The sequence below is a fragment of the Saccoglossus kowalevskii genome, chromosome 22 (assembly GCF_978046115.1).
Source record: "Saccoglossus kowalevskii chromosome 22, keSacKowa6.1, whole genome shotgun sequence".
In the NCBI taxonomy this organism is placed as follows: Eukaryota; Metazoa; Hemichordata; class Enteropneusta; family Harrimaniidae; genus Saccoglossus; species Saccoglossus kowalevskii.
Window position 1 is genome coordinate 31,301,636 of NC_140662.1, and position 72,089 is coordinate 31,373,724.

Genomic DNA, 72,089 nt, shown 5'->3' on the forward strand with positions numbered 1-72,089 from the left:
TCGAGCAATAGTCAGCTTTCCCCTGTAAAGAGCAATCAAAGAAAGCTTAGAAAGAACTCCCGTGTGCTGAGAGTATTGAAGACACATTAAAAATTAATTCAAAATTACTTGTACAGGAGATATTGATGGAAAAGCTGAAAACTGATTATGTAAATCAGGTAACTAATATGAACAGAACAGAACAAAAAAATTATGAATTTTTATGCTAATTAGAGAATTAATATGAACAAATTTTAACCCAAAATTAATCAGGCCTGTTTATTGTCCTAGAGCATTTATGTACCAAATTTTATTCAAATGTGATGATCAGTAATTGAGATATCAGTGTTAATTAATTATATTAATTAGGTGATTAATAAGCATAAATATTTACCAAAAACTAATTGGGTTTCTGCATAGTTCTCTTTAAAAGTTTCATTAAAATCCAATTTGTGGTTTTTTATATATCAGTGGAACATTATGCAAATTAGGTAATTAATATCCAATTAAAACTAATCAGGTCTCTGCATAATCCTAGAAGATCTATGTAGCAAGTCTCATTGAATTATGATGATTACTACTTGATATATCAAAAGCTGAAAATTAATTAATTATGCAAATTAGGTAATTAATATGTACTCATATGACCCCAAAAACTATCAGGTCTGTGCAGTGTCCTATGACATCTATGTACCAAGTTTCATTGAAATATGACACTTACTACTTGAAATATCAAAAGCTGAAAATTAATTAATTATGCTAATTAGGTAATTAATATCTACTGATATTACCCTAAAAACTATGAGGTTTGTGCAGTGTTCTATGACATCTATGTACCAAGTTTTATTGAAATGTGATGATTAGTACTTGAGATATCAGTGGAAAAGCCGAAAATTGATTAATCATTATGCAAATTAGGTAATTAATATTGGACATATTTTTACCCAAATCTGCGCATTAGTTTGAAGCATCTGTGTGCCAAGTTTCATCAAAATCCAATGAGTGGTTCTTGAGATATCAGTGGAACAGGCGGACACACACACATACGCACATACTAACTGCAAAGACTCCCTTTTTGTGCTTCGCACAGGGGAGTCAAAAATGAAGATACTCAACATGTGTAACTTATTTTAATATAGATAATTCATTTTGCCTCTGTCTTATTTAATTCTGTTATTGTTGTTGCTGATGAAAAATATCTAAAGAAAAAAAGGAGCACATTAACATTAATTTGTTTTCATCATTTGATACAAACTTCATTAATTACAATACAAACATTATTAATCAATTAAATTATTTTTTTTAAGGGGAAGTAAAGTAGAAAATCTAAAATCATTTTATTAGGTACATACCTGGTCTTTTATCAGGGACACCAAAGGTGATACAATTATGATTGCTCCATCAGTTGGTGATTATAACATTGAAAACATTTCCCATATCCAGTTGGCAGAATTGCAAGTACATCATTTTTACCTAAAAGATACTTTATAGCCAATTTTTGTTCTTCTTTCAACTGTGTGGGATTGACATCAAACTTCTCACAGACCTTAAAATTAAATAGTAAATCAAAGAAAGCTTAGAAAGAACTCCCATGTGCTGAGAGTATTAGAGACACATTAAATATAATTTGAAATTTCTTAGCTGAAAATTAATCATGCAAATCAGAAAATTAACATGAACAGATTTGATTGTAAAACTAATGAGGTCTGCGCAATGTAACAAAAACTCTATGTACCAAGTTTAATTGAAATGTGATTAGAACCAAAAAATTATGAATTATTATGCTAATTGGGGAAATAATATGAACAGAGTTTTACCCCAAACTAATTATGTTTGTACATTGTCCTAGAGCATCTTTGTACTAAGTTTTATTAAAATGGAAATTAGTACTTTAGATATCAGTGTGAAAGCTTACAATTGGTTAATTATGCAAACTGGGTAATTAATATGTACAGATTTTAACCCACAATTATCCAGGTCTGTCTATTGTCCTACAGCATCCATGTATAAACATTCATTGATATGTGATGATTACCCGGTAGTACCTGAGATATCAGTGTGAAAGTTGGACATTGGTTAATTATGCAAATTATGTGATTAATATGCACAAATATTTACCAAAAACTAATTGGGTCTCTGCATAATTTTAGATTCATTGAAATGTGATGATTAGTACTTTAGATATCAGTAGAAAAGCTGAAAATTAATTATGCAAATTAGGTAATTAATATGCACAATTATTTACCCTGAAACTAATCAGGTCTCTGCATAGTCCTAAAGGATCTATGTACCAAGTTTCATTGAAATGCGATGATTAGTACTTGAGATACCCGTGGAAAAGCTGAAAATTAATTAATTATGCAAATTAGGTGATTAATATGCACAAATATTTATCCGAAACAATCAATCTCTGCATAGTCCTTGAGTATGTAAGTACCAAGTTTCATTGAAATGTAATGCTCACTACTTATATCAAAAGCTGAAAATTAATTAATTATGCAAATTAGGTAATTATATGTACTGATATTACCATAAAAACTATCAGGTCTGTGCAGTGTCATATGACATCTATGTACCAAGTTTCATTGAAATGTGATGATTAGTACTTGAGATATCAGTAGAAAAACCGAAAATTGACTAATCATTATGCAAATTAGGTAATTAGTATCCACGGATTATTACCAAAAACTAATCAAAACCTAGCATTAGTTCAGAAAATCTATGTACCAAGTTTCATCAAAATCCAATGAGTGGTTGTTTAGATATCAGTGGAACAGTCATGGAACCACTAAAAAATAGCTAATTATCATGCAAATTAGGTAATTAATATGCACGGATTTTTACCAAAAACTAATCAAATCTGCGCATATGTTCAGAGCATCTATGTACCAAGTTTCATCAAAATCCAATGAGTGGTTCTTTAGATATCAGTGGAACAGTCATAGAACAGCTAAAAATTAGCTAGTTATCATGCAAATTAGGTAATTAACGAGCATGGTTTTTAACCAAAACCTAATCAAAACCTAGCATTAGTTCAGAGCATCTATGTACCAAGTTTCATCAAAATCCAATGAGTGGTTCTTTAGATATCAGTGGAACAGTCATAGAACAGCTAAAAGTTAGCTAATTATCATGCAAATTAGGTAATTAACGAGCATGGATTTTTACCAAAACCTAATCAAATCTGCGCATTGGCCCAGAGCATCTATGCACCAAGTTTCATCAAAAACCGATGTATGGTTCTTGAGATAGCAGTGGAACAGTCGGACACACATACACACATACACACACACACATACAGACACACTAACTGCAAAGACTCCCATTTTGTGCTTCGCACATGGGAGTCAAAAATAACATAGGTTACAGTCATGTATAAGTAGTACCACTCGAGAAGTGTATTACCAGGTTTTTAATAAGACAATAACACAAATCGAAAGATAACTGACTACTATAGAACAGATGAGCATTGGTCAGATGCATTTGTTTGGGGGCTTAAGTTTTTAATCAAATGAACTGATGTGACTATAGCATAAGGGGATGTTTATTATTTTATCAAATAATGCAAGATATTGGGTAGATGTACACAGGGACACAGTCCCTCTATAGGGAGTAGCATTAGTTGGATCCTAGTAAATTTTCTTTTTTTCTTGGTTAAAGATTGACAGTACTGGTAAACACTAGCCATTGTTAGGTGCAGCAATACAAAATACTAGTAATTTGCAACTTGTGTATATTGAATAAAAAAGAAGAATAATATCGTAAGCCAATTATCGAAGTGCAGACGCAAATTACGCGCGTTGTTTATAAACAGAAAGTAGTTCCAGGAAATAGACGCGTTTACCAAATGGTAAACGCGGCCCGGGCGTGATATGGAAAATTATTGCACGGCTCGCGCATCGGGATTCCCATAGCATTACGAGGCCGGGCAATACAAGGTATATTCATACTAGACATAAATATCGTAGACCAAAGTAACTGTAACTCAGGCGAAAATTGGCCGACATGAATGACATTACGAAAACACATGAAAACAGATAAGTGCGTTCTGTGTGTCAACAAACTAACAGCAAGTTCTGCCAACGCACGCATCCTCCGAGCGTAATCTTCAAGTTTCAAGTCTGAGAAGCTAAATAACTAGTCGGCCATTGAACGCAAAGTTACGCTGGAGGAGTGGACAACAGCTACAAACAAGACAATATGCAAAGAAACGACTGTTCGTCAGTAACAATCACGCATTAACCTACCTCAAACTTCACCACTGCAGCAGTACATGTGTGGTCAGCCATTTTTTCATATGGAGTTCTACGCTTGCGCAAAACATGAGTTTAACCCATTGACGCAATCTCCTTCCCAGAGGCCTTTGCGCTTTACGCAATAGTGCCTCTGCCCATTGACGTTCGCTGGTTCCCGGCGTCCTTTGCGAATGGCAGGTAGGACGTTGGCTGGTTCCCGCCTCAAGTGTCATGGTGTACCAAGCCACAAGAGGCCGGTAACTAGTAACGGTTCTGGCATTCTGATTGGTACATCACTTTCTCGTTGCTTGTTCCATTTCCCTTAGTTACCTGACGCCAGCGCTTACGCTCGTGGCCGTTCAGGGGTTTCCTTTTGCTTTCGAAAGTTGGGCGAATAAAAAGAATTGTTTCTTTTGTTATAAATTTGCACAGAACATATCAAATCTGTAAATCTAAGCAGGCAGTATGTATGAGCATGGCTTTATTGTAGCATTACAGACACGTTTACGCAAAACGGAACTTGGAATGTTTTCAAATTACGTCACCCAGTCGCGTTCCTTCCGGCCGGAAAACCGGCCCAAATGGAACAATATGGCGATTACTAGTTAGGGAATCACCAGTTAATCTGGCCTGGGGGGTGCCGGGCAATTCTAAGGGGGGGGCCTTTCTGTGGTGTTATCAAATAACTCAGATCACTTCCAGGATAATGGTGAATATCCAGATTTATTATCGGTAACTAACAAATGCTACAACGTCGTCTGCGTCAACCCCACGAAGTACCCCGAGTTAACCCGAATCACCCCGAGGCTATAAATAGCTAACACAACACTTTCCATTTTCTGTATATGAAAGGGGGGGCTAACAATTTTTCCAAGAGTGAAGGAGGGGGGGGGTTATAATTTTCTGGGTTTATTCACATATATTGTATAGACGACGGCTGCTGTGATGAACATACTGCAATGAGAAAGAGTTATTGTTTGTTTTATTGCACAACAATAACTTAATCAAATAAGTATAAAACATGAAACTTCATTTGTAAACAACAGAATAAACCTCTGTAAATAGCATAAAAACTTACTGCACTTTCCACTGTATGAAGAAAAACAAACCTTTTAAACAAGTTTGTGAAAAGCAAACACACTAATATAACACAAAATATAAAGATAAAATATATTTATATAGTGTAATATTTTGTATGTAAATAAATAAAATATATATAAAAAAAGTTTTCAATTTTTTAATAAAACACAACTTGCTGAGGAACTGTAGATATGGAACCTAGGCATCTATTTTTGATCCTCTCCATTCCTATCAATCTCTATCCTCATCGCAAAGAATGTCAGTATCGGCACTATCACCAGGATCATAAGAACCACTTTCACCATCCTCATAACTCTCTCCACTGGAACTATCAGACAGGCACTCATATTTTAACTTCAATTCTTCATACAGCTTCATCATCTGCTGCTTAGCTGCATCACAGAAGACATTGCGATGAATGAGGTATTGCAAATATACTGCATCCATCTTTGACAACTTTAAATTGGCTTCAGTTTGATCTGAGATTTCAAAATGTACTAAACCATGTATACCATCAGGGAAACATCTTTGTACTACCTCAGTGGATGTTATCCTTTTTAACAAAGCTGTAACTCCTCTTGCAAAACGATCTCGTTTTCGCTTCTTCACTTTTCTCCTGTTTTCTTTTCTCTACTTATTCTTTTTTTACTTACATCTGACAGTCCATGAAATACATTTCTTAACCAAGTCAGTGTTTTATCAAGATCTGCCATGAACTCAGTAGATTGACTGCAGTTCACTCACCATGCTGTCATTGTAAGCCGTCTGTTCAGTAGCCCACTGTTTTAGGTGTCTTCCATAACTGGTAAATAAGTCAGAGTAACTTTCCCCAACCAGTGACAAACAGTGAGAGGCCGTACCACTTCTTAAGCGTGCATGAGACCCCATGTGTGAATAGTAATAGTGAAAGAAGACAGCCAGATGATTGGCAGCCGCGTTTCAACATCACGCAGAATTTCAAAAATGGGCTTTTATCTTTGGAGAATACTGAGAGCATCAAAGAATTTTCCTCTAAGTATGCAGTGGAAGAGCAATATGTCATAGACTATTTACAACATCTTACCACACTAAAGCAAATGAAAACCATTAGGGAAAAAGGTAGAAAGAAACAACAAAAAAAAGAAGCAGGAAAAAAGTCATAGTGATTATGACTGGATTTCTTTGGTGTTGAATGGGACACTAAAAACATTGACAGCAGCTGAGTTGGATAAGTACCTGGACCATAATAAGCTACCAAAAAAAGGGAACAAACAAGACAAAATTAAAGCAATTACCAGTGATGTAATCAGAAAATCATATAAAGATCAAGCAAAAACACATAAAATCACTGAACATTTACAAACTGTAAACACCAGAATGTACAACACTGACGAAACTGACTCAGAGGACTCTGATGGTGATGATCTCGTTGACAGTGCAGAGGAAATAGAGACTGATGACTTAATAGTTCCTTAAACTGTAGTGACGAGGTCAGGGAGAAGAACTGGAACCTGGAAGCATGCAACGATTCATTAATGTAAATCTTTGTTTTAAAAAAAAATTCATGGGGGGGGGGGGGCTATCATATTTTGTCTTTTTCTAAGGGGGGACAGCCCAATTTTTAATATACACCTAGGGGGGGGGGACTTGTGATTATTTAACAATAAGATGTGAAATTCACCGGCACCCCCTCGGTCAAATTAACTGGTGATTCCCTTACCTCGAACTCCGCACAGTTCGATACGCGTTACTTATCATCACTGCACAAGGCAGCTTTGCATATGACTCATTTGCATATTCGAATATGTTCGAACTACAAGACCCTGTCGGTTAACAAAGTTATGCGTAAGTCACTCGGTTACTTTAATCACTTTATTAAGAGGTTTCTAACTCTAAATAAAATGTTCAGTTATTTATACAAAATATACATGACTTGCGTTAGAAAATTACAATCCTTTCCTACATGCCAAAGCACTAGTTTCTACTATAAATGACTAACTTTATAAACTTACTAGAACCTGTGTGTTCTATTGCTGTTAGACGCGCAAACTCGAACTCGTTCAAGCCAGAAATAGTATTGATATATTCACCAGAATACAAGATGAACGGACATGTTAGGAAACTTTTTTCAGTTAAATTAGTCTTTAATGTTTCTTTCCCAACTATATACGATAACAGAACGTTTTTTCTTCTAAGTTTTAGTGTATCACGTGCGCCATTTCACAACAGTAACATTACCTTGCAAAACATAGTCCGCGATAAAATGGTTCGTATTTGCGTTTTTACTGAGGTCTGACATTAATAAATAGTTCGGATGTCACATACGTTTTTTCCCCGCTTTTTGTAGTACGTTTTCAGATCTAACAGGTACAAGAAAATGGCCGTGCGTAGTGAGGTGATTGACCACAAAATTGAAGGCTGCCTCTGGCAGAGGCACTATTGCGTAAAGCGCAAAGGCCTCTGGGAAGGAGATTGTAGTTACCTGCGTCCTACCTGCCATTCGCAAAGGACGCCGGGAACCAGCGAAGGTAGGACGCAGGTAACTACAATCTCCTTCCCAGAGGCCTTTGCGCTTTACGCAATAGTGCCTCTGCCACAGGCAGCCTTCAATTTTGTGGTCAATCACCTCACTACGCACGGCCATTTTCCTGTAGTATTTACATCTGAAAACGTATTACAAAAAGTGGAAAAAAAACGTATGTGACATCCGAACTATTTAATAATGCCAGACTTCAGTAGAAACGTAAATACGAACCATTTTATCACGGACTATGTTTTGCAAGGTAATGATATTGTAGTGAAATGGCGCACGTGATAAACTGGAACTAGGGAAAACAGCCTTCTGTTTATGTACATAAGATGGGGAAAGAAACATTAAACACTAATTTTACTCGAAGGGATTTCCTAACAACCCCGTTCGTCTTGTTTTCTGGTAAATATTTCAATACTATTTCTAGCTTGAACGGATTCGATTCTCCACGTCTAACAGTTATAGGACACACAGGTGCTAATAATTTTTATTTTTTTTATTTATTTATTTCACCAATAATAATAACAATTCTAGTAATCTTATAATAATAATAATAATAATAATAATTTCTTGGTGTGGACCACAGAGGTAGTTCATCCGAACTAATTTTATATATATATATATATATATATATATATATATATATACGTGCACACACATACATATATACACATACAAACAAAAAACAAAATCTCCAGAAATAAATAAGTAAAATAATAATAATAAAAAAAATGAGAGAAAAAAAGAAAGAAAAAAATAATGGAGCTGTTAATGCGCTACTCTGCACATCATATTATTAGTGGAACAATCGTGGGCAAGTACAAATAAAGTTTAGCTGCAAATAATATTTGTATCATACATATGATAAAGCTAGTATTTAAATATTAAAGTACGGTGTTCAGTATATGTTGTTTTAGGGAACTTTTGAAAGTTATTCTATTAGTAATTTGTTTGATTGGCTCAGGTAGAGAATTCCAATGTTTTACGGCTGTATATTTTAAAGTATGTTGGGAAAGTGAAAGATTCATCCTGGGGACATAGTAGTTATTACCTGACGCAAGTCGTGTTGGATATGAATGAGGTAGAGGGGAGATATAGTCATTGATAGTATGGGCATAGCGGTTGCTTTTCAGATCATAAATGAACAGACATATCTTAAATTTACACAACTTGTGAATATCAAGTATGCCCAGTTTTTTAAATAGAGGGGCAGTATGCGCATTGTAAACAGCAAATGAGATAAGCCGTACAACTTTCTTTTGCAAAAGAAGGATAGGCTCTAATAGTGTACGATAGGCGTTTCCCCATACTTCTAAACAATAACTAATATGCGGGAGAATCAGGGAATTGTATAACAAAAGTAAAACTGATTTGGGCACATAATGTCTGATCTGGGAGATAATACCAACTTTGGGGGCAATTATTTTTTTTACTTTTTCAATGTGAGGTTTCCAGTTGAGGTGCTGGTCAATGGACACGCCAAGATAATTGATTGAACAAACGCCCTCTATCTCAAACCCATTTATATCCAAGCTGCCCTCAATGCCCAGGTGTTTATGAGGCGTTTTAATAGTCATGCATTTGGTTTTTTCTACATTGACTGTAAGTTTGTTGGCACTGCACCATTCACAGACTCTTTGAAAATCGTTGTTAGTATGTGCAAGTTTGATTGTGTTACTTTTAATATACTGAAAGAGGTTAGTATCGTAAGTTTATAAAGTTAGTAATTTATTGTATAATCTAATGTCTTGATAACTTTGAAAGGACTGCACTTTCCAAGCGTAAAACATGTATGTTTTGATTTAATTAACCGAACAGTTCTTTCAGATTTAGGACGTAAAACGTTTTATTAAAGTGATTGAAGTAACACGGTGGCTTAAGCGTAACTGTGTTAACCGACGGGGTCTTGTAGTTCGAACACATTCGAATATGCAAATGAGTTCTATGCAAAGCTGCTTTGTGCAGTGATGATAAGTAACGCGTATCGAACTCTGAGGAGTTCGAGGTAACCGAACTCCGCACAGTTCGATATGCGTTACTTATCATCACTGCACAAAGCAGCTTTGCATAGAACTTATTTGCATATTCAAATATGTTCGAACTGCAATACCCTGTCGGTTAACAAAGTTATGCGTAAGTCACTCGGTTACTTTAATCGCTTTAACAGGACGTTTCACGCCATGGCTCCGAATAAATGTTCAGTTAATTAGATTAAAATATACATGAATTGCGTTAGAAAAGTGCAATCCTTTCCGAGATGAGAAAGCATCAGATTGTACAATAAATGACTAACTTTATAAATTTACAAGAACCTTTGTGTTCTATGGCAGTTAGACGCGGAAAATCAAACCCGTTCAAGCCAGAAATAGTATTGAAATATTCACCAGAATACAAGATGAACGGAAATGTTAGGAAACCCCTTTCAGTGAAATTAGTATTTAATGTTTCTTTCCCAACTATATTCATTAATAAAACGTTTTTTCCTCCAAGTTTTAGTGTATCACGTGCGCCATTTCACTACTATAACATTACCTTGCAAAATATAGTCCGCGATAAAGTGGTTCGTATTTACGTTTTTACTGAAGTCTGACATTAATGAATAGTTCGGATGTCACATACGTTTTTTTCTACTTTTTGTAGTTCGGTTTCAAATGAAACAACAGCGGAAAACTGGCCGTGCGTAGTGAGGTGATTGACCACAAAATTGAAGGCTGCCTGTGGCAGAGACACTTATGCGTCAAGCGCAAAGGTCTCTGGGAAGGAGATTGCGAGGTAACTAGTATTCGCCATATTGTTCCATTTGGGCCGGTTTTCCGGCCGGAAGGCACGTGACTGAGTGACGTAATTTGAAAACTTTCCAAGTTCCGTTCTACGTAAACGTGTCTGTAATACTACAATAAAGCCATGCTCATACATACTGCCTGCTTAGATTTACAGATTTGATATGTACGTTCTATGCAAATTTATAACAAAAGAAACAGTTTTTTTTATTTGCCCAACTTTCGAAAGCAAAAGGAAACCCCTGAACGGCCACGAGCGTAAGCGCTGACGTCAGGTAACTAAGGGAAATGGAACAAGCAACGAGAAAGTGATGTACCAATCAGAATGCCAGAACCGTTACTAGTTACCGGCCTCTTGTGGCTTAGTACGCCATGACACTTGAGGCGGGAACCAGCCAACATATGACACAGGTTTGTGCTGGGACAGCGCTTCCGGTGACGACACAACGGGGGGGGGGGGGGTTGGCACGAGAGGGCGCCATCCGATATGAATGGAACGTTTCGACGTCAGTCGTCCGTAGCCCACCGTCAAAGCAACAACATCCCGTTTACGAACAGATGAAATAATTTCAGCAATTTCTTTACAGAATAATCCTCAACAAAACTTAGAAACATTTTATAGACAAATACAGGCTCCAAAGTTATGTCTATCGCAAAACAATTCAACCGACAACCAGTTTGACGCCACAATTTCTTGCTGGAGCCCGAGTTCTACGCGTGATTTTATTGCGTTCAAAACTGTTCCATTTCAAAACTGCGCATGCACACACACTGTGGTTTCTCGAAATGCATACTAATTAGGTAACTTGTCACTGATAAAAGTCATCGAAAACATTTTGAGCAATTTTGAGCAATAGTACTAGAGTGAAATATAAACGTGCCTCTGCATTCTCCATTAATTTCGTAACTTGCTATGATCATGGTAAAGAGAAAACCTGTGCTTACTTTCAACAGTTAGCTGGAGTCCGATCGAAAACGTGTCTCAAAAAATACCTTCACATCATTTTTCCGATTATTTTTTCAGCTCGTAACGATAGAATCAGTCAATTTAGAACTAACATGTATGCTATCGGAAAGCATTTTGGCACAATTTTACTGAAAAGACGAGTTTTTAATTGCTCATAAATATTAATTTATGCAAATAAGACGATTATTTCAACCAATCGTGTCATGCAACTCCCCCCCCCCCTGCTTTGTGCAGTGATGATAAGTAACGCGTATCGAACTGTGCGGAGTTCGGTTTGTGCTGGGACAGCGCTTCCGGTGACGACACAAAAGAGTTTAACCGCTTTGTAAGACGCTCTGTGATTGGCTGAGTAAATTGCCTGGTTCTGGAATGAGAGTTCCTATGCGGGTTGTTCAGATCCCGGTGGCTTTCACGAACAAAACCATTCTTGCAGCAAAATGATTGTAACGTCAAAACATAATTAAAATAAATAATAAATATAGTAAATAATTAAAATAAATAATAATTATAGTAATTATATAAAAAAAAAAAAAAAAAAAAAAAATAAGCCAACCAGGATCTTATTTTAATCAGATTGCATGTGCATATGACCCACATAAGGTACTAGGCACGTGCGAAGAATGAACGGAATCGGTCCACAGGATTCTGAAATATGACTCTGGACAGACTGACGCACGGACGGACGGACACATGGACGGACGGACTCAGGATACATCCCCCGACCGTCCGTGAGTTCCTAACATGTATGATCTATGTACTAAATTTGAATGAAAACTCACAAAGCATGTCCAAAATACAACATTTTCAAAAAAAAGATGGCTGCCCGTCGGCCATCTTTGATCCAATTGTGAAATAAATCGTCATGAACATGTCTCCTAACATGTATAATCTATGTACCAAGTTTGAATGAAAACTGACAAAGCATGTCCAAAATACAACATTTTCAAAAAGCAAGATGGCTGCCAGTCGGCCATTTTGAATCGAATCGCTAAACCACTGCATGTGCATATGTCCCACATAAAGTACTAGGCATATGCAAAGAATGAATGGAATCGGTCCAAGGGATTCTGAGATATGACTCCGGACGGACGCACGGACGCACAGACGCACAGACGGACAGACGGACGGAGACCGAATTATAAGTCCCCGTTTTCGGACTTCGTCCGAACGGGGACTAATAAACGTATTCATTGTGGTCATTATTTCAATGAAAATAAATGAAGTGATACTGATATATTATTACGGAAATTAGTAGTACTTAGTAATTTTGAGTCACAATATAAAAGGTCAATATTCTGGATGTAACTCAGCAACGATATAAGCTTTTTCACAGGAAATCAACAATTACACGACAGCATTGTATCGGAGCCCTACGACTCGAGCCAGCAAAAATGGCCATGTAAACGCGTTCGGCTCGAGCCAAGTTCGGCTCCAATAAACCCTCGGGGTTGAACTCCGATAGAGTTTAGCCCCGACATGGCCCGACTGTCACGGTGTATACGCAGGGCCCAACTATCGGAACCCAGATCACGCCCTCATTCGCCTTCATCAACTTGAAGTATCCTCTCATTTCAATTATGGTATAGACAACATCGTTCGTAACTTCACATTTTAGCTGTCGTGTTTCCTGTTTATTCGAGATACTATTAACTAAATCATAACACCAGTACATTGTCTTTTCTACCTCAATGCTCAGACTCGTTTGTAAGTGTTTCTTTTTTTTCTCCCAGATCACAGTCCCTCTATGGACATTTATAGACGCATGTAGTTGACTTTGAAGTCGAAGGCTCCAACGAAAGGTTTGACGTCGCCGGTCGATCAACGAAGTCATGACTACTAATTATAGGACAACAACAGGCGCTTCTTTCATCTCGAGAACAAAATCCCAGTCAATGTTGTCGTCTTCAAAATCAAAAACGAAATTAATGATATGCTCGCTAATCCGCAGGTGTGAATCGTTTATTTACCCGTGACACGCACTGTTTCAAAGAAATTCGGTCCGTTTCGAGACCGGTCTATAGAGGGACTGTGCCTAGATCAACATAATCGTGCTATGTAAAGTAACAACACAAGCTCGACACCAATATCGTTTTCAGCCATGTTTTCTTGTTCATACTAATTATTTCAGGGCACTGTTCCGTTAGGCGCTGACCGAACTGAATCGAACTATGACAGATCTCGGCTCTCGTTCGGCTCCCGACCGTACAAATCATGGATCATGGAAGTACATCCATGGCTAATCATAATTTCGCTATTACGTCATTTTACCACAATTCGCTAAAATAGCATGTCGCTTTTTCAACATGTTTTACTGTATTGGCTAGTGTCGAGAGAATTTTGGCTAGTGTTGGAAGAATATGAGCAAGTGTTGAAAGAATATTGACAAGTGTCGAGAGAGAGTTTAGTTTAGATGTTGATTATAAGGGGTTGGGTATCTAACAAAGTCATGTACATGAGTTATTTCTGGTTAATTTTACATATTTATTTATACAATACAAAATGTAATTTTTGTCAAAATTCACTAAACACTAGTAAACTACCTTTCATTTAAATAAGTAACGTATTCGGGTATTTTTTGTTGAAGTATCGGGATTATCTGCTGGATGGCAAGTATAATCTCCTGGGGTGGGTAACATGTATTAAATGGATAGATGGACAAGAAGTTTTTGTCGGCACGTCCCTTACTGTAGGGTTTATACTTCATGAATCTATGTGTATCGATCTCCGGCGGGAGTGTCATTGAAATCTCAAATTGATACGATTAGATCTGGATTCAGTACTTACTTATGTATATTCGTATCACGACAAATGTATTGCTATGCGTCGGACGCCCAAACTAATGGAGTAATATCTTTATTGGTCGGCGAGTACGTGTCCAGATTACCGATCTATTATTAACGTTCCTCTAGTCTCGGCGATTAGGAGATACAATGGAAGTTGTTGCAAGTGTTTGCTTAGTCTATCGGTATCGCAGTGGATTATATAGTCATTGTCGGGCGTTGGTCACCGTGGGGTTTGATTGGGGTTCGCGCGCGCGAATGTGTGTGTTTGTGTGCATATAGGTAGCTACCTCCATAGTGTGTGCATGGAGGGGGGGGGGGGTAAAGTTATCGCGTGATTTGTCTGGAAAACTTTCCCATGCGATGTGCGATGCGTTAACAAACACTGACATGAAATTACACCGAATAGATGTATTCTCTGTGTGATATTGAACCCGTCTACAAATAAACAGAATTGAAATTCCAGTCAGTTACAAATTTTCAATCAATCTAACTATGTTTACTCAGTATAGTTACCACGAAAGGATAAATGTTAACTCTACGCACAGTCCCTCTACGGTGCATGGAGGGGCGAGATCTGCTCACCACCTCCTTAAAAATGTGAAAATCTAGACCCTCTGAAACGCTATTTCCTGCATTTTGAGGGGCAAATTTGGCTGACACAAAGGGTTTCAGCTTGATTTCAGGGGGCGACGCCCTCACCCCCAACATTTTTTTAAGGGGGCGATCGTCTCCTCCCTTGTGCCGCCGCCACTGTGTCTGTAAATCGAAATTGACCATCGCATTTTGTACGTTATTGTTTGGAAATTTCATAACTAGACAATAACGCTTTTTTGTTGAGGTTAGCGCTGTCAGCCATTTTGACTGCCTTTGACGTAACAGTTCGGAAAAATTGCTAAAACTCGGATTAAATTATATTTTATTACAACACATTGTTAAATTCATATTTATAGTTTACATTGTTATCATTTCTGTGGGTTAAATACTAGGTTGATGTAGAACATTTGCATTGTTTCAGAATGGCGATCGTAAGTCTGCGTCTGCTGGCGACGAAGATTTGTACCCCAAAAATGCATCTCTGAACGTTTCATAAGTTTATTTTGTACATTGAATTATAATCAGTGAGACTTTTATGAGAACAAAATGATGATAGTTTAAACAATTTTAGTCTCATTTCATCGCAGTTTGCAGACATTTTACTTCCAGTTAGCAATGTTTTATTCCTGACCACTGCCAGTTTAAGTTGTATGGTTTCATAGTGCAGTTTTAATCTGAATATATGAAATCGTCTTCGAACAAATGTAACTTTATGCAAATTACGATCGCTTCATCGTCGGCAGTATGCTAATGCCTTTGTTTTAAATGTTTACCGAGACACGCATCCTCACAAAAGAAGCGGAAGAGTTTTCTGCCCGTTTTTCTCGTAACTAGCGTTCCTTGGCCGGTACTAAATGTTCACACACGTTTTCTTAGCACGGGCTAACGTTTTTGACATCTTAGTCCGTGCATGGATGTACTAACACGTGATAGTACGTCAATGGTCCGTGCTAAGAAGCTGTGCGCGAACACAACTAATAGGTCTACCATAGACCCTCCAGGGTATATGTCTAAACTCGCAGTTAAACACTCATTAAAGCTATAAGCCTAATCTCTCAGTTAAACTTCAGACAACGAATTTATTAGTTGTCCGAGGCACAGTCCCAGGGACTGTGTCTGAGGTTAAACCAAGGAGGGACTGTGGTTAAACAGGCATCTATTCATACGTCCGAGTATGGTTAACCATACACCCAATGTTTTGTGCGTTGTATAGCGTCACAATGTGAAGGTGGTTCCCACTATTCACTGTGTCGGAAGAATGTGGCGGTGGTGTCCTGCTATTCAATGTGTTGTCCCGCCAATCACTGTGACGGCGGTGTTTCAGCATTGAATCTAGCGGTGGTGTCCCACCATTCGAAGTGCCGATGGTCTCCCGCCATTCAATGTAACGGTGTTGTCCCGCCAATCATTGTGACGGCGGTGTCTCACCATTGAATGTGTCGATGGTCTCCGGCACGAAATTTTACATGGAGGAGCAAGAGATGCTAACCAATCTCGCACCGAAGGCGCGACCTCACCGGGCGGTCCGGAGGCATGCTCCTCCTAACATTTTTTAAATCTAGACCCTCTGAAACGCTATTTCCTGCATTTTGATGGGCAAATTTTGCTAACACAAAAGGTTTCAGCTCGATTTTGGAGGAGCGACACCCCAACATTTTTTTGAGGGGGCAATCACCCCCTCAGCCCTAACCCCAACCCCGTGCCACCGCCACTGCGCCGTTCGGTGTGATGGTGGAGTCACGCCACTCCGATGTTGTAATCCATGGAATTTACCTCCATAACTTTACTTTGACATTATTTAATATAAATACTAGCATGTCCACTTAATATATAGTATTTATTATTATATGGTGGCGCGTACCTGTACACTGCAATAAAAATCTATGTCGATATACTAGTAACATATAAATCAAACATTGTAGGGGTATCATTTCTGTTCCGAGGGCATCTTTGACTGGACCAATTGCGTCCATGTGAGTTATCACGTGACATTTAACTGAATATTTTTTTATTAAATCAAATGCATTAAATACTCGTGTAGTAATAATGTGCATCCCACATTATAAAACCATAGACTAGAATTCAAACATGCGGACTAGTATTACAACGACGACGTCCCAAACCTAGGAATTACTAAGCAGCACATATTTGAATTAAAACATAAATAACAGCTTGGCGTTGTCATGTATATTTCACTCCGTAATAAAGTCGGTGCACACAAACTGATAAAACAGTACGTTCTCATGTGCTGTACAATAATATGTGGGATATTTTAGCGCGCGGTGTTTTCAATACACACTCGATTGGTAAATGTTTCACTAGTGTACAAGGTATTTCCCTTTCTTCCGTTATGACTTTGGCAAGAGTGTGTTACAACTGTTTAAATTTCAAAGGGTCGGAAAGGAGGCGCTAACGTCCAAAGTGAACGCTGGAGCCACGCAGAGGCAACATTAGCGAAAACCTGTCAAAATCTTTGAATAGAACGTAAAGTAATGTATTCATTCTGTTGCCGGCCCAGACGCCATATGGACAATTCTATTATGAAGTAGGGGTGTATAGGTCCATCCCCTTCATTGTCTCAGTATAATTATTCTCTTTCATTGGTATATTATCAGTTGACTCTGGGCAGCATCATAACAGGGTGTTTACTGTAAGGCAACCTTTGTGACGACAGTACCAACATGTGCAACTGTTTGCAGCCTTCTGTTGGTGGACTTTGAATGAACACAACTAGGAAAGAGATCGCCACGTCTTAATCGTTTTCGACACTTCATAGTTTTCGAGTTTGCTGAATAATGGATCATATTTGAATGCAACTCAACCAACATGTAGTGTTAGGGCGAATCAAAGAAGAGTCACCGATGGTGTCTTTACTTAATTTCAACTCATCATGTCTCTTCGATATTTTAGTCTTGTCACAATTTTCATATTGCCGACTGGTATGTCACAGCTCTCCGGTGAGTACACACTATCAATTTTCAGCTGTGGGATTCAATCCTCGATCGGCGCCCACGTTGTGTATTTTCACACCGACAGTTCAAGTGTTTGGATTGTTCTAGTCGGTGTGTCGTGTTTGTACACCATATCATGTTTGATCATTAATGGGCAACTTAAGTCGGTAACACCACAACGCATCGCATGCTGACTATTTGTGGCTTTATTGCGGGTTTTAGAATTGCTTCGATCTCTAAATCACTGATGTATTTCCTACCACAGGTGACCCGTTAAGCTGCGTCAATGAAGGTGAAAGGATTGAAATTCCAAGTATAACAGTCGATCCATGTATTTCGTGTTTTTGTAAAGTAAGTATTATCTACCTTTTTCCCATGTCTGTCAACATAGTCGATATAAACGCCCACCTTCAACTTGTCTGGAATTTTAGCAACTCGCGAACCAGCTCGTATATTCATGGTTATCAGAGCCAGGATTGTATCTGCGCGAATGGCAGTGAGAACGGTTCCGCCAGTCTGCATTTATTTGCCCCTGTGCACCTGCATGTATTTCCTCGGTACGCTAGGAATGCCCGGATGTTTTCTTTCATGTTGAAAGATTAACTTGTTACGAGTATCACAGGTGTACACTAGCCTACTTAACAGTGAGCAATCCTCGGAACTACTCCGCAGGGTCCATCAGATGCCCACGCTTTGACGGAAGATAGTGATAGTCATTGCTATTTCACCACTTTTTATGGCGTTGTTATAATGTTGTGATGGTGGACCTTTTTCAATAAATATCGTTGTCAATAACTTGGCCAGGGCCACACTAAGCACATTCTCCGTCGTTGTGTACCGTAGAACACATTTTATCCGACTATTATCCAAGGTGTTGAAATGCCATTACCCGTTGGTTACAGGAGTTTTTTGTGCTATAAAATAAATCGCTTATAGAACTCTATAACATGAAAGATTTATTTAGCACATTGGTTACGGATGGTCAACAGATAAGATAACAAATGCTGCATTCATTTTAGTCAATTTGAAGGTGTTATTGTATCTCGCGATACGATGCAACAATATTGGGACACGGTGGTTTCATTCATTGGGAAATGACCGATTTCCCCTCATTTCAACATATATGAATAAAGTACGAAATGACTGTTTATTACAACTAGTCTAAAGAGTGAAATTATGGAAACTAACATACAAGAAATGTCTGACGACTAATAATGCTAACAACTACGACAACTCTACCCACAATGTTATTTTAAGTCGCCGGGTACGAAATATTTAGTGCAATAGCTTTGCGGTTTACCGTAATAAAGTCTGTTACTGTGATTGCAATCCCTTCAACTGTTAGGTTTGATTTGAATATATATGAAGCGATTAATGTTGTCAAACTGTTGTGGTGGGCTAATTCTGGATACGACACGTTTTTGGACGCCTGAACTTAATGTGGCTGCTTTCGCCATGGAGTCGCATTAAGGGTGGCTTTTGTTCGTTTTCTATTCAGAGTGATCTTTGGTGGCATGGTTCGTATTCGCTGCAGCCGGCTTGATATTAGCTGTAGCTCCCCATTTCGCTGTAGTTAATTTTTTTTATTCTCGTTAGCGTTATTTCGTTTGTCGTTCAGTAATTGCGAAATAAACCTACCGACGATAAAAAACGAGAAACCAAAAGAACTACAACTAGATTCGTGGCCGCCCTACTGGGGCACCATTGGTAACTATATCTAGCTTCATGACCGCCCTGTCGAGGCATCATTGGTAACTATAGCTAGCTTCGTAGCTGCCTTGACGGGGCATCATTGGTAACTACAGCTAGCTTCGTAGCTGCCTTGACGGGGAATCATTGGTAACTACAGCTAGCTTCGTAGCCGTCTTGGCGAGGTATCATTGGTAACTACAGCTAGCTTCGTAGCTGCCTTGACGGGGCATCATTGGTAACTACAGCTAGCTTCGTAGCTGCCTTGACGGGGAATTATTGGTAACTACAGCTAGCTTCGTAGCCGTCTTGGCGGAACATCATTGATAACTACAGCTAGCTTCGTAGCCGTCTTGGCGGGGCATCATTGGTAACTACAGCTAGATTCGTAGCCGTCTTGGCGGGGCATCATTGATAACTACAGCCAGCTTCGTAGCCGCCTTGACGGGGAATTATTGGTAACTACAGCTAGCTTCGTAGCTGCCTTGACGGGGCACCATTGGTAACTATATCTAGCTTCATGACCGCCCTGTCGAGGCATCATTGGTAACTATAGCTAGCTTCGTAGCTGCCTTGACGGGGCATCATTGGTAACTACAGCTAGCTTCGTAGCTGCCTTGACGGGGAATCATTGGTAACTACAGCTAGCTTCGTAGCCGTCTTGGCGAGGTATCATTGGTAACTACAGCTAGCTTCGTAGCTGCCTTGACGGGGCATCATTGGTAACTACAGCTAGCTTCGTAGCTGCCTTGACGGGGAATTATTGGTAACTACAGCTAGCTTCGTAGCCGTCTTGGCGGAACATCATTGATAACTACAGCTAGCTTCGTAGCCGTCTTGGCGGGGCATCATTGGTAACTACAGCTAGATTCGTAGCCGTCTTGGCGGGGCATCATTGATAACTACAGCCAGCTTCGTAGCCGCCTTGACGGGGAATTATTGGTAACTACAGCTAGCTTCGTAGCTGCCTTGACGGGGTGTCATTGGTAACTACAGCTAGCTTCGTAGCCGTCTTGGCGGGGCATCATTGGTAACTACAGCTAGCTTCGTAGCTGCCTTGACGGGGTGTCATTGGTAACTACAGCTAGCTTCGTAGCCGTCTTGGCGGGGCATCATTGATAACTACAGCTAGCTTCGTAGCCGCCTTGGCGGGGCATCATTGATAACTACAGCTAGCTTCGTAGCCGCCTTGGCGGGGCATCATTGGTAACTACAGCTAGCTTCGTAGCTGCCTTGACGGGGTGTCATTGGTAACTACAGCTAGCTTCGTAGCCGTCTTGGCGGGGAATCATTGATAACTACAGCTAGCTTCGTAGCCGCCTTGGCGGGGCATCATTTGTAACTACAGCTAGCTTCGTAGCCGCCTTGGCGGGCATCATTGATAACTACAGCTAGCTTCGTAGCCGTCTTGACGGGGAATCATTGATAACTACAGCTTGGTTCGTAGCCGTCTTGGCAGGGCATCATTGATAACTACAGCTAGCTTCGTAGCCGTCTTGGCGGGGTATACTTGGTAACTACAGCTAGCTTCGTAGCCGTCTTGGCGGGGCATCATTGATAACTACAGCTAGCTTCGTAGCCGTCTTGGCGGGGCATCATTGATAACTACAGCTAGTTTCGTAGCTGCCTTGGCGGGGCATCATTGATAACTACAGCTAGCTTCCTAGCTGCCTTGGCGGGGCATCATTGATAACTACAGCTAGCTTCGTAGCTGCCTTGACGGCGAATCATTGATAACTACATGTAGCTTCGTAGCTGCCTTGACGAAGAATCATTGATAACTACAGCTAGCTTCGTAGCCGTCTTGGCGGGGTATCATTGGTAACTACAGCTAGTTTCGTAGCTGCCTTGGCGGGGCATCATTGATAACTACAGCTAGCTTATTAGCTGCCTTGACGGGGAATTATTGGTAAAAAGATTGTGCCCTGCATGACAGTATGTGCCTGACATGAACTTTCTGTCCAGTCTAAGTAGCCTAGGATTTAATGATTACATGTCACAATGCTTAGTAACTGCACACAACGGACAGCCATTATGGTTGCACTGGGTAACTGTGATATCGAGCCTCTATATGATACATGCCATCACAAAACAGATATGGGATGCGTGGTTTACGTGGCAAAATGCACTATACAGTGCAATAAAAATGTGGGAGAGCGAAAAATGATATTATAATGCTTGGAAATGTCGTCTGATACAACATGGTATGATTCCATATCAGAAGAATTAAGGTATACACTCTAGTCTTACAACATACTACAAATGAAATAGGCCGGTGATTAATTTATTTGCTATTTATATATAATTGACGAGATGTTGCAAAAATTGTGTTTCTTTTTGAAGGGGGTGGAAAATTTCTCCTTTTGTCAAAATATGTAGAATGTAATGCTTTTGTGAAACCGTATCAATTATAGGCAAACATACGAAAGAGGCTTTGTATCAATGAACCAAAAACAACTTGAAATAAACGTAAAATCAGGCTTTACCGGTAAACCTAAAACAATTTATGAATATTGGGACTAACCCTCAAATTACAATTATCGTGACTACTAAAATATATTCGCACTGCAATCATTGCTATTTAGTATATGTATAATTATCCTTCAATTCAACGTGTCTAACTTAAGATTACCCAGTCAAGAATAACAATCGTCAGCTACTTTATACATTTTTTGGAAGCTCGGCTATTTATGATATTCGGATATAACCGTAATGGTGACGAGGCATAAGACAAACACTCTTCACTAAGGATGACATTTTATCCAGAAACCGTCCAGTGGCACCCGAATAGAAACAATTCCCTAACGACAAAAGAAGGCTGTAGACGTGGTTGCAATTAACAAATGATTTACAAAGCGATAATTAAGATGTTTTCACACCTAAAAGCCGTCTGTTTGGTAGTTATTTCAAAGACACTCATGACGAACCAATTATAAGCAATGGTAATACCTTGCGAAATCATGGCGCCATATAAATAGGCCTACGTCTGAGATGTGATTCTATTCCAGACAACGCAGAGCAATAGTGCCTTTCCTATCGAGTACCTCACGGCTTTGTCCACAATTGGCCGTCTCGCCTTGAAGTCTGACAACGTGACAAAATAGTGGCTGCCAGTTTTACCTCTTGTTTTCATATTTAAGCACTGTCTAAGTTTTGTCAACATATAACATATATACTGGCTGGACCACAGTTATCAGCTGTTCTGCCACAGACAATATGTTGCTATATTGTGCATTAGCGATTAGGGACACGGAATAGTTAATATCCATAATGATTCAATAATTTGGAGAGGGGAAGTTTAGTAGCATATAGCCTATTCGTAAAACGATGTGTCTTGACCACTACAATAACCACCTGCGTTATTTTTTCATGTATCTGAAAAACACTGCATAGATTCTATGGGAGGGGGTCACATTTGCGTTTTAACTGGAGAATTGTTAGACTGTCAAATCCGCACGATTTAAACACGTGCATCCCATTCCATTTTATTCCGTCTTGGTATCTATTGCGAGAAGAATATTAGTTGTTCCGTCATGTTTTGTTCAATAATTTTTCCAGGTTGGTATAAATGTCGAGAAAGCTGATATCATGTGATCTAATTATTATAACTTAGTAGCAGTACAAAGGAAGGTTGTATACAGATTTCAGATAATTATCCAAATATTGTGATAAATAGCGGTGCAATTTGAACACAGTTCCTGCATTGTTTCGTTGGTGTGAAATACGTAATCACTATTCAATAAATACACACTAATAAATTGAAAGCAAACAAATAACAAACAAAATCAAAAGCAAACATACAACAAACAAACATATAACAAACTGGTCAAGGATATATTTGAATATTTTTTATTAGACGCATAAAATCCTTAGGAAAGGATAAAAAGGGTCTTACAGAAAGAAATTAAAAAAAAAACAAAAAAAAACTACAATCTAAAAAAGAAAACAAAAAAGAAAAACTTTTCTAAAAAAAAAAAAAAAAAAAAAAAACAAGTCAAAAACAAAAAAATACAATTTGCAGCCAATGGTGAATACAGAATATAGAATGAACACAAAATGTGGCCTAATACACTGATAGTTGTTGCTGTTTTGTTCCATAGCTGTTTTTTAAGAAGACAGCTAAGGCTGACACATTGTTAATTTATTTATTCAACCACGGTAAGCGTGATTCAACTGAGAATATTACATTACAAAAAATGAATGGCTATGTTTACCATTTGTTAACTAATTATCCCGAAGTTCCCCAAACACGCGAACATAGAACCCTTCTGGAAAGTATTAACGTCTGTGGCGACTATGTGTCCCTAAGTTTGATGTGTACGTATACACGACTGCCATATGTTTGATGTACACATATAAATTACTGCATTTGTTTGATATACGCATACAAATACTGCTCTGTTTGGTATACTAGTACACATATAAACTACTGCCCTGTTTGATATACACATATAAACTACTGCCCTGTTTGATATACACATATAAACTACTGCCCTGTTTGATGTACACATATAAACTACTGCCCTATATGTGATGTACACACATAAACTACTGCCCTGTGTTTGATGTACACATAAACTACTGCCCTGAGGTTGATGTATGCCTATACACTACTGCCTTATGTTTAATGTATGCATATAAAGTATTGCCCTATGTTTAATGCACATATAAACTACTGCCCTATGTTTGATGTACACATAAACTACTGCCCTGTGTTTGGTGTACACATAAACTACTGCCCTGTGTTTGATGTAGGCCTAAACACTACTGCCCTATGTTTAATGTATGCATATAAAGTACTGCCCTATGTTTAATGCACATATAAACTACTGCCCTATGTTTAATATACATATAAACTACTGCCCTATGTTTAATGCACATATAAACTACTGCCCTATGTTTGATGTATGCATATAAACTATTACCTTATGTTTAATGTACATATAAACTACTGCCCTGTGTTTGATGTAGGCCCATACAGTACTGCCCTATGTTTAATGCACATATAAACTACTGCCCTATGTTTAATGTACATATAAACTACTGCCCTATGTTTAATGCACATATAAACTACTGCCCTATGTTTTATGTATGCATATAAACTATTACCTTATGTTAATGCACATACAAGCTACTGCCCTGTGTTTGACGTAGGCCTATGCACTACTGACCTATGTTTGATATATGCATATAAAGTACTGCCCTATGTTTGATGTGTACATATAAACTACTGCCCTATGTTTGATGTGTACATATAAACTACTGCCTTATGTTTGATGTGTACATATACACTACTGCCCTATGTTTGATGTGTGCATATAAACTACTGCCCTATGTTTGATGTGTACATATACACTACTGCCCTATGTTTGATGTGTACATATAAACTACTGCCTTATGTTTGATGTGTACATATACACTACTGCCCTATGTTTGATGTGTACATATACACTACTGCCCTATGTTTGATGTGTACATATAAACTACTGCCTTATGTTTGATGTGTACATATACACTACTACCCTATGTTTGATGTGTACATATAAACTACTGCCCTATGTTTAATGCACATATAAACTACTGCCCTATGTTTGATGTATGGATATAAACTATTACCTTATGTTTAATGTACATATAAACTACTGCCCTGTGTTTGATGTAGGCCCATACAGTACTGCCCTATGTTTAATGCACATATAAACTACTGCCCTATGTTTAATGTACATATAAACTACTGCCCTATGTTTAATGTACATATAAACTACTGCCCTATGTTTTATGTATGCATATAAACTATTACCTTATGTTAATGTACATACAAACTACTGCCCTGTGTTTGACGTAGGCCTATGCACTACTGACCTATGTTTGATATATGCATATAAAGTACTGCCCTATGTTTGATGTGTACATATAAACTACTGCCCTATGTTTTATGTGTACATATACACTACTACCCTGTTTTTGATGTATGCATATAAACTACTGCCCTATGTTTGATGTGTACATATAAACTACTGCCTTATGTTTGATGTGTACATATACACTACTGCCCTATGTTTGATGTGTGCATATAAACTACTGCCCTATGTTTGATGTGTACATATACACTACTGCCCTATGTTTGATGTGTACATATAAACTACTGCCTTATGGTTGATGTGTACATATACACTACTGCCCTATGTTTGATGTGTACATAAAAACTACTGCCTTATGTTTGATGTGTACATATACACTACTGCCCGGTGTTTGATGTATGCATATAAAGTACTGTCCTGTGTTTGATGTATGCATATAAAGTACTGTCCTATGTTTGATGTATGCATATAAAGTACTGCCCTATGTTTGATGTGTACATATAAACTACTGCCCTATGTTTGATGTGTACATATAAACTACTGCCCTATGTTTGATGTGTACATATAAACTACTGCCCTATGTTTGATGTGTACATATACACTACTGCCCTATGTTTGATGTGTACATATAAACTACTGCCCTATGTTTGATGTGTACATATACACTACTGCCCTATGTTTGATGTATGCATATAAAGTACTCCCCTATGTTTGATGTGTACATATACACTACTGCCCTGTGTTTGATGTGTACATATAAACTACTGCCCTATGTTTGATGTATGCATATAAAGTACTGCCCTATGTTTGAGATATGCATATAAAGTACTGCCCTATGTTTGATGTGTACATATACACTACTGCCCTGTGTTTGATGTGTACATATAAACTACTGCCCTATGTTTGATGTATGCATATACACTACTGCCCTATGTTTGATGTATGCATATAAAGTACTGCCCTATGTTTGATGTGTACATATACACTACTGCCCTGTGTTTGATGTGTACATATAAACTACTGCCCTATGTTTGATGTATGCATATAAAGTACTGCCCTATGTTTGATGTATACATATAAAATACTGCCCTATGTTTGATGTGTACATATAAACTACTGCCCTATGTTTGATGTGGACATATAAACTACTGCCCTATGTTTGATGTGTACATATACACTACTGCCCTGTGTTTGATGTGTACATATACACTACTGCCCTGTGTTTGATGTGTACATATACACTACTGCCCTGTGTTTGATGTATGCATATAAAGTACTGCCCTATGTTTGATGTATGCATATAAACTACTGCCCTATGTTTGATGTGTACATATACACTACTGCCATATGTTTGATGTATGCATATAAAGTACTGCACTATGTTTGATGTGTACATATACACTACTGCCCTGTGTTTGATGTATGCATATAAAGTACTGCCCTATGTTTGATGTGTACATATAAACTACTGCCCTATGTTTGATGTGTACATATACACTACTGCCCTATGTTTGATGTATGCATATACACTACTGCCCTGTGTTTGATGTATCCATATAAAGTACTGCCCTATGTTTGATGTATGCACATAAAGTACTGCCCTATGTTTGATGTGTACATATACACTACTGCCCTGTGTTTGATGTATACATATAAAGTACTGCCCTATGTTTGATGTGTACATATACACTACTGCCCTGTGTTGGATGTATGCATATAAAGTACTGCCCTATGTTTGATGTGTACATATACACTACTGCCCCGTGTTTGATGTATGCATATAAAGTACTGCCCTATGTTTGATGTATACATAAACTACTGCCCTATGTTTAATGTAAACATAAACTACTGCCCTATGTTTGATGTATGCATATAAAGTACTGCCCTATGTTTGATGTGTACATATACACTACTGCCCCGTGTTTGATGTATGCATATAAAGTACTGCCCTATGTTTGATGTGTACATATACACTACTGCCCTGTGTTTGATGTATGCATATAAAGTACTGCCCTATGTTTGATGTGTACATATAAACTACTGCCCTATGTTTGATGTGTACATGTACACTACTGCCTTGTGTTTGATGTAAGCATATAAAGTACTGCCCTATGTTTGATGTGTACATATACACTACTGCCCTGTGTTTGATGTGTACATATAAACTACTGCCCTATGTTTGATGTATGCATATACACTACTGCCCTATGTTTGATGTATGCATATAAAGTACTGCCCTATATTTGATGTGTACATATACACTACTGCCCTGTGTTTGATGTGTACATATAAACTACTGCCCTATGTTTGATGTATGCATATAAAGTACTGCCCTATGTTTGATGTATACATATAAAGTACTGCCCTATGTTTGATGTGTACATATAAACTACTGCCCTATGTTTGATGTGTACATATACACTACTGCCCTGTGTTTGATGTGTACATATACACTACTGCCCTGTGTTTGATGTGTACATATACACTACTGCCCTGTGTTGGATGTATGCATATAAAGTACTGCCCTATGTTTGATGTATGCATATAAACTACTGCCCTATGTTTGATGTGTACATATACACTACTGCCATATGTTTGATGTATGCATATAAAGTACTGCACTATGTTTGATGTGTACATATACACTACTGCCCTGTGTTTGATGTATGCATATAAAGTACTGCCCTATGTTTGATGTGTACATATAAACTACTGCCCTGTTTGATATACACATATAAACTACTGCCCTGTTTGATGTACACATATAAACTACTGCCCTATATGTGATGTACACACATAAACTACTGCCCTGTGTTTGATGTACACATAAACTACTGCCCTGAGGTTGATGTATGCCTATACACTACTGCCTTATGTTTAATGTATGCATATAAAGTATTGCCCTATGTTTAATGCACATATAAACTACTGCCCTATGTTTGATGTACACATAAACTACTGCCCTGTGTTTGATGTAGGCCTAAACACTACTGCCCTATGTTTAATGTACATATAAACTACTGCCCTATGTTTAATGCACATATAAACTACTGCCCTATGTTTGATGTATGCATATAAACTATTACCTTATGTTTAATGTACATATAAACTACTGCCCTGTGTTTGATGTAGGCCCATACAGTACTGCCCTATGTTTAATGCACATATAAACTACTGCCCTATGTTTAATGTACATATAAACTACTGCCCTATGTTTAATGCACATATAAACTACTGCCCTATGTTTTATGTATGCATATAAACTATTACCTTATGTTAATGCACATACAAGCTACTGCCCTGTGTTTGACGTAGGCCTATGCACTACTGACCTATGTTTGATATATGCATATAAAGTACTGCCCTATGTTTGATGTGTACATATAAACTACTGCCCTATGTTTGATGTGTACATATACACTACTACCTGTTTTTGATGTATGCATATAAACTACTGCCCTATGTTTGATGTGTACATATAAACTACTGCCTTATGTTTGATGTGTACATATACACTACTGCCCTATGTTTGATGTGTGCATATAAACTACTGCCCTATGTTTGATGTGTACATATACACTACTGCCCTATGTTTGATGTGTACATATAAACTACTGCCTTATGTTTGATGTGTACATATACACTACTGCCCTATGTTTGATGTGTACATATACACTACTGCCCTATGTTTGATGTGTACATATAAACTACTGCCTTATGTTTGATGTGTACATATACACTACTGCCCTATGTTTGATGTGTACATATAAACTACTGCCCTATGTTTAATGCACATATAAACTACTGCCCTATGTTTGATGTATGGATATAAACTATTACCTTATGTTTAATGTACATATAAACTACTGCCCTGTGTTTGATGTAGGCCCATACAGTACTGCCCTATGTTTAATGCACATATAAACTACTGCCCTATGTTTAATGTACATATAAACTACTGCCCTATGTTTAATGTACATATAAACTACTGCCCTATGTTTTATGTATGCATATAAACTATTACCTTATGTTAATGTACATACAAACTACTGCCCTGTGTTTGACGTAGGCCTATGCACTACTGACCTATGTTTGATATATGCATATAAAGTACTGCCCTATGTTTGATGTGTACATATAAACTACTGCCCTATGTTTTATGTGTACATATACACTACTACCCTGTTTTTGATGTGTACATATAAACTACTGCCTTATGTTTGATGTGTACATATACACTACTACCCTATGTTTGATGTGTACATATAAACTACTGCCCTATGTTTAATGCACATATAAACTACTGCCCTATGTTTGATGTATGGATATAAACTATTACCTTATGTTTAATGTACATATAAACTACTGCCCTGTGTTTGATGTAGGCCCATACAGTACTGCCCTATGTTTAATGCACATATAAACTACTGCCCTATGTTTAATGTACATATAAACTACTGCCCTATGTTTAATGTACATATAAACTACTGCCCTATGTTTTATGTATGCATATAAACTATTACCTTATGTTAATGTACATACAAACTACTGCCCTGTGTTTGACGTAGGCCTATGCACTACTGACCTATGTTTGATATATGCATATAAAGTACTGCCCTATGTTTGATGTGTACATATAAACTACTGCCCTATGTTTTATGTGTACATATACACTACTACCCTGTTTTTGATGTATGCATATAAACTACTGCCCTATGTTTGATGTGTACATATAAACTACTGCCTTATGTTTGATGTGTACATATACACTACTGCCCTATGTTTGATGTGTGCATATAAACTACTGCCCTATGTTTGATGTGTACATATACACTACTGCCCTATGTTTGATGTGTACATATAAACTACTGCCTTATGGTTGATGTGTACATATACACTACTGCCCTATGTTTGATGTGTACATAAAAACTACTGCCTTATGTTTGATGTGTACATATACACTACTGCCCGGTGTTTGATGTATGCATATAAAGTACTGTCCTGTGTTTGATGTATGCATATAAAGTACTGTCCTATGTTTGATGTATGCATATAAAGTACTGCCCTATGTTTGATGTGTACATATAAACTACTGCCCTATGTTTGATGTGTACATATAAACTACTGCCCTATGTTTGATGTGTACATATAAACTACTGCCCTATGTTTGATGTGTACATATACACTACTGCCCTATGTTTGATGTGTACATATAAACTACTGCCCTATGTTTGATGTGTACATATACACTACTGCCCTATGTTTGATGTATGCATATAAAGTACTCCCCTATGTTTGATGTGTACATATACACTACTGCCCTGTGTTTGATGTGTACATATAAACTACTGCCCTATGTTTGATGTATGCATATAAAGTACTGCCCTATGTTTGAGATATGCATATAAAGTACTGCCCTATGTTTGATGTGTACATATACACTACTGCCCTGTGTTTGATGTGTACATATAAACTACTGCCCTATGTTTGATGTATGCATATACACTACTGCCCTATGTTTGATGTATGCATATAAAGTACTGCCCTATGTTTGATGTGTACATATACACTACTGCCCTGTGTTTGATGTGTACATATAAACTACTGCCCTATGTTTGATGTATGCATATAAAGTACTGCCCTATGTTTGATGTATACATATAAAATACTGCCCTATGTTTGATGTGTACATATAAACTACTGCCCTATGTTTGATGTGGACATATAAACTACTGCCCTATGTTTGATGTGTACATATACACTACTGCCCTGTGTTTGATGTGTACATATACACTACTGCCCTGTGTTTGATGTGTACATATACACTACTGCCCTGTGTTTGATGTATGCATATAAAGTACTGCCCTATGTTTGATGTATGCATATAAACTACTGCCCTATGTTTGATGTGTACATATACACTACTGCCATATGTTTGATGTATGCATATAAAGTACTGCACTATGTTTGATGTGTACATATACACTACTGCCCTGTGTTTGATGTATGCATATAAAGTACTGCCCTATGTTTGATGTGTACATATAAACTACTGCCCTATGTTTGATGTGTACATATACACTACTGCCCTATGTTTGATGTATGCATATACACTACTGCCCTGTGTTTGATGTATCCATATAAAGTACTGCCCTATGTTTGATGTATGCACATAAAGTACTGCCCTATGTTTGATGTGTACATATACACTACTGCCCTGTGTTTGATGTATACATATAAAGTACTGCCCTATGTTTGATGTGTACATATACACTACTGCCCTGTGTTGGATGTATGCATATAAAGTACTGCCCTATGTTTGATGTGTACATATACACTACTGCCCCGTGTTTGATGTATGCATATAAAGTACTGCCCTATGTTTGATGTATACATAAACTACTGCCCTATGTTTAATGTAAACATAAACTACTGCCCTATGTTTGATGTATGCATATAAAGTACTGCCCTATGTTTGATGTGTACATATACACTACTGCCCCGTGTTTGATGTATGCATATAAAGTACTGCCCTATGTTTGATGTGTACATATACACTACTGCCCTGTGTTTGATGTATGCATATAAAGTACTGCCCTATGTTTGATGTGTACATATAAACTACTGCCCTATGTTTGATGTGTACATGTACACTACTGCCTTGTGTTTGATGTAAGCATATAAAGTACTGCCCTATGTTTGATGTGTACATATACACTACTGCCCTGTGTTTGATGTGTACATATAAACTACTGCCCTATGTTTGATGTATGCATATACACTACTGCCCTATGTTTGATGTATGCATATAAAGTACTGCCCTATATTTGATGTGTACATATACACTACTGCCCTGTGTTTGATGTGTACATATAAACTACTGCCCTATGTTTGATGTATGCATATAAAGTACTGCCCTATGTTTGATGTATACATATAAAGTACTGCCCTATGTTTGATGTGTACATATAAACTACTGCCCTATGTTTGATGTGTACATATACACTACTGCCCTGTGTTTGATGTGTACATATACACTACTGCCCTGTGTTTGATGTGTACATATACACTACTGCCCTGTGTTGGATGTATGCATATAAAGTACTGCCCTATGTTTGATGTATGCATATAAACTACTGCCCTATGTTTGATGTGTACATATACACTACTGCCATATGTTTGATGTATGCATATAAAGTACTGCACTATGTTTGATGTGTACATATACACTACTGCCCTGTGTTTGATGTATGCATATAAAGTACTGCCCTATGTTTGATGTGTACATATAAACTACTGCCCTGTTTGATATACACATATAAACTACTGCCCTGTTTGATGTACACATATAAACTACTGCCCTATATGTGATGTACACACATAAACTACTGCCCTGTGTTTGATGTACACATAAACTACTGCCCTGAGGTTGATGTATGCCTATACACTACTGCCTTATGTTTAATGTATGCATATAAAGTATTGCCCTATGTTTAATGCACATATAAACTACTGCCCTATGTTTGATGTACACATAAACTACTGCCCTGTGTTTGATGTAGGCCTAAACACTACTGCCCTATGTTTAATGTACATATAAACTACTGCCCTATGTTTAATGCACATATAAACTACTGCCCTATGTTTGATGTATGCATATAAACTATTACCTTATGTTTAATGTACATATAAACTACTGCCCTGTGTTTGATGTAGGCCCATACAGTACTGCCCTATGTTTAATGCACATATAAACTACTGCCCTATGTTTAATGTACATATAAACTACTGCCCTATGTTTAATGCACATATAAACTACTGCCCTATGTTTTATGTATGCATATAAACTATTACCTTATGTTAATGCACATACAAGCTACTGCCCTGTGTTTGACGTAGGCCTATGCACTACTGACCTATGTTTGATATATGCATATAAAGTACTGCCCTATGTTTGATGTGTACATATAAACTACTGCCCTATGTTTGATGTGTACATATACACTACTACCCTGTTTTTGATGTATGCATATAAACTACTGCCCTATGTTTGATGTGTACATATAAACTACTGCCTTATGTTTGATGTGTACATATACACTACTGCCCTATGTTTGATGTGTGCATATAAACTACTGCCCTATGTTTGATGTGTACATATACACTACTGCCCTATGTTTGATGTGTACATATAAACTACTGCCTTATGTTTGATGTGTACATATACACTACTGCCCTATGTTTGATGTGTACATATACACTACTGCCCTATGTTTGATGTGTACATATAAACTACTGCCTTATGTTTGATGTGTACATATACACTACTGCCCTATGTTTGATGTGTACATATAAACTACTGCCCTATGTTTAATGCACATATAAACTACTGCCCTATGTTTGATGTATGGATATAAACTATTACCTTATGTTTAATGTACATATAAACTACTGCCCTGTGTTTGATGTAGGCCCATACAGTACTGCCCTATGTTTAATGCACATATAAACTACTGCCCTATGTTTAATGTACATATAAACTACTGCCCTATGTTTAATGTACATATAAACTACTGCCCTATGTTTTATGTATGCATATAAACTATTACCTTATGTTAATGTACATACAAACTACTGCCCTGTGTTTGACGTAGGCCTATGCACTACTGACCTATGTTTGATATATGCATATAAAGTACTGCCCTATGTTTGATGTGTACATATAAACTACTGCCCTATGTTTTATGTGTACATATACACTACTACCCTGTTTTTGATGTATGCATATAAACTACTGCCCTATGTTTGTTGTGTACATATAAACTACTGCCTTATGTTTGATGTGTACATATACACTACTGCCCTATGTTTGATGTGTGCATATAAACTACTGCCCTATGTTTGATGTGTACATATAAACTACTGCCTTATGGTTGATGTGTACATATACACTACTGCCCTATGTTTGATGTGTACATATAAACTACTGCCTTATGTTTGATGTGTACATATACACTACTGCCCGGTGTTTGATGTATGCATATAAAGTACTGTCCTATGTTTGATGTATGCATATAAAGTACTGTCCTATGTTTGATGTATGCATATAAAGTACTGCCCTATGTTTGATGTGTACATATAAACTACTGCCCTATGTTTGATGTGTACATATAAACTACTGCCCTATGTTTGATGTGTACATATAAACTACTGCCCTATGTTTGATGTGTACATATACACTACTGCCCTATGTTTGATGTGTACATATAAACTACTGCCCTATGTTTGATGTGTACATATACACTACTGCCCTATGTTTGATGTATGCATATAAAGTACTGCCCTATGTTTGATGTGTACATATACACTACTGCCCTGTGTTTGATGTGTACATATAAACTACTGCCCTATGTTTGATGTATGCATATAAAGTACTGCCCTATGTTTGAGATATGCATATAAAGTACTGCCCTATGTTTGATGTGTACATATACACTACTGCCCTGTGTTTGATGTGTACATATAAACTACTGCCCTATGTTTGATGTATGCATATAAACTACTGCCCTATGTTTGATGTGTACATATACACTACTGCCCTATGTTTGATGTGTACATATAAACTACTGCCCTATGTTTGATGTGTACATATACACTACTGCCCTATGTTTGATGTATGCATATAAAGTACTGCCCTATGTTTGATGTGTACATATACACTACTGCCCTGTGTTTGATGTGTACATATAAACTACTGCCCTATGTTTGATGTATGCATATAAAGTACTGCCCTATGTTTGAGATATGCATATAAAGTACTGCCCTATGTTTGATGTGTACATATACACTACTGCCCTGTGTTTGATGTGTACATATAAACTACTGCCCTATGTTTGATGTATGCATATACACTACTGCCCTATGTTTGATGTATGCATATAAAGTACTGCCCTATGTTTGATGTGTACATATACACTACTGCCCTGTGTTTGATGTGTACATATAAACTACTGCCCTATGTTTGATGTATGCATATAAAGTACTGCCCTATGTTTGATGTATACACATAAAGTACTGCCCTATGTTTGATGTGTACATATAAACTACTGCCCTATGTTTGATGTGGACATATAAACTACTGCCCTATGTTTGATGTGTACATATACACTACTGCCCTGTGTTTGATGTGTACATATACACTACTGCCCTGTGTTTGATGTGTACATATACACTACTGCCCTGTGTTGGATGTATGCATATAAAGTACTGCCCTATGTTTGATGTATGCATATAAACTACTGCCCTATGTTTGATGTGTACATATACACTACTGCCATATGTTTGATGTATGCATATAAAGTACTGCACTATGTTTGATGTGTACATATACACTACTGCCCTGTGTTTGATGTATGCATATAAAGTACTGCTCTATGTTTGATGTGTACATATAAACTACTGCCCTATGTTTGATGTGTACATATACACTACTGCCCTATGTTTGATGTATGCATATACACTACTGCCCTGTGTTTGATGTATCCATATAAAGTACTGCCCTATGTTTGATGTATGCACATAAAGTACTGCCCTATGTTTGATGTGTACATATACACTACTGCCCTGTGTTTGATGTATACATATAAAGTACTGCCCTATGTTTGATGTGTACATATACACTACTGCCCTGTGTTGGATGTATGCATATAAAGTACTGCCCTATGTTTGATGTGTACATATACACTACTGCCCCGTGTTTGATGTATGCATATCAAGTATTGCCCTATGTTTGATGTATACATAAACTACTGCCCTATGTTTAATGTAAACATAAACTACTGCCCTATGTTTGATGTATGCATATAAAGTACTGCCCTATGTTTGATGTGTACATATACACTACTGCCCCGTGTTTGATGTATGCATATAAAGTACTGCCCTATGTTTGATGTGTACATATACACTACTGCCCTGTGTTTGATGTATGCATATAAAGTACTGCCCTATGTTTGATGTGTACATATAAACTACTGCCCTATGTTTGATGTGTACATGTACACTACTGCCTTGTGTTTGATGTAAGCATATAAAGTACTGCCCTATGTTTGATGTGTACATATACACTACTGCCCTGTGTTTGATGTGTACATATAAACTACTGCCCTATGTTTGATGTATGCATATACACTACTGCCCTATGTTTGATGTATGCATATAAAGTACTGCCCTATGTTTGATGTGTACATATACACTACTGCCCTGTGTTTGATGTGTACATATAAACTACTGCCCTATGTTTGATGTATGCATATAAAGTACTGCCTTATGTTTGATGTATACATATAAAGTACTGCCCTATGTTTGATGTGTACATATAAACTACTGCCCTATGTTTGATGTGTACATATACACTACTGCTCTGTGTTTGATGTGTACATATACACTACTGCCCTGTGTTTGATGTGTACATATACACTACTGCCCTGTGTTGGATGTATGCATATAAAGTACTGCCCTATGTTTGATGTATGCATATAAACTACTGCCCTATGTTTGATGTGTACATATACACTACTGCCATATGTTTGATGTATGCATATAAAGTACTGCACTATGTTTGATGTGTACATATACACTACTGCCCTGTGTTTGATGTATGCATATAAAGTACTGCCCTATGTTTGATGTGTACATATAAACTACTGCCCTATGTTTGATGTGTACATATACACTACTGCCCTATGTTTGATGTATGCATATACACTACTGCCCTGTGTTTGATGTATCCATATAAAGTACTGCCCTATTTTTGATGTATGCACATAAAGTACTGCCCTATGTTTGATGTGTACATATACACTACTGCCCTGTGTTTGATGTATGCATATAAAGTACTGCCCTATGTTTGATGTATGCATATAAAGTACTGCCCTATGTTTGATGTGTACATATACACTACTGCCCTATGTTTGATGTGTACATATACACTACTGCCCCGTGTTTGATGTATGCATATAAAGTACTGCCCTATGTTTGATGTATACATAAACTACTGCCCTATGTTTGATGTATGCATATAAAGTACTGCCCTATGTTTGATGTGTACATATACACTACTGCCCCGTGTTTGATGTATGCATATAAAGTACTGCCCTATGTTTGATGTGTACATATACACTACTGCCCTGTGTTTGATGTATGCATATAAAGTACTGCCCTATGTTTGATGTGTACATATAAACTACTGCCCTATGTTTGATGTGTACATGTACACTACTGCCTTGTGTTTGATGTAAGCATATAAAGTACTGCCCTATGTTTGATGTGTACATATTCACTACTACCCTGTGTTTGATGTATGCATATAAGGTACTGCCCTATGTTTGATGTGTACATATAAACTACTGTTCTATGTTTGATGTGTACATATACACTACTGCCCTGTGTTTGATGTATGCATATAAAGTACTGCTCTATGTTTGATGTATGCATATAAAGTACTGCCCTATGTTTGATGTGTACATATAAACTACTGCCCTATGTTTGATGTATGCATATAAAGTACTGCCCTATGTTTGATGTGTACATATACACTACTGCCCTGTGTTTGATGTATGCATATAAAGTACTGCCCTATGTTTGATGTATGCATATAAAGTACTGCCCTATGTTTGATGTATGCATATAAACTGCTGCCCTATGTTTGATGTGTACATATACACTACTGCCATATGTTTGATGTATGCATATAAAGTACTGCCCTATGTTTGATGTGTACATATAAACTACTGCCCTATGTTTGATGTATGCATATAAAGTACTGCCCTATGTTTGATGTGTACATATACACTACTGCCCTGTGTTTGATGTATGCATATAAAGTACTGCCCTATGTTTGATGTATGCATATAAAGTACTGCCCTATGTTTGATGTATGCATATAAACTGCTGCCCTATGTTTGATGTGTACATATACACTACTGCCATATGTTTGATGTATGCATATAAAGTACTGCACTATGTTTGATGTGTACATATACACTACTGCCCTATGTTTGATGTATGCATATACACTACTGCCCTGTGTTTGATGTATGCATATAAAGTACTGCCCTATGTTTGATGTATGCATATAAAGTACTGCCCTATGTTTGATGTGTACATATACACTACTGCCCTATGTTTGATGTATGCATATAAAGTACTGCCCTATGTTTGATGTGTACATATACACTACTGCCCTGTGTTTGATGTGTACATATAGACTACTGCCCTGTGTTTGATGTATGCATATAAAGTACTGCACTATGTTTGATGTATGCATATAAAGTACTGCCCGATGTTTGATGTATGCATATAAACTACTGCCCTATGTTTGATGTGTACATATACACTACTACCCTGTTTTTGATGTATGCATATAAACTACTGCCCTATGTTTGATGTGTACATATAAACTACTGCATTATGTTTGATGTGTACATATACACTACTGCCCTATGTTTGATGTGTGCATATAAACTACTGCCCTATGTTTGATGTGTACATATACACTACTGCCCTATGTTTGATGTGTACATATAAACTACTGCCTTATGGTTGATGTGTACATATACACTACTGCCCTATGTTTGATGTGTACATATAAACTACTGCCTTATGTTTGATGTGTACATATACACTACTGCCCGGTGTTTGATGTATGCATATAAAGTACTGTCCTATGTTTGATGTATGCATATAAAGTACTGTCCTATGTTTGATGTATGCATATAAAGTACTGCCCTATGTTTGATGTGTACATATAAACTACTGCCCTATGTTTGATGTGTACATATCAACTACTGCCCTATGTTTAATGCACATATAAACTACTGCCCTATGTTTGATGTATGGATATAAACTATTACCTTATGTTTAATGTACATATAAACTACTGCCCTGTGTTTGATGTAGGCCCATACAGTACTGCCCTATGTTTAATGCACATATAAACTACTGCCCTATGTTTAATGTACATATAAACTACTGCCCTATGTTTAATGTACATATAAACTACTGCCATATGTTTTATGTATGCATATAAACTATTACCTTATGTTAATGTACATACAAACTACTGCCCTGTGTTTGACGTAGGCCTATGCACTACTGACCTGTGTTTGATTTACATATAAACTACTGCCCTATGTTTGGTGTATACATAAACTACTGCCCTGTGTTTGGTGTAGGCATATACACTACTGCCCTGTGTTTGATGTACATATAAACTACTGCCCTATGTTTGATGTATGCATATAAACTACTGCCCTATGTTTAATGCACATATAAACTACTGCCCTGTGTTTAATGTACATATACACTACTGCCCTATGGTTGATGTATGCATATAAACTACTGCCCTGTGTTTAATGTACATATAAACTACTGCCCTATGTTTGATGTATACATAAACTACTGCCCTATGTTTGATGTATGCATATAAACTACTGCCCTATGTTTGATGTACATATAAACTACTGCCCTGTGTTTGATGTATGCATATAAACTACTGCCCTATGTTTAATGTACATATAAACTACTGCCCTGTGTTTAATGTACATATAAACTACTGCCCTGTGTTTAATGTACATATACACTACTGCCCTATGGTTGATGTATACATAAACTACTGCCCTATGTTTGATGTATGCATATAAACTACTCCCCTATGTTTGATGTATGCATATAAAGTACTGCCCCGTGTTTGATGTATGCATATAAACTACTGCCCTATGTTTAATGTACATATAAACTACTGCCCTGTGTTTAATGTACATATAAACTACTGCCCTGTGTTTAATGTACATATACACTACTGCCCTATGGTTGATGTATACATAAACTACTGCCCTATGTTTGATGTATGCATATAAACTACTGCCCTATGTTTAATGTACATATACACTACTGCCCTATGGTTGATGTATACATAAACTACTGCCCTATGTTTGATGTATGCATATAAACTACTGCCCTATGTTTGATGTATGCATATAAACTACTGCCCTATGTTTGATGTATGCATATAAACTACTGCCCTGTGTTTAATGTACATATAAACTACTGCCCTATGTTGAATGTACATATAAACTACTGCCCTATGTTTAATGTACATATAAACTACTGCCCTGTGTTTAATGTACATATACACTACTGCCCTATGGTTGATGTATACATAAACTACTGCCATATGTTTGATGTATGCATATAAACTACTCCCCTATGTTTGATGTATGCATATACACTACTGCCCTGTCTTTAATGTACATATAAACTACTGCCCTATGTTTGATGTATGCATATAAACTACTGCATGGGTTTAATTTTGTTAACAAATATGTGACTCCCATGGAGAATTCAGTGTGGCTTGTTTATATATATATATAAATAAATATATATATAAATATATATATATATATTGATTGTTGTGGACGCCGACACGACCCAAGGTTAGAACTTAGTAACAAAACAGATGATGCCCGAGTTAATGGCAAACTTGATTAATATTTGATAGATTTAGATAAGCATGACTCAGTAATGGAGTGTACTATCTTTGTATTAATCTAATTGGTCCAGCAAACATTTAGGTAATAGTCGCTGTAATGTCGTAAGTAATTAAACAAAGAACAAACATGAAATCACGTGACTCATTTGTATTTGAATTAGTGGTTCACCTTTACAATAGAATATGTATGTATTTTGACCATAGAAACACCTCTGTCACTTACATAATGGCATATTATTAACACAATGCAATGTTTAGGTTATTTAAGTTGTTAAATGAGAAACAACAGTACCAAATCGGAAAAATATTATTGATATTTGTACCTATTTTGACCAAAAATAAGACAGATACTTATACCTAAAATCCAAAAAACGAGACCCATTTCAGGGGCACGTCCCCAATAGGCAAGTTCTATGTATTTACCCCCCCCCCCCCGGATGCTACTATTAGCAAATCTGCTCGCTGCTTGAATTAGTTTTTTTTTTAGAATTTTTGTGGAAACGTAAAGAATGCCATTATATGGTAAGATAGGTCCTGCTGCATTAGCTACACCTTGAATTAGCGAAAAACGTATATAGACAAAACAACTGACTGAAAGTAAACTATTTATGTTAGACTGTTTGTTAATTAGTTGAAAAAATTGGTGCTAAGTAAAAGAATGCGACTTGTTTACGTATATCGGTGCATAATATTCACTCAGTAAACAAAGCGATAAAATGAAATCTGCTTACTGGGAGTGATTCTCATAGAACAAGGCGACAGTGCCACATTTCTGTAACATAGTATCCAACTATATACATATTATTCCCATTACATATGAACGGTATTTGTAAACCTACGAATTGATTTTTGTAAAACACATGTTATTCTGATATTCATTATAAATGTTTAAGTGCGCCCATTACCGTGGCGCATGAGTCTGTCTCACTGTTAATGACTTTACTTGTGGTGATTCAGGGCTTATTTGAATTTAATCTGCTCTGCCTCGGCACAAAATGTAATCTATTTAAGTGGTCTGTGTCATCGTTATCTTAAAAGTTTTCTTGTGTTATCTTAAATTTGTAGTGTTAGGTACATATCGTTTATATCGTGTCATCTTGTATCAACTGACATTCCACAGTAGTACATACAACTATAGGTCTGTAGCGTGTTTATCTTGGAGGTATTCCATTAAACACACATACGTAGTATCCATTACTGGGACATGAATCTTGTAAGCTGCAGGGCTGACCCACACACCAATTTATAATGCAGTGGTTCATTCCTGTGACGTCATCCACTGCTGCCTCCAATGCGTAAACACGTTGTCGATGCTGGTATATATAAATATATATATATAGAGAGAGAGTGCATTTGGCGAGGACCAAATGAAAATTACTACACAAGTTTAATAAATCTGATATTGCAGGGTCACTCGTGACATATTCTTATTATCTTATGTATCTATTCCGAAGCTTCTGAAGTCTACAAACTATTAAGGCAGAGATCGTAGTTTGTGAGCGTGTATTAAAGAACATAGAGCCTTCTGGATCATAACATAACCGATCGCCGTGCACGAATGCCGATTACCGTTAGTTTACTCTATTTCGATTAAGAAATATAGTAATTGATGGAGTCATTCCTATATTTACGGTTTGCTGGATGTATTTGTGACATAATAGCTAATTTTGAAGCCAATTCTAACTAGGGTCGTTTTGTAATCCGTCGCCCAATACAATACGTGGAACAACAATTGTGTGCGCGAAGAAGTTGAGACTGGGATAGCCGTGGATTTAGGTCCGGATAGGTCGTATACTCTGTCTGTCAGTGTACCGAAGCTACCATGTACACTGACAGACGAAGCTTAGGACTTATCACAACTTAAAAAGACGGGAAACCACGGCTAGAAGCATTTGAAATAAAGTCTCGCATATACGTGGCTTAATACCACACATGCATTTTTTGCCTGATATCTGAAACAACCAGAAATATTCGAATATTTTCATCCTACCATATAAGGAGATGCAAATTCAAAATATAGAACGATTATGCGCGTAAGCGTCCTCTAATAATACAAATGATAATTTGTTCATATAGCAGTATGGTCACTAAACAGAACTATAACTATCAACTAATTTCAAAATAGAATATACATATTTGGCAAAAGGTATAATAGAATGAGTGTCTAAAGCACCTAATAAATATATGAACTTACATTCTTCATTAAGTTTTTCAAATTCTGGAAAGCTAATTTTGCTAATTTAGTGCAAACATGCCTGCCACCAGGGTTTGACCGGACTCCACACAAATAAGTTCGCTGATTCTGTTCCATGCACGAAGACAGTACAGCGGGAGTGTCGACCGACGCGCAGCAGAGGTCGATGCGACTGCGTACTGTCTTGTATGATGTATCCTCGTAATAACCTCATATTCTTAATAATAATTAAAGCAGTGGCGGGGGGGGGGCGGTCGCCCACCTGAAAAAATGTTTTGGGATGGGGACGTCGCCCCCAAAATCAAGCTGAAACTCTTTGTGTCAACAGATTCGATCATTTTCCGATACCTTTTATATTTCTTTTATATTTCATATGTCAGTTTGGTATATGTCACACATAACAATATGATGTACATGATATTTAATGTATGTATGGTCTGTTTCTGGTTACTATACTATTATATTTATAGAATAAGAAAGTTGAATGTGGAAAAGAAAAATGTAGATCAATGGACGATTGTGCTCTTGTTATAACAAGTTTGGGTTTAGATTGCTGTGAAAGGTGTAAAGGTACGTGAATTAACCGGAGAAGTCAGATTTGTGGGAGTTGCTGGCCAACAATGATGCAATAATTGTACAGATATCTTTTATTTTTGTCAGACCGTCCACAACGACATGTTGATTGCATTGCTACCAGAGCCCATACTGAATGCCCACTGTCCACTAGCTAATAAAAGCACATTCATGCTACCTCAGATTCGGTATTGAGAATTTTTGAAATATATATTTTTTAGATAAAATTGAATTAGAAGACTAGTAGTATATGTTTAAGTAGCAATTTCTTGTATGCATGTTGGCAAATAGCAAACATAAACCATTATTAGACTACTAGTTTTAATGTCAGCAACATTTCTTAGGTTGTTTTTTAAATGGTGAACGATATGAAAGCGGAGAAACATGGACGTCGAATGATGATGTATGTGAAATATTCCGTTGTCAGGTATGTGTTTTCCTATTACGGGTTGCTTTTATCACCGATATGTCTTTCATGATGGGAAAATGCAATCTTGTATTCACATCAAGTTTGTGTTTATTCATAATGTTTCTGTTCAAGTCTGTGTCTATTCGCAGCATTTGTGTTCAGTAATGTTTTACTTTCACAGGAAGGCGCTGTGACGTCATCAAAAATACAGTGTTTTGTGCCGTGTACCAAGCCGATTGCTATCACAAATCAGTGTTGTCCGGTATGCCAAGGTACTGTCACGTTGAACAAATACAGCACGTTACAGCAATATGCCGTCACGTAATATTGACAATAAATGACGTCACAAAAATATAAGTTTCCCGGGGGACACAATTTCTGTTGAATGAAATGTTTATACATACATACATATAAAAATACAATAGTAGAATTCAGTTCAGTTTGGTAGGATCAGAATTGTTTATTGTTGTCTTTTATTATGACTTTTCATAGGTTGTTCGTTTGAAGGAAAAAGTTATAACAATGGCGACACTTTCAGCGTGTACAATGACGTTTGTGTGCAATGCTCATGTGAGGTGAGTACACGTGTACCGGTCGTTAAGTTAAATTAGCACACTTATAAATAAATGACCCATAACCGATGTGTTCCCCGACCATTGTTCATGTGGGAAAATACATACCAATATATTCTCACAATAATGTGATATTTTCCTTTGTAGAACAAGAACGTATATTGTGAGAAACAATCATGTCCTGTTCTCTCGTGTCCTCTGGAACAACAAGCAACTCAACAGGGTACGTGCTGTCCAGAGTGCACAGGTAAGATGACGTCACAACGCTGTTCATTTTCCCAAACTTCACTATGCCATTCATCTATACTCGGTAGCGATCGAGTTACACCTCAGTTCACTACTCGTTACACAACTATACATTTACGTGCTCTGAGGTTAGAAACGCTGTACCCCCAAGAAAAAAGGGGGGTTATAATGATCTTAACTAAGGAAGTAGGTCGTGAGCCAGAATGACATGTGGATATTCTGACAACATTTACATTGCGAGTACAGGCAGGGACGGTAGAGTGGGACGTTTTGTTTTTTCACTGTTTTACGAGTGCGCCCTCTTATCAGCCATCGTTGTATGTAAAATAAATGTACCCATAATTCAGCACCATGGAAAGAATGCTATTATTCGTTGACTCGGCCTGCAGCTAGATTATTTTTAAGATGATGTCGCCGCTTTCGTCTATTAAATGTGTGCGTAATGTTTTATAATGTATTCTTTTGATAATTTTCCCTGTGTAGTAGATTTGTTTCGCGGATCTTTCAATTCCCGACTTACACCATCTCGTTTCCTTCCAGTTCGTCGTCGTGTTTTTGATTTAGCAAATCGTTGTTTGTTCCGTAATTCAATCTACTATGACGGCGAATCATTTGAAGAAGATCAATGTACTAAATGCATTTGTTTGGTAAGTTGTATTGTAATGGGTGCATCTGAGTGAGTGGTCACGTGACACGTCAAATGTCTGGAATCCCGTGTGGGAATACACTTGTAAAGACGAAGTCATTCCTCACCCCACTGTATACGAGAAATATCATTAAAATCACTGCACATGTCAGAGGTCAGAGTACCGTCCATTGCAGTTACTCGTTTGCAATACCAATCACAGGTTTTATTTTTTTCCAGGATGCAACGGTAATTTGCCGACGTGAAAACTGTCCAATATTAGGCTGTGAAGAAAAGGACATTATATTGGAAGCAGGGAAGTGTTGCCCGGAATGTCTGGATTATACTTGTAGTGAAAATAGCAATATTTACATGGTTGGTATAGAATGACGTAATATACTAATAGTTATATTGAAAGCGGGAAGAAGTGTTGCCTGAAAGATTATACGTGTTGTAAGAATGACAATGTTTACATAATAATGACGTCTTATAGTGACATAACTAGCTGATGGTGATGGGTGTGTTAGATCTGGACAATACATGTACAAACTGGTGCCATTGCATGCGCAAATATGACGTTTGCAGTCACTCGTTTTGCCGTTAAGGGCGCTATATTCAACTTTACAACCATTGATAGTAAGTTTGCGCATATAGATGTAGGCGTAGCCGAAATGTATATGGTTCTATAATATATAGTTTGGCGTTAGATGTGAAATGGCAACAAATTTCAGATATAGTGTTACAATTATTAATAAATTTCCAAATCTCAGTCACGCTTCTTTTACGTATAAGGTGGACTTTCTGATATGATATACGTGAAACAAGTCGTGTATTTCCTTGGCATTATGTTCACGTGGTGATGATTTATTGTAAAAACTAAGGAATTATTGACATGTTTATTGAACTACGACAACAACATGTTTACTCGTCTATGAAATGGATACCGAGTCGAGACAAATATGATTGACTTGGTGTGAAATAGTCAGTGTAAACTTGGACACAACATACATGTACACTGATCTTATTGATTGTCATTATAGGAGAGTGAAACGTGGTTTAAAGAAGACGACTCTTGTGTACAATGTACGTGTAAAAGAGGAAAGATAACATGTGACCACATACAATGTGATAACATAGTTGACTGTCCGTATGTAAGTTAATAAACCAATATAACACTGGCGTTCACGTTAGAGATCTCGGCAAGTGCCGATACTCGGGACCGAGTCGGCACGTGCCAAAACTTGTGTATGAACGGTCGGGACCGAGGCGGCACGTGCCGCAAAAACTCGGTCCCGATGGATGCTTGGGGCCGAAACTCGCCACGTGCCGAGAGTTGCTGCCTGAACGCTCGTCGCGAACCGAAATCACACCCTCGGCGGTGAATTTAAGAGAACATATACTTATTCATACTACAGAGTAGTATGACATGACATGACGATGGCGGGAAGTGAAGCTATATATGGTCGGATGCTGTCGTAATGAATGAAATGAATGCAAACGTTCGTCAGGAACGCATATTTATGTGCTGCTGCAACCGGTATTTTCTTGCAATTCCACATCGACGCGAACAAATAATTGTTTTTCGAATCTTCTTTCCCGTTCATGTGCACGATGTCAAGTAATAAATACCATAACAACAAATCGATATAATTTCAAAATAGCAATTATTATTATCATCAATTTCGTATCGTTTTCTCTGTTTGGGTCAAACAACAGATCGACGAATGAGGGCGTGATTTCGACACGAGCCGAGTGGGTTCCGGTGTGGGTACGGACTAACGTGAACGCAACTGCTAATCCCTCTCCAAACATGAAGAATTACAAATTTCGACACATGCCGAGATCCCGTAACGTGAACGTAGTAGTTATAAGTATGACGTGCCGCGCATCAGTTACACTCGATGCCAATCTGATTAAAATCTGATGTAGTGTACGGGCTTTAATTATTTTGGCTATAAACTTATTTTAATTTTATTATTTATTACTTTTGTTAATGCCTTTTTATTTTATTATTTTACTTTGATTTTGTATTTTTTTTAATTCCGCCCTACCTACATCTGATCCGACGCCTATGTAAGTCCCGTTCAAATCTCGCGTAAGTAACAGCCAATCACACACCCCCTTTTATACAGGCTGTCGGTTGCTTACTTTTCAGTGTAGCGATACTCTACGGGCAATCTTTCTGTACAGTATATTTTGCCCACTTGAATAAACCAATAATAGAAAATTGCTAGTATATTTTTATTTACAAAAGAAATTCCACAGCATTTTACAATTTATGTCATTACATTGAATATATTTTTCACTTCCAACAATTTAAATGTGTACACTTGCAAATACATCTTCGACAGCCAAGGTTCGTTCATTCAGTCATCGCTTCAATTTTACATCAAACACTGAGCATAATTATCTAGAATGGAAGCAAACAAATAAGTAAATTGTAATGATGAGAACACTGTAAACAGCTAACTGATTTTAAATTGTATAACGGTCACCGGCCCACAAAATCGACGAAGAAAATTGGAGCAAACACATATTTCCTGATCAATTGCGATGTGTTCCAAATAAAAAATATTTTATTCCAGTCCAAATCAGTTCAATTACTTTAATAAAGAGTTATTGTATAATGTACAAAATGTTGATACATTTTGATGAATATTTACAGCTACGGCTTCAATACCGTAGACGATTTTGGCCCGATCGTCAACAAAGCATTGCCCGTCTCCAGGGCAAGCGATTGGAAAAAGACACCGGTGTTCGGTCGAACCGGTGGAAACAAAATCGTCACTCCCAGAATAACTACGCAAATTAACGATCTAAACTCGAGCCACAATATTAACATAAAAATGACTTTCGTTGCATTTGACAATGATAAACTTACCGAAAAGCCGTGTTATTCTCGGTCGCTAACGTCGGTATAATCCGCCATTTTATTTGAGTGTGTTTGCCACCTGACTTTGCCCGGTGACGTCATCATATGCGCTATAGAAGGAGGTCTGTGATTCGTTGACTAAAATCGTCGATAGTGGGTCTCGTTGAAATCTCGTTACATAGGCATCGGGTCAGACGTAGGTAGGGCGGAATTAAAAAAAAAATCACAAAATCAAAGTAAAATAATAATAAAATAAAAAGGCATTAATAACAAAAGTAATACAAAATAAAATTAAAATAAGTTTATAGGCAAAATAATTAAAGCCCGTACACTACATCAGATTTTAATCAGATTGACCCGATTCCATTGCTACTGGTATATACAGTTTATGTTTAAGTTTATGTTTTGTCAACCATAGATTTTTATAGTATAATTTTTATTATGTTTTTGCCTTTCGTTGTATCTCATCTTGTCTTGTGTTGTCGCAGAGCTTAATCCTGTTGATCATCAGAATATAAACAATTAAACTCCCAAACCGACCTACCTACCTACCTACCTACCTACCTACCTACATACAGCAAGACACTTTCCCTCAAACGAATACTATCTCCAAATCGGTAGACATATGCAACTGTCGACACTAGCTCGAAATAGAGATACTGTTAGATATTATCTCAATAATAAACCCTAATTTATTCACACATTGACATTTATTGGAAGATTTGTCAAAACTAAAGCACTGGAAATAATGAGGCACGAATTTCATTTCGACATGTTAACCATGTATTGTCTTTTTTCAGGACCACACACTTACGAAGGGTGATGGTGAATGCTGTTACCGATGTGTGGAAAGTGAGTACCTGTAGCACATAACGAACTATCACATGTATCGCTGCTAAATAGATGATCGCATATTATTGCATGTGCTCAGTGAGATTATCCATTTATTTGTCTTGGATTTTAGAAATGATATTTGGCATTTTTGAAGCTATCAGAATGTTTGCGATTCGTGGAGAATATTTGAGTATTCACCATAATTTATAATTAATAATAGGGGACTGACGAAAAACAATCAAACGAATATTGAGACGCGCTAAACATATTTCAAATAATAGTCACGGTTCTGAAATCCAACAAAGCGTTACGAATGTTCCCAGATAATTGATATTCTCGTTACTTAGATATGGGTGTATGTACAGTATTTGGGGATCCGCATTACAAAACGTACGACGGACGGCTCTACAACTTCCAAGGAACTTGCAAATATGTACTTACCTCAGATTGCCATGATAACAGTTTCATTGTCCGAGTGAAGAACAGTGCTCGCAACACTGCCTCCTTTTCATGGACCAAGTCTGTTTACATAACCATTGGTGACTATGACGTCACGTTTCACCAGGGGTTGAACGTAAGATACAAACAACATCCAATTTCACTGCCATTCGAGGAATCATCTGTGTTTTATATAGAAATAAGAGAAAATATGGTAACAATGACAACACGTTTAGGTAATATTGGTATTGAATACTTGATATTTTGATTGTGTGATTATTAACGCAAGTAGCAGTTTATTCTGAGTAAGATTTCCAAATTCAATTTATAACTATTCGACCTGGTCTGAATGTTTGTTCGATGTGCTGTGTTTGACATGTGGCCCTACTAGCTGGTGGATGTCTTGTGTTTTCTACGTAACCTTCCCAGCTTAGTAGGCATGTTGTCTTTGACATGTAACCCCCCTAGCTTGGAGAACATGTTGTGTTTGACATGTATCCCTTTAGCTTGCTGTAAGTGTCGTGTTTGACGTGTAGCCCTCCTAGCTGAGAAGGATACGTTGTCTTTGACCTGTAAAGCCCTCCCATCTTGACTGACATTTTGCTTTTGACGTGTATCCCACATAGCTTGTTGGATGTGTTGTTTGACACGTAGCCCTCCTAGCTGAGGTATTTTCTGTATTTGACATTTAGCCCCCCTAGCTTGGTGGATGTGTTGTTTGACACGTAGTCCTCCTAGCTGAGGTATTTTCTGTATTTGACATTTAGCCCCCTAGCTTGGTGGATGTGTTGTTTGACACGTAGCCTCCTAGCTGAGGTATTTTCTGTATTTCACATTTAGCCCCCCTAGCTTGGTGGATGTGTTGTTTGACACGTAGTCCTCCTAGCTGAGGTATTTTCTGTATTTGACATTCAGCCCCCTCGCTTGGTGGATGTGTTATTTGACACGTAGCCCTCCTAGCTTAGGTATTTTCTGTATTTGACATTTAGCCCCCCTAGCTTGTTGGATGTGTTGTTTGACACGTAGTCCTCCTAGCTGAGGTATTTTCTGTATTTCACATTTAGCCCTCCTGGCTTGTTGGATGTGTTGTTTGACACGTAGCCCTCCTAGCTGAGGCATTTTCTGTATTTGACATTTAGTCCTCCTAGCTTGGTGGATGTGTTGTTTGACACGTAGTCCTCCTAGCTGAGGTATTTTCTGTATTTGACATTTAGCCCCCCTAGCTTGGTGGATGTGTTGTTTGACACGTAGTCCTCCTAGCTGAGGTATTTTCTGTATTTGACATTTAGCCCTCCTAGCTTGTTGGACGTGTTGTTTGACACGTAGCCTTCCTAGCTGATGTATTTTCTGTATTTGACATTTAGCCCCCCTAGCTTGTTGGATGTGTTGTTTGACACGTAGCCCTCCTAGCTGAGGTATTTTCTGTATTTGACATTTAGCCCTCCTAGCTTGGTGGATGTGTTGTTTGACACGTAGCCCTCCTAGCTGAGGTATTTTCTGTATTTGACATTTTGCCCTCCTAGCTTGGTGGATGTGTTGTTTTTGATTTGTATAGACCTCCTAGATTGTCGGAAATTTTGTTTATGACATTGATCTATTTGCTGGAGTGATGCTTTGTTTGGCATGTAGCCATTTTAAATGGGTGGATGTATTATGTTTGACATGTATAGCTTTCTTAGCTGAATGAATGTTTTGACGTGCACGCTCCAATTCTTCACAGAAATTATTTCTTTGTGTAGACTTGCAAATACATGAGCAATTCTAACGATTGCATTATTTTGTTTAGGAATGGTTATAAGATGGGACGGAGATAGCTACCTTGAAGTAGTAATACCAATATCGTACAAAAATAAAGTCTGTGGCCTATGTGGAAACTACAATGGTAATTTGTGGGATGACTACACAACTCGTGGTGGCGTTGTTAAAAATCATGCCCCGTTATTTGCCGAGACTTGGCGAATTGGGAGACGCAGTGTCTGTGATCGTCCAGAACGAAAACGCATCAAAGGGAGAGACGAACACTGTGAAGAAGGTTCGAAAAGAAAAAAGAAAGCAGAGAAAAAATGTCGAATTTTACACTCCCGCGTCTTTGATGAATGCAAAAAAAGAGTTGACGTCGAGCAATATTACAAGTAAGTCTGTCTGTCTGTCCACAGCTTCTATAACATGAATACCAAACCTGATTAGATTTGTACTTGGCGCCTGCATACAGCGATATACCACATGTTCTATTTTAATAACGTGTAATTGATTTTACCTGTGCATATTAATTAGTGAATTCACATAATTTGTTTTCATCATTGCAAGAAATTACTGTAATGAATTGAAATGTTCTACATGTTTGTCGTTTGTATAGACGAATATTTAACAAAATTATTTATTATCGGCTGGATATTAATTAACTAAATTGCATACTGGCGGTCTCCAAACATCCAAAATTAACATTTGAACATGTTATCAACTGATTCGTTTACATGGTTGGGCCGATTATTACTGGTATTAATGCATATTTACAACTTTGGGGGCTCATACCTCTATTCTTGCAACTGTATATTCTGTCATTTCGCTTTAGTTCATGTGTAACGGATATGTGCGAGTGCACTGACGATAGACAGTGTCAATGTGAAGCCACCATTGCCTATCACAGGGCGTGCATCAGGATTGGATTAGATGTCAATTGGAAACGGCGAAACGTGTGTAAAAGTAAGTTTGACGCAATGATTTAAATAAAACACTATATGCATATTTTCTATTACTAAAGTGCGATTCTTAAAACAGACGTTCACATGGTTTGGCATAATTTCTTTGATAATTTGATAACCAAATTCCTGAACTGTTGCACATGTTGATGATTGAATGATCACCATGTTAGTTATTTTGACCTGTCATATACCAGTATATCTAATTCTTTATGTTGAACTAATACCCGCACACAATAAATGTACGCACACCGCGTCCCCATACTACCACTCATTGTAATTATATTAATTTATATTTGTGTAATGTATTCTTCAGTTGACGTGTGTCCTCGTGGTGCTGCATATGACAAGTGTGCCCCTGCTTGTCAGAAGACGTGTCAATTCAGAAATCGACTCAATGAATGCAGGGAAATATGCAGTCCAGGATGCACTTGCCCAGAAGGTTATGTTGTTTCTGCCAACACATGTATAAGACCAGAGGAATGTCCGACTTGAGATGGATACCCGTGACTTCATGTTTAATTTATTCAACACATTTTATATACCGTTTATTTAACGTGAATTATTAACGCCACCAACGTATCGTAGCGGTACAAACAATTTGGTCAATTAGGGCGCTGTATCGCCCACTTTTGATGTTATAACGGTTGACAGTTGCTGTTGTGTGTGACTTGTAACGGGTACCTTGCACCTATTAGACGTTATCGTTGACGTTTTTGACGTTACTTTATTTGTTTATACGATATTTTAACGAACATTTCTCATTTTATTACACATTTCATGAAAATGGAAGTTGTTTAAATTATATATGTAAGTTGTCAATGTGAATTATATATATCAAGTAGCGACATGGACGCATTTATCGGATGTACATGTCTTCTGTCCTTATCTGGTGTCGATTTATGGAAGTCACGACTTAGTAAACTAAATGTGTTCTATTTAAATGTAACGTTTCTGATTAATTCATGGTTAAAGTGACGTGCGGTATAGCGTTTGGCGTGGCGTGGCGAAAGATGTTCATGACGATAATTTGTTTTTCTGCCGTTCGTTGTGTGATATCCGCACTGTCGTTCAGTGTATATATTGTCATGTAATGTATAATATACGTACCGCAATTCAGTGTATATATTGTCATGTAATGTATAATATACGTACCGCAATTCAGTGTATATATTGTCATGTAATGTATAATATACGTACCGCCCTTCAGTGTATATATTGTCATGTGATGTATAATATACGTACCGCAATTCAGTGTATATATTGTCATGTAATGTATAATATACGTACCGCAATTCAGTGTATATATTGTCATGTAATGTATAATATACGTACCGCCCTTCAGTGTATATATTGTCATGTGATGTATAATATACGTACCGCAATTCAGTGTATATATTGTCATGTAATGTATAATATACGTACCGCAATTCAGTGTATATATTGTCATGTAATGTATAATATACGTACCGCCCTTCAGTGTATTTATTGTCATGTGATGTATAATATACGTACCGCAATTCAGTGTATATATTGTCATGTAATGTATAATATACGTACCGCAATTCAGTGTATATATTGTCATGTAATGTATAATATACGTACCGCCCTTCAGTGTATATATTGTCATGTGATGTATAATATACGTACCGCAATTCAGTGTATATATTGTCATGTAATGTATAATATACGTACCGCCCTTCAGTGTATATATTGTCATGTGATGTATAATATACGTACCGCCCTTCAGTGTATATATTGTCGTGCGATGTATAATATACGTATCGCCCTTCAGTGTATACATTGTCATGTGATGTATAATATACGTACCGCCCTTCAGTGTATATATTGTCATGTGATGTATAATATACGTACCGCCCTTCAGTGTATATATTGTCATGTGATGTATAATATACGTACCGCCCTTCAGTGTATACATTGTCATGTAATGTATAATATACGTACCGCAATTCAGTGTATATATTGTCGTGCGATGTATATTATACGTATCGCCATTCATTGTATTTATTTTCATGTGATGTATAATATACGTATCGCCCATCAGTGTATTTATTGTCATGTGATGTATAATATACGTATCGCCCATCAGTGTATATATTGTCATGTGATGTATAATATACGTATCGTCCTTCATTGTATATATTGTCATGTAATGTATAATATACGTATCGTCCTTCATTGTATATATTGTCATGTGATGTATAATATACGTACCGCCCTTCAGTGTATATATTGTCATGTGATGTATAATATACGTACCGCCCTTCAGTGTATATATTATCATGTGATGTATAATATACGTACCGCCCTTCATTGTATATATTGTCATGTGATGTATAATATACGTACCGCCCTTCAGTGTATACATTGTCATGTGATGTATAATATACGTACCGCCCTTCAGTGTATTTATTGTCATGTGATGTATAATATACGTACCGCCCTTCAGTGTATATATTGTCATGTGATGTCATGAGCTGGGTTGCCCTCGTGAGAGGGCACTCGCTTGGGTTTTGGGTGGGAGTGCTCCACAGCCAGTTAAAAATAGGATCCAAGAAAAATGGCCTAAATTTTGCTAAAATTACAACAATCTTGAACTAGGCTGTCACAAAAATATCGGCTTGGCCAGGAAAACGCATTCCGGTATACTTTAATTTTGGGAGTACCAACCCTTCCTGGAGCTTTGGCATACGTTTTTTTACATACTAGTAAAAGTTTTAGCAAATTTGCAAGCAATGTCTGTATAATCTGATCAGTAGCTAATTAGGGTTTTCAGGGGGAAATTGTGTATGTACACAACTGCAGTGCACTTTACACGATCTAAATTGGAGGTCTTGTTGAAAAGTTACAGCACTTTTAAGATTCAATTAGTGGTCATTATTTCAGACATTAATTTGCATAATTGACTATTGAAGAAGATAGTGGCACTAATTGTATGACAAAACAATCTTGTATTTCTCAACCGAATTGCATGACATTTTTAGCAGATGAAGTCAGAAAGAAGATTCTTTCCAGTCAACTGTTACCAAGTAGATTTTTTGTCATATTAATGTTATTATATTAATATGAATAAATTAAACCAACAACAAATAACTGATTGTCATTTTTGGGAGTTTATCAAGTAACTGACTAAATGTATTGCAAAAATATTTATTTCTTCATGAATTTGTTCTTTGCCCCATGGCTTCCTCTGCTGTTCAGCTTTTTTATTCTTTCAATTTTTTTTTCTTTCCTATAATGTAGAGTTAGTTGATAGTTCGATAACATTCTCGGAGATGATCAGCAACTTGCCTACCAGTAAACATGTCTTTTTTACACTGTATGACCACAGAATACGTATCGCCTTGAATATCAATTAATATAAAAAACAAACATAGAAGCAGCTTACCATTTTTATTCTGAAATTGTGCAGTATTATTAATGGAACGATAATGATAGTTGATAAATTTGAAATATAATCTGCAGTAAAATGTAAACAGAATTAAAAAAATGTATCAAAGGCCTTGTAAAAATGTGAAAAGAAAAATAATTATTTTTCTCTTTTGTTTTAAAACTATAAATACACACACACCAAGAAAGTCTCGATCAACACTTCAAGGTTCGTATTATTCCTACTAAAATTCAATGAATAACAAGTCATTGTTAGTGACACAGCCCCCGTCCAAAATTTTGTGATCTGACATATCAATTTGTTGCTGATGAAGTCATTGAGATTAGATTGAAACCATTGATAGGAAATGAATTTGTAAAAAATATATGATTTAGTGCTTTTACACAAGAATTGGACATTGGGCAGTCATATTGAATCAAATTACAAAAATAATGTTCATGTTGATGTATCTATTGGTATACTGTTTTTGTACAAAATTTAAACAGAAATGTTCATTGCATTCATGGGAAAGTAGGCATGGGTATCATAAAAAACAAAATGTTTTAATCACGGAAAAAGTATGACGTGCACCTATAACCAAATATGTATGATCATCATACCAAGTCTGATCCAAATCGGCCCAGTCATCTCCGAGAAACTGCTGCGGACACGTTTAGGTATCAGAAATACAAAATTTTACATCCAAAATGGCCGACTGGCGGCCATTTTGGATGTAAAATTTGCTATTTGCTCCGATCATAAAGTTACTTGACGAACATTTGTAAGACATTATGTATTGTCTTCATGTAAAGTTTGAATGAAATCCGTCAATGGGTGTCGGAGATATAGCTCCGGACGTACGTGCGGACGGACGGACGGACGGACGGACGGAATGAACCCAAATTCATTCGTCCGAAAGGGGACTAAATATAGATCAATGAGTAAATATAGCAAATTACAAAAATATATTGAGGGATTGTAAATGCAATAATTTGGAACAATTTTACCGGTAACCTCGGGAATTTGTGGTTCATAACTTCAGTCAATCCAAGTAACGATATCGATGGATAATTTTTCAACAATTTGGCAGAATAAACTCACTGGACATCAAATTAAAAACTGTCATAGAAAGTTCGTTTTAGGTGCCATTTCCCATATTCCTGACCTATTTTTTTCATTTGACCCATTAAAATATAGGTACTAACTCTCTCCTACTGTCAAGCTAATCTGATTAAAATCCGATGTAGGTATGATGCTCCATTTTTTGTTATTATTAATGAGTTTTCAAAATGTAAATGAATTGTAAAATTGGTTTTATAAAATGCCATGTTGTGAGCCACATCGATTGCCATACTCAAACTTTAATTAACAGTTAACATAATTTCGAGTTACGGCAACGTAGATTGTAGTTATTGTTCAAACATCGAGATACCGTCATTCATTTTTGACCACGCAATAAGTTCGCTTGTTTCAAATTTTGGGTTTAGTCACCTGTACATCTTCACAACTTCTTGTCGACGTCTTGCTGGAGCCTGGGAACCACCACAGACCACAGACAGAGGCCAGAGTTGTGTACTTCCTCATCAGCGTCATTCCATATTTTCATCATCTCCAACTCTTTCTGTCTTTTATCATACAACGATTCATTGCAACCCACAACTGTCCGTGTCACTGGTTCAACGTTTGAAATCAGGCAAACATATTCTCAAATCTTGACATTAGTAAATTTTGGCGCGTTTTGTTGCAACAATAACAGTAATATTGTTGCGACATTCAAACGCGCACAGCGACTAAGTTGAAACAAGCAAGCTTATTGCGTGGTACCCCAGGCGCTGGAGATGGTACATGTTTGTGTAGCATTATCCCACCGGGCGGGCGGAACTTTACTACCTCCAGCGCCTGGGGTAATTGCGTGGTTAAAAATGAAAGACAGCATGTGAATGTTTGAACAATAACCATGGAAGGCCGAGTGTTGCAATATTCATTAACAATATTTATGTGCAAGATTTTACATTCATATGACATAAAAATTACATATATTTATGGAAACCTCCATTTGTATTCATAGATCCTTGTAAAATCTCCATTTATAATTGTAATTTTTATTCTTGAAATTTACATCTCTATTACATCTCCATTTGTATTTATAAAATATGCATTTGTATTTGTAAAATCTTCATTTGTATTTATAAAATTGCATTTGTATTCGTAATATCTCAAATTGTATGCGTGAAAACAATCATATATAGCCAATCACAGGAAGTATTTAACACGTCATATACAATGATTAATCGTCTGCTATATCGGAAAACTACGCTTACCAAACTGTCCGGATAGCGACGGTTATATCGTAATTAACTCCATTCACCGAGGCATAAAATACACATTTTCTCTGGGAGTCAGGCTAAATTAAGTCTTGGGAACATGACAAAGTGCATATCTAAGCCAAGTACGAGAATTGTCTGTTTCAGTATCCAAGTACAAGTCATCATATTAGGTAAATCACGTGACACAAAACCTGATTTGATTAAATAAAAGTACTAAGTTGAATTTAATATCTTCACCGGTCTCGAACGGCCAGGTCAAAAGTGATACGGTGTCAGCTCAGACCACTAAAGACTTCTTTAGTGGTCTGAGATGCAAGGTGTCAACGGATGACACCTGCCGACGTATCATGTTGGTGCATTCTGTGATCCAGTTCAGTTTCGTAACAGTATCATGTACCGAGTATTAAAAATGAGTGTAAGTATTGATGGGCATTATAGGAAATAAAATTGCGTAAACCCAATGCAGCTATTTGAGAAGATTACTGCTCACAGTATAAACTGACAAATGTGTTTGAAAATAAACTTTGAACAGATCTAATTACCATACAGTGACTTCACACAAACATCAAATATTAACAGGAGTAAAAACAAAGTCATTTTTCTATAATGAACTTAAGGTGACACTGGTTCCAATAAAATGAAGATGTATACATAAATAATCACACAACAGTGGAAAATTACACAGGATTTCAAAACAACTATTACACCATGGATTTTCTTGTTAAATCCTGATACAGATTAGGAGGATTGAATTTCAAAACATTAAAATTACTTTTCTTTACCTAAAAAAAGGGTTTCACAACAATTACGTTTTAACTGAAAAAATAATTACTACATTTCTCATTAATTATGTATGTAAAGTGCGCCAATATTGAACTTGGTTATTCTTACACCTTTGTTTATAACATATATAAATTGAAACCCATCGGGTGAAAATTACTTGAGTTATCGCGCTCACAAGAGATAACCAATCAGTAGCCGTCTCTCATTAATTATGCAAGCACAATGCACCAACATCGAACTTGGCCATCATTGCATGTTTGTTTATAACATATATATATATTTGTAACTGATCGTGTAAAAAATACTTGAGTTATCACACCCATAAGTCACGCCAACAACAACAACAACAACAACAACAACAACAACAACAACAACAACAACAACAACAACGACGACGACAAAATCTTTCCCTTACTATACCTCCCCTTTCGTTTAAACTACACTACGGGCAAGGCAAAAATGTCATTCTAGCTCAGCAGCCAATCAGCGACGGCCTTACAGTTAGATGACAATTTCGGTTTCAAATACCCCGGGAAAGTGAACACCGTTCTAAGACAATTTACTGCAAATTATGGTGCCTTCTCCGTCAATCGAAAGCGTAGGAATACATACTAGAAATATGCGCAAAGCAAGTTTGTTACTGGCAGTCCTCATCTCAACGGACGAAGGCTAAAATAATACTAGAAAGGTGAAATTCAACAATTAGCTTTAAATTATCAGAAAAAAAGATGCAACAAAAGGTGAAACTCTTGCAGAGAAAATGAGTCAGCAGGTCAATACCAAGACATTTTATACTCATTCCGAATTAGATATAACAGCATCAATCTAATTATTCTTTGCAACTTCCAGAGCCTTCTAGACATTTTACTATACACAAATTTTCTCGTGAAAGTGAAAAAAAAGATATCTAAGATCGTTATTTTGCAATAAAATTACCACATAGATTTTTAATTAGGTAAATTACAAACCACCTTTGTAGTTCTGTCAGGAATTCAAAGTTTAATTGATTTTCAATTATTATGCCCTCTCAGTTAGGCCTGCATTATAAGCTATTAAATACATACGTAATTTAGATAGAAAAGGGAATATTTTGTGACTTTTTTAGGTGAAGGAATAAAGAAATATTTAATACAAATATTACATGCACGAATTGTTACATTCTTCACAAGGAGAGCAGCCTGATTGGTCGACAAAGAGTATACCTTGTGTGAGATTTATTTCCAAATACTTAGTCTACTATGGTACCGAAGACTTTATGATTCCCGAGAATCAGAATGACGTCACATGCGATTCTGCAGTGGTGTGAACTTGAATGTCGTAGGAAGAGGTGATTCCAGCACTTTGTATGAACTTAAGGTTAATACTCTTTGGTGAACTTGGAAAGACAAAACTATTATGCATTTCTGTTAATTTGCATAACATTACTGTTGCCTTAAGGGTACATCCGGTTGTATGACAATGAACTTTGGCACCTGATTTGGTAGTTTCACGCCATTGGTTTCGACCAATTATAAATGAACAGTGTAAACAGAGTGATGTCATCTTGATTTACATGTTAATTTACATATGGTTCCCTATAAATTGAATAAGAAATCGTGGCCTAGGGCTGCATATTTGACTATCCACCGGAAGTATGGTATACCACAGATAACGTAATCATTGAACTCATTATTGAGAACTTATTCGCCAATCGTTCCAGTGTCAGCTATGGTAATGTACAGCGTCCTTATGTCGTAAGCCACCCCTGAAAACCAAGCCGTCCGAAGTGTGTCGCCACGTTTGTTGCTCCAGTCCGACATCGTTACGCCTGGAAATGTACATGTACATTACACACGCAAATATCTAGGTTTTCATTTTCCCCCTGCCTTACCTGCATATTTCGATCGCGGTTACGTTTATCGAAACCCTCTAATATTTAGGCAATGCAGTAATATTTAATTAGCCAATTTTGTGTAGCTATTTATAGTTTTTGATTTAGAGTTATAGCTATATTCTCATTGTGTATCTATTGTCAAACTTTTGGTTAGATTTCTTAGTATCAAAGTGTGCGTACGGACATTGAAGTTAATTTTGTGTCATTTAGTGCTGTGCGTGTATGATGAATGTGTTCGTTCCCTTATTTAGAAATTTCCAAAGGTTCTTGGCCTGAGATCCGAATATTGTCGTCTTGTTACGATAACCGTCTTAATGATTTCCAATGCCTTTATGGCCCGTGAAAAGAACCCGCAACAAGTGTGATCTATATATGTTTATTCACATCGTATGAATTATTTTGAATTTAATACAAATATATATATATAGAACTCTAGTTCCACAGTATTCCTATCTATGTTTTTGTCACATGTATTCGTGTCAAGGAAACACATGATTATTCCCAGTGTTGCATGTATTTAAAGGGATTTGTGTTGATAAACATTGATTTCCCATAAAATCCCCATAAAATGCGCTTAATGGAAATCACAAGTATGAGTGGGCAACGTTCACTAATTACCGCCAGTGACTCCTTCAATACTTTCCACTCACCTAAAAATACCTAATTAAAGTCGCCATTTTTGTTTATATGAGATCCATATATCTCGCGAATGCGTGGGGCGACGACTACCGCCCTTTAAGGATGAGCCATAGGTTCGTAGGCGCTTATATTCAAACCTATGTTTCACAGTGAAGATGACATTTAACTACCTGCATGTTATATATTTTTAGTTAGCTCTGTATGCGAATTGTGTGAAAATGTTATTTTGTTTCTCAAACGAGTGAATTGTATGCGTGTTTTTTCGAAAATAGGCCTTTTTGATTTTTTTCACTAAAAACAGGGATACGGAAAACATACTACATTGCAGACATTCTGTCTATTGTTACATACTGATTGGCAAACTGGGAATCAGACCGTGTCCAGATTGTAAAGTGCGAGCCGTTGTTTGCTTGAAATGGGAGTCAAAAGTGAAAACGTTTACTTTTAAATCCTACTCAAGATTTCATCGAATAATGCGATACAAACAGTTATTGGTATGGTAAATGAGAATCATCTGTGAAAAAATTGAGCTGTTCCATTGATCCGGCATCTGTCAGACGTCTATTAAATTATTGCACGTAGTGCCAAAATGAACGGCTCGAAAATAGCAAATTTGCATAAAACTAATTTCTCGTCTTCCTACTCCTATTAAACTATTTAAAACGATTGCTGTTTTTTATGTTAATTCGCTTGGATAATACTCGTATCTTTGACCCCCATTCGACGAAAATAATCATAAATGAGGAAAAATGTCAGAAGATTCGGAAACGACCCAGCATGTACAGATGCATTGTCTGAAAGGCATGTATCGTAAAACCCAAATGTACGTACAGTTAAATTGTAATAAAGTCATGTATTATATTATCTGATGGCACGTACACTTGTATTGTCTAAAAAGCATTATCGTATTATCTGAATTGCTGTATCATTGTAGTATCGGAAGGCCTGTATCGTAGTATTGTTGGTCACAAACACACTCAAATAAAGTGGCGAATTTTAGCGATGGAAACGATCGGGAAAACAAGGCTTTTCGGTAAATTTATCATTGTCAAATGCAACGAGAGTCATCTACGATTTTTATGATTATATTGTGGCTTGAATGGTTCCAGTTTAGATCGTTATTTTGCGTAGCTATTCTAGGAGTGACGCTTTTTTCCACCGGTTCGGCCGAACACCAGTATCTTTTTCCAGTCGCTTGCCCTGGAGACGTGTGATGTTTTGTTGACGATCGGGCCAAAATCGTCCACGATATTGAAGCCGTAGCTGCAAATATTCATCAAAACATATCATCATTTTGTAAATAATTCTTTATTCAAGTAATTAAGCTGTTTTTAGCTGGAATAAAATGTTGTTTTATTTGAACACATCGAAGTGGATCAGTAAATATTTTTTGCTCCAATCAGTCCAATATTTTGCGTGGACGCAGTGCGCCGTCACCAACCATTGACAAAACATAGAGCGACCCAAATAACTCATAAACGAGCCAAAAAACAAGCCAAACGGACCAACACCGAGCCAAATGAGTCACAAACAAACCAAAATTAGGCACAAAATCTAAAAGGGTGAGCGATCAGCCATTTTGAAAGGATACTTTGAACTTGCAGTTGGGGGCGCTGTCCCCGAACGACATAATGAAAAGATGTAAATAATATATGAATAAATAAATAAATATCATGACAATATAATTAAGTATATACTAAATAATTATAACACAATAAACAAACTAATGTGTAATAATTTTAAGTAAAAAATAAATCTAAACAAAATAAACACTATACTAGATAATTATTGAGAAGTAACCAGTAAATTAACTAATTAAATAAGGCATCGCAATAATTGAATAAATACATAAATATTTCCAGGCTGTGCTAGACTATACTATCGCTGTTTACAGTGTTGTAATCATTATGATTTACTTTTTTGTTTCCATTCTAGATAACTTACTCAGTGTGTGTTATATGATGCCCGGATATGATGAGTGTCGATTAAGATATTGACAAGTCACTCAGTTCTATATCACCAATATATCGTTTTATTCACTCTTCACTGTGTTCAAATTATTCACATGAATCACATTAAATCTTCACGTGGTCCCTAATCATAATTCACATTGGCAATCAAAATCGCAACTGTGAAGCAAAATAAAACAATAACACAATAACAATCTTAAGTACACAAATACAATAAACAAATGTTCTGAATAGGATAGTGCAGTAAAACCCCATCAATGGCTAATACAAGTGCGAAAGGATTGGGGTCATAGGTCAGACCAACACAACACGATCAGAAAACTCTCGATTTCTCTTGTAAAAGACTTCAAAATTTCACAAAATCATATCGACTGAAATCGATGTTCATAAAACTATAAAATCATACCTCTTTTCCGGGTCACAGCTTATAGTCATGAAAAACTAGAGAAAGTAGACGCACATTACAACTGCATCATCACTATTTAATATTCACTGAAGTCCTTTAACTCTAGAGGGCGCTATACACCAACAAATAAAACAGCACTTAAGGTAGAGATGCAGGTTCGTGGGCACTTGGGAGTGAAATTTTTTATTTGCTTTTTATTATCCAAACAGTCTTGGCTATAGACTGTAGAAATTTTGTAGAATTGTGAATAGTGGAACATACTCAAAAAAACGATTTAAAAATATAGATAACAGGTTCAAACATTCTTTCTGTTGAATGCTTAGCAAGGTTTAGCAAGGCTGTAAATAATAAAAAAGAAACATGGTGACAAAAAGAAATGTCGGGATCTCCATATTATGCACTATATTTAACTTTTAACAAAACGATAATACATTTAAATGTGGAACTGTTACAGTCATTTTAATTATAAGCATTAGCAAACTTCTTACAAAGTGAATTGTTATGCAAATTAGCAATTATCTCAACTTCTTTTTAGTGCACATCCCAGAACTATAAAAAAAATAGCTTCTAGACGCTTTGACCTTTTGTTTTTAAATTTTCACAAATGATTGACAATGTGTTTATCTTCAAAACGCCGTCGGGGCATTGTTTTTGGTTGAACAGTGTTACAACAATCGTACAGACAACTGGTCTGGGTGTTAATTTATGCATAAACTTGAAGTATAGTAATTTGAGCTGCTGCCCTGCAAAATTGACAACTGGAAGACAGTTTTCAAGACGGTACTTTCTTCATAGTAAACAGATGTACCCATAAACCAATTTTGACAGGAAACAGAAGCATGGTTTAGAAGCTAATTTTTTTGAATCACTTTTGACTAAAAAGCACATTTTTGTGCATATTTCAAATTACAGTGTCCGTAAAAAATACTAACAAAATTGTTAAATTCAAACAATAAGCTTTCCAAAAATATATAGTTTTGTGGACAAGGGAGGTCATCTTGGTTTCCTAATTAACTAATTAAAATATCTGTCAGGTAAACTGCATCTCTACCTTAAATAGCGCCAAATCGAATAGCAAAACGAATAGATCTCACTCCCCAGGAGTTACATGGCTCCCCTAAATTGGTAACAATTTATTATTTATCCAATGATATCTAAATAATAAAACTATGGCTTCTCGACGGGATTTCCTCTTTTAGTAAAAATATTAACTTGTTTTGCACACAGAACCTTTAGCGATCAGCCTAACTGTCCAAACAAGTCTGTCCCGCAAATGTCTCATTTACTCATTTAATGTCTCATTGTCCTTTGGCCATTGATATCTTGATAAGCTCTCATCCAACATCAGGACGATATCATCTTCTTGTAGGTTTGGTTGGGACTTCATCCATTTGGATCTCCTCTGTAGGGTTGGTAGAAATTCGGCTCTCCATCGTCTCCAGAACTCATTAGATAGATACTGGACACATCTCCAACGCTGTCTACAGAAAAGATCTGCTTTCTGGAACTGGTGAGGTAAAACAACCTTCGATTTCAGTGTTAGTATCTGGCTAGAAGAAATGGGCTGTAGGTTGTCTTGGTAACGTTATAACTGAGGGGACGGCTCTTCACAATAGCCTCAGCTTCTACTATTAATGTTCTTAACAACTTGTCGTCTAATTGATGACCATGAACAGACAGAATAATGCGGATAATGCGTTCCGAGCTGACCGAATCATCCTTTCCCACACTTCTCACATGTGACTTGAATGTGGGGGATTCATTTTGAATGCTATCTAGTCGCAGTTGTCCTTTAACAACTCTCTACTGATCTTACTGTCATCCATCTCTTCTCATGTTGCAGCCAGGGCACTTTTAGATCCAACAAAATTGGTGCCTTGATCACTTCTGAGTTGACGCACTGAACCTCGGCGACCAACAAAACGACAAAGTGCGTTTAAAAAGGAATCAGTACCAAGAGAATCTGCTACCTCTATATGAACTGCTCGAGAATTTAAACAAGTGAAGAATACTCCATAACGTTTCAATTCACATCTACAATCTTCAACAAAGAATGGGCCGAAGCAATCAACAGCGCTATATGTAAAGGGGGCGACAGTCTCTAACCTATCAACTGGTGAGTCAGACATTTTCTGACCCAACGACAACCCACGCAACTTTCTACAAGTAACACATTTTCAAACAACACTTTCTACGCTTGCCCTAGACGCTACTATTCAGTAACCATAGGCTCGCATATCATCAAGCGTCATTCCAGCGCCTGAATGACCGATTTTCTCATGGTAATGTAATATTAAGAACTTTGTAACATGCCCCTTCTTAGGAAGTAGAATATGGTGGGCAACATCCTTTGGAAGTTAGCTCTACGGATCCTTCCTCCCACACGTATAATTCCCGTTGCTGAATTCATCAAGTGTACTTTCGGTTTTGAAATCTATTAACCTCTGTTTGAATTTCAGACAAACTGCTATTGCTCTTTTTAATCGATGCCAGTCAGAAAAGTACTCTACTCTACTCTACTCTACTCTACTCTACTCTACTCTACTCTACTCTACTCTACTCTACTCTACTCTACTCTACTCTACTCTACTCTACTCTACTCTACTCTACTCTACTCTACTCTACTCTACTCTACTCTACTCTACTCTACTCTACTCTACTCTACTCTACTCTACTCTACTCTTCTCTACTCTACTCTACTCTACTCTACTCTACTCTACTCTACTCTACTCTACTCTACTCTACTCTACTCTACTCTACTCTACTCTACTCTACTCTACTCTACTCTACTCTACTCTACTCTACTCTACTCTACTCTACTCTACTCTACTCTACTCTACTCTACTCTACTCTACTCTACTCTACTCTACTCTACTCTACTCTACTCTACTCTACTCTACTCTACTCTAATCTACTCTACTCTACTCAGCATATCTGCATATTTATCTGGTATGGTGCTTGTATGCAGAACTGATGCCGTCTTCTTAATCTCTGGGTCTGCATTATCAAGCATAAATGGCTCTGTCTTCGATACAGAACTCTGAGATTCTACTGTGGCTAGAAGTACTGGACCTTTACACTAGGTAGAATTATGGATTAAATCATCTGGAATCTCTTGAAGCGATATATCTTCTTTGATTCAATATATCTCCACTGACTTGGCTGTGTATGATTTTGAATTTTCTGTACCCTATTAGCTACGATTATGTGAAAGCTTATTTGCAATATACCCTAATACAACCTTGCTGTCTGACCCCCCCAAAAAATGAAAAATACCATCATACTTCAGCTCCTTATTTAAGAACTCCCTCACCAACACAGAAGTGACTGCTGACATTAAAGAACAAGAAATATTACCCTGATTATCTTGTAGCTTCAGGTAACTGCACTGGCCATAACCTAGAAGACTAGCATCAGACAAATGATGCATCTCAACTGTACCAAGGTCACCAATATCATCACGTTTGTAACACATGGGCACCTTGAGACAAGCCAAAAGAGACAACCCATGCCTCCACTTTTCCCATTGCGATCTTATATCTTCAGGGACTGGATTATCCCAATTCATTCCATCGTTGGTTAATCCTTGCAAGATCTTCTTCCCCATAAGCAAAACTGGAGAGACCAAACCAAGGGGATCGAAAATCGAGCTAACAGTAGACAATATCCCCCTGCGGGTGAAGGGTTTATCCTTTATCTCAATTCGAAACTGAAAAGTATCAGACTCTAAACACCAATACACACCAAGTGCTATATTTACTGGGAGATTATCATGACAAATATCAAAGCTCTGAATATCCGTGGCTCTCAGACTAATAGGGATATTCTTGACAACTTGTTTATCATTACAAGCAAATTTGTGGAGCTTTAATCCTCTCTTGGCACACAACTGTGTGCATCTGTTGACCAGATTGATAGCTTGGGTGGGATCAGGAACTGATTAAGTCCATCATCGATGTAAAAGTTATTCTACACAAAATCTGCTGCTTCTAGATTAGATTCATCACCATAACATCTGCAGTAGATTTCAGTGCAAAGTTTGCACATGCTGGGGATGATGTGACACCGAACAAGTGAACAGTAATTCGGTATTCTGAAGGTTAGGTCACCATCTTTCCACCAAAGAAACCCCAAATAATTGCGATCATTAATACTAACACCGACCTGTATAAACATGACTTCATATAATTGCCACAGGTTCCTTTCGGAAACGGCACAAAACACCAGTCAGGTTATTTAAGAGTTCTGGGCCCTGAAGTGGGTGATGATTAAGCACTTTTCCTTGATATTCAACACTACAATCGAACACAACTCGCACCTTCTCTGGCTTGTTGGAACTGTAAACACCATGGTAGAGGATGTACAATTTCAAACCATTGTCTTCATGTTCTTTATCATGAGGGGCTGCTTCAGCATAACCACTATCTATATTATTATTCATGAAGTCAACATAGTCTGTCTTCAACTGGTCATCCTTTAGTAACCTGTACTTCAACTTTTGCAAACGTTTCTCTGCTTGAGCTCTGTTATTAGGAAGACCGATTGCAGGTTTTCTGAATAGGAGGGGCATTTTAAATGGTCTTCCTCTCTTTGGTGAATTCCATTTGTAACAATTTGTAGAAATTGTCTATCCTCCAGAGATATCTTTTCCTTAGACTTCCTTTCACTGAAATCTTGCTCAAACATTTTATTGACCTGTAATGGGCTAATCTCCTTGACTTGGGTTCGGTAGGTAAAGTGACATCTTTTACCTTCAGTATTTACCACTCGACAGTAGCTACTCAGATTATAATCCGGACTACTCATAATAATAGTATAATCATACTACCAAGATTCTAACTGCATTGGGATCGTCATCATCGCCTGGTATGACTTCCCTGGGTTTCAAAGCACGAGGAAAATTCACACCAATCAGAAGACCAATCTCAATAACTTTTCTAAAAGGAGGTAAATACTTGGAAACTTGCTTAAGATGTGGCCATCTGCTAACTGTATCAGGCTTTGCAATTAGGCTGTGACTGGTAGGTATACATTCTCCAGAGTAGACTGCTGGTAAGTTAATATTTATGGAGCGGTCCATATTCATAACAACTAGTGCATCTATCTTGTTACACTGAATTACCTTTACGGCCAGCATAGTTTGTAACTATATTTTAAGGTTTGGGCAATTTACGCCTATCTTCTCCATCATAGATTTTGTAATAAAACAAGAGTCATACTGATGATCCAACAGAGCATAAACAATGGCTTGTTGGTTGAGTATGCTCTTATGGTGCAGGAATGGGAACAGGGTAATGAATAATCTCTCTGGTGATCTATCTCAACTCTGTGTAAAGTGGCAAATTCCAACCCAGGACTCATATCAACAGAGACATCTTTATTATTTATCGAATCTCTGGTGACATTATATGAGTAGTCATGTAGAAAAGTTAGGTGTAATCGCTTGAAGATATCACAGATCTTCTTATTTCGGCAATCACATCGTCTGTGTCCCATTTTAAACAGGCTAAACATAAACCATGTTTCTTCCCTGTGGCGTATCTATCCTTCAATGTCATTCTTTGGAATTGATTACAGTACACCAAATCATGTGTTTCCTTACACAATGCACATCGTTTCAGGTTACCAGTGGAGCCAGTTCGAGTGGCTGAGTCTCCTTGAGTATTCTTTGTTTCTCCTGTTGCTGTTGCCAAACTCGTAGTTGCTGTCCATTTCTTACAACGTCTCGTCTTTGTTTCTGTCATGCTGTCATCATAATTCACATTCAATGGGCTGCAAGCTATACGTGCTTCTTTGCTGATGAAAATACAAAACTGAGAGAAGGAAGGATATGACAGCCATCAACAATTCTTAACCACGTTTCACTGGAAGCCCTTATATGTCATGCTAATGGGCCTACCAGATCTACTCACATATTGCGTGTCTTTTCCACTTGCCATGACTTTTAGTAGTACAACGGTTACTCAGTTCTATATCGCCAATACATTGTGTTATTCACTCTTCACTGTGTTCAACTTATTCACATGAATCACATTAAATCCGTCATGTGGTCCTTAATCACAGTTCACATATCCTTCAATAAAGTCCTTTAACCCCAAAATATACACCAAAAAGCAGAACAGCACTTAAACAGCAACAAATTGCAAAACCAATAGATCTCATAGTGTTTGGTGTAAAGTGTCTGAAATGCATGTATCATATTATCTGAAGGCATGTATAGAAGCAATGTCTGAAAGGCATTTATCGTATTATCTGAAGGCATGTACAGATGCATTGTCTGAAAGACAATTATTGCATTATCTGAAGGCATGTACAGACGCATTTTCCGGAATGCACGTATCGTTTTATCTGAGGACATGTACATATGCATTGTCTGAAATGCATGTATTGTATTATCCGAGGGTATGTACAGATGCATTGTCTGAAAGACAATTATCATATCTGATGGCATGTAAACATGCATTGTCTGGAATGCAGGTATCGTTTTATCTGAGGGCATGGATATATGCATTGTCCGAAAGACAATTATCATATTATCTGACGGCATGTACAGATGCATTGTCTGAAAGGTATGTATAGTATTATCTGATGGTACGTGCAGATGCATTTGTCTGAAAGACACGTACCATATTTTCTGATGGCAAATGCACGTATATTGTCTGGAATGCATCGTATTATCAGACACGTATCGTATTATTTGATGGCATGTGCAGATGCATTGCCTGGAATGCACATATCGTAATAACTAATGGCATGTACACATGCATTGTCTGGAATTCACGTATCGTATTATATGATGGCACGTACAGATGCATTGTCTGAAAGGCATGCATCGTATTATCTGAAGGCATGTACAGATGCATTTTCCGGAATGCACGTATCGTTTTATCTGAGGGCATGTACATATGCATTGTCTGCAATGCATGTATCGTATTATCCGAGGGTATGTACAGATGCATTGTCTGAAAGACAATTATCATATCTGATGACATGTAAACATGCAATGTCTGGAATGCACGTATTGTAATGTCTGATGGCATGTACACATACATTTTCTGGAATGCACGTATCGTATTATCTGATGGCATGTACAGATAGATGCATTGTCAGAAAGGCATGTAACTTATTTTCTGATGGCACGTACAGTGGTAATGTCTGGAATGCATGTATTGTATTATCTGATGGCATGTACAGATGCATTGTTTAGAATACACATATCGTTTTAACTGATGGTATGTACATATGCATTGTCTGAGAGACAAATATCGCATTATCTGATGGTATGTACAGACGCATTGTCTGAAGGACAATCATCATATCTTATGGCATGTACACATATATTGTCTGGAATGCACATATCGCATTATTTGAAGCCATATACAGATGCATTTCTGGTATGAGCGTATTGTTTTATCTGAGGGCAGGCATGTATCGTATTAGCTGATGCTATGTACAGATGCATTGTCTGAAAGGCATGTATCGTATTATCTGAAGGCATGTACAGATGCATTGTCTGAAAAACAATTATCGCATTATCTAAAGGCATTTAAGAAAAGTCATCTACTGAATCTAACCAAGTTTCTTCTAATGCTACAAAATCATAGGGATTAATAGTGTTCTGAAAATCACTATGATGGAATTTTTGTTTAATACCTTGAATGTTCCATGTCATAAATGACAATGCATTCGCTGTCGTTTTAGCAATATTGCTTGTTGTGCACATTATGTGTTTAGATTTGGCTTAGGTCTACGTGTAATTGGCAATTTTTTTAGCTCATTCTACACAATTATATAAAACTCTTTAAAAAGTCAATTAATTTATGTGCTAACTGTCCATCATTGCTCCGTCTAGGTTCATTGAGTATAATGTTATACACTGGCGGCTGCTGGTTCCTCTCGCTGTCTGTTTGCAGGTTGATATTTTCTTGTGGTATTTTCGTTTCTTACATAATGGTGTCTGTTGTTACATCTGTAGATTAGCTGACTGACTGGCTGACTTGCTGGATGTCTGTCTCTGTGTTGATAGTGTGATCTGTTTTTGGTATCCTTTCCCCTCATCGACCTTTTCATATCTGCTACTAATAGTTTGACACCATCAGTATTGATATGAATCCCATCATCAGCAAATAAATGTTTGCTGAGTGATAGTTTATGATGGGCTATGAATACACAGTCTTGTTTGTGACAGTAGTTTTTCACTTCATCATTTATGTGCTTGATATCATTATTGATACCAACATTTCCTCCTCTTGGTAGAATTGCT

At 37.1% G+C, this 72,089-nt stretch overlaps 2 protein-coding genes and 1 long non-coding RNA gene across 4 annotated transcripts; 1 reads left to right on the forward strand and 2 right to left on the reverse strand.

The window, feature by feature from the left end:
• Positions 1-1,164: 1,164 nt before the first annotated feature.
• LOC144358588 (uncharacterized) lies at positions 1,165-18,408 on the reverse strand. Of its 2 annotated transcripts, none has more exons than XM_085495620.1 (3): positions 18,245-18,408; positions 1,332-1,525; positions 1,165-1,178 (listed from the first exon to the last, which is right to left on the reverse strand). In XM_085495620.1, exons 1-2 carry the CDS (start codon positions 18,398-18,400, stop codon positions 1,367-1,369), a joined length of 315 nt encoding a protein of 104 aa, XP_085351746.1. In that variant the 5' UTR covers positions 18,401-18,408; the 3' UTR covers positions 1,165-1,178; positions 1,332-1,366. The 2 variants fall into 2 exon arrangements, with proteins under 2 accessions (XP_085351746.1, XP_085351747.1); XM_085495621.1 differs by lacking the exon at positions 18,245-18,408 and adding an exon at positions 4,227-4,372.
• Positions 17,606-53,381, forward strand: cv2 (crossveinless 2). Its single transcript, NM_001164917.1, is given in 15 exon segments — positions 17,606-17,884; positions 18,144-18,229; positions 43,640-43,739; positions 44,087-44,169; positions 44,333-44,423; positions 44,644-44,726; positions 44,871-44,970; positions 45,510-45,616; positions 45,835-45,969; positions 46,635-46,745; positions 49,267-49,318; positions 49,648-49,974; positions 51,525-51,870; positions 52,311-52,441; positions 52,754-53,381. Coding segments are annotated over 15 exon segments (1,998 nt in total). The 5' UTR covers positions 17,606-17,817; the 3' UTR covers positions 52,933-53,381.
• LOC146729499 (uncharacterized) lies at positions 47,822-48,571 on the reverse strand. The gene is made up of 2 exons (XR_014928195.1): positions 48,476-48,571; positions 47,822-48,004 (listed from the first exon to the last, which is right to left on the reverse strand). It is a non-coding gene; the product is annotated as an uncharacterized LOC146729499 (long non-coding RNA).
• Positions 53,382-72,089: the final 18,708 nt, after the last annotated feature.

What these genes read in the sequence shown, in the direction of transcription:
- LOC144358588 (XM_085495620.1), bottom strand. Translation starts at nt 18,400, where the DNA reads ATGCAGACTGGCGGAACCGTTCTCACTGCCATTCGCGCAGATACAATC. An exon ending in TTGACAGACATGGGAAAAAG is followed by an intron (nt 1,526 to 18,244) that starts GTAGATAATACT and finishes TTTAATTTTAAG; the next exon opens with GTCTGTGAGAAGTTTGATGT.